The sequence below is a fragment of the Giraffa tippelskirchi genome, chromosome 5 (genome assembly GCF_054371585.1).
Source record: "Giraffa tippelskirchi isolate mGirTip1 chromosome 5, T2T-mGirTip1v1.2.pri, whole genome shotgun sequence".
Taxonomy (NCBI): Eukaryota; Metazoa; Chordata; class Mammalia; order Artiodactyla; family Giraffidae; genus Giraffa; species Giraffa tippelskirchi.
In genome coordinates this window covers 88,875,600-88,927,600 of record NC_137279.1, presented here as the reverse complement: position 1 = coordinate 88,927,600, position 52,001 = coordinate 88,875,600, and the positions used below count along the sequence as shown (strand labels likewise).

At 52.2% G+C, this 52,001-nt stretch overlaps 2 protein-coding genes across 2 annotated transcripts; one reads left to right on the top strand and one right to left on the bottom strand.

The window, feature by feature from the left end:
- Window positions 1-19,700: 19,700 nt before the first annotated feature.
- On the top strand, window positions 19,701-26,740 carry KCNJ9 (potassium inwardly rectifying channel subfamily J member 9). The gene is made up of 3 exons (XM_081488008.1): window positions 19,701-19,804; window positions 19,878-23,730; window positions 26,373-26,740. Exons 2-3 carry the CDS (start codon window positions 22,881-22,883, stop codon window positions 26,738-26,740), a joined length of 1,218 nt encoding a protein of 405 aa, XP_081344134.1. The 5' UTR covers window positions 19,701-19,804; window positions 19,878-22,880.
- A 3,209-nt stretch (window positions 26,741-29,949) lies between these two features.
- Window positions 29,950-37,049, bottom strand: IGSF8 (immunoglobulin superfamily member 8). The gene is made up of 7 exons (XM_081488007.1): window positions 36,846-37,049; window positions 33,450-33,827; window positions 32,190-32,651; window positions 31,466-31,873; window positions 30,833-31,246; window positions 30,372-30,502; window positions 29,950-30,205 (listed from the first exon to the last, which is right to left on the bottom strand). The coding sequence occupies exons 1-6, from the start codon at window positions 36,898-36,900 to the stop codon at window positions 30,387-30,389; spliced, it is 1,833 nt and encodes a 610-aa protein (XP_081344133.1). The 5' UTR covers window positions 36,901-37,049; the 3' UTR covers window positions 29,950-30,205; window positions 30,372-30,386.
- Between the last annotated feature and the right edge of the window lie 14,952 nt (window positions 37,050-52,001).

The following is a 52,001-nucleotide window of genomic DNA, read 5'->3' as shown; positions in this document are numbered from 1 at the left end:
ACTTTCCACCTGAGAGAAAACAGGGAGGCTGACTACCTCCTGGCTGAGGGTCCCCTTCTCTATCCCCTTTCTTGTCTGTGACCTTAGACATTGTGTGGCTAGTGAGGAGGGAGGCCTTGGTCCTAGTAAGTGGAGGCTCCAAGAGGCAATGTAGACAGAAGAGGAGGCATGAGCGTTACTTCCAGTGTGGAAGCACCCTCAGGAGAAGCTGCCAGAGGGGGCCTTTTATCTGTTCCACTTCTTCCAGGAAGGATCATGCTCACCTTCCCAATTAGGAGAATCATCTATTTTATTTTAAATTATTTATTTATTTGGAAGCTCTGGGTCTTAGCTGCAGCATGTGGGATCTAGTTCCCAGACAAAGGATTGAACCCGGGCCTCCCTGCATTGGGAGCATGGAGTCTTAGCCACTAGACCATCAAGAAAATCCCAGGAGAATCATTTCTGAACTGCTTCCTGACCAGTGCAGTGTTCATCTTTGTAACCTCCTCAGTGCCTAGTACAGAGCTTCAGCTAAGTAGTTCTTGGCTTTAAAAGAACCCATAGGATTGATATTGTACATTTCTTTTCCCTCCCTCAGGCTCCCTTTTTGGCATGTGACCTGCTTCATCCTTGGGAAGTCCTTCCTCAGAGTTTCCCGTTACAGTGTCAGCCTTTGAACAGTGGAAGGCACTGACTCAGTCTCCCCATCAGCCTTTACTCTAGGCTGAAGACCTGTCTTCTCTCTAGTTTCCCTCTGTGCTCACTCCACACTGCCCTCAGCCCACCTGCACCAACACTCTCACAACTCTATATCACGATGGGGCAGTGCGGCAGCCAAGGTCCACAGTGGGTCCACAGTGCTTAGCAGGGAGCCTCAATGCCAGAAATCCAGAGTCTTCAGCAGAAAGCAGATCTTTCTTTCATGGTGGGAAAGGAGAGAGGCAGAAAACTCCAGACCTGGACCCCAGACCAGATATCTGGTCCCAAGCCAGATAACTGTGGACCAGAGCTTCTCCCTGGACCAACCAGGTCCTCTTGGGGAGCCCGGTGCTTCCCTGTATCCACATGACCAAAGACAAGAGGACTGAGCTTGGGAAAAAGAAAAGTAGGAAAATGAAGATGCAATAGAAGTGGAGGGACCCCAACTCACAAGCTCCTAGGATTACAGGCAGGACAGAGTGTGTAGTAAGCTGACCTCTGCTGCCCTCTCCAGCATCAGTGTTCTTGGCCCTCTACGTGCCCCTCAACATGGCTTCTGTCTGCCGGCCACACTAAGCTTCTCCCAGAGCCTGAACAGGCCATGCTTTCTCTCACCAACAGTTCTCGGCAAACAGTGGGGCCTCTTCTGTGAAGCTCCCTTCCTCTCCCCTCTCTCCTTGGTCGATCTCTACCCCTCCTTCAAGCTTCAGTGTGGCTGTCAGTTTCTCTGGGAAGCCCTTCTGGATGCCACAGCCTTGGAGTGAGTGGCTGCCCCTCGTCCGTGTTCCCACGTGCCGTGGACTCCCTGCCTCGGTCCTCACAATGAGCCAGGCCTTGTGCTGCGTGTTCGCATGCTGCATCATCCTATCTCCTCCCTAGGAGGTGGGTAATGCCATTGCCCTCATACGAATGGAGGTAACCAGACTCGCCCAGGAGGACCACTAGTAAGGAGGAGGTGACTGCAAGGTGAACCCAGGCCCGCTGAAACCGAGGTCTGTGCTTTCCCTCTGACCGCTGTACCATCATGGTGTGCGGCACTGGGAGGCCCCTGTGGTCATCTTGTCCAATCCCCTCATCACACTGAAGAGGAAGCCAAGCCCTAGAAAAGCTGAATAACTTTCCCATAGTCACAGAGCTGGCTTGTAGCACAAGAATCAGAGAGTGACCCTGGCTTTCTTCTTCCTCCCAGCCTCTCTCTTCCTACAAGATCCTTTCTTGATCCTAGGGTCCTGAAGGGCCAACCTGGGAGCATCAGCCACTGAGGTCTTCCCCTCCCACCACAGCCCCAGCCCAGGGTGTGCAGTGTGCCCCTCCCATCAGCAGGCCTCAGGAATCGAATCCAAACCCTAACTCTCCCTCCCCGAACAGCAGCTGGCCCAGAGATAGGCCAAGATGCGCTAGGAGAAACAGCAAATAGGGGGCCCATCAGGAGAGGGCAGATCCAATGACACTCTCTGTAGGGTTTGTGAAGCTGATCAGGAGAGTTTCTCTGAGACAGCTGGAAATCACGCGGCCTACAGGGGCTCTGAGCCCCTTTGGAACTGTCTCCTAGACCATCCCCACCTCTGTTCAATAGGAGACTTAACCAGGCCTCTCTTTCTCCTCAAGGGGAGTGGGTCCTCCACCTCTCTCCATCCTTCCCCTTTGCCTGGTACTCCCTTATACCCAGGAAGTGCTTCCCGTTAAGTCAAAATTGACCTGCTGCTGCCTAAGCAATTTCCTCTTATTTTTACCCTCAATGGAGATGGAAACGCATAGGTACGCTGTGCTTCTGATGTGTACTCAGGAGACTGATCCACCTTCCCTGACGAGTGTCCTCACCACTCCCGTTCCTTCTCAGGTTTCTTGCATGAAGAACAATCCCTGACCCTCATACAGGGAAACCTAGAGAAGGTCTACTGTCGCCCAGGGAAGGAATCTCTCTGTCCTTCCCCAATTGTCCACTTATTCCTCATCCACATTCCTTGTTTGAGTAGAAGTCTGGGGACATGGTGGCACGAAGATACTGACTAGATGCAGAACTAGATTCAGAGGTGGCTTCCCCCATCCCTCCTCTGAGCCAGAGTGCTGCTGGAGGGGCTGAAGTTGTATTTTGACCAGGCCCCCTTCTCCAACGGGGAGCATTTGAAGGGGCACTTGGAGATGGAAGAACCAGAGAATAAAGACTGGGGCAGAGTGTTCTTGCATAGAGGAAGACAGATGAATCATGCAGCTTAAGCTGAATCTGGTAGCCAGCCAGATGAGCAGTGGGGTAAGGAATAGAAGGGTCCTACTGGTAAAGATTTTGCCAGCAATGCAGGAGACCTGGGTTTGATCCCAGGTCTGAGCCACCAGGAAAGCCCATGAATACTGGAGTGGATAGACAATCCCTACTCCAGGGGATTTTCCTGACCCAGGAATCAAACCGGGGTCTCCTGCATTGCAGGCAGATTCTCTACCAGCTGAGCTACCAGGAAAGCCCATAGATCCTTATACAGACATAGGATATTAACAGGGAAGGTCCGAGTCAGGTGTCATGGACTTAAAATCAATACAGATCTCAATCCCTAAACCCTAGCCAAGAAGGCCATGTGGCTTCTCTCCAGTGATCCAGTCAGCAGGGGGGAGTAGGGCTCATGGGAAGGCAGGAAATGAAAGGAGGTAGACTCACCCTGCCCAGAGGTGGTCAGAGGTCAAGGTGACCTTTCGAAGTTCTTTCTAGACTGAGAATCCCATTTAAGATTCTTGTGCCTGTTGTTTTCCCCCTCTACCACCCATCCCAATATGCCCTGACTCTTCCCAACGAAGATGGGCAAAAGATAGCTCTCATAAAATTCCACATGGAGTAGGTCATCCGAGGAAGTCAAGAGGCAGACAGTGCGTGTGTGTGTACTCAGCCCTTTCAGTCGTGTTCGACTCTTTGCGACCCTACGGACTGTAGCCTGCCAGACTCTCTGTCCATGGGATTTTCCCAGCAAGAATACTGGAGTGGGTTGCCATGCTCTCCTCCAGGGAATCTTCCTGCCCTAGGGATCAAACCCGAGTGTTCTGGGTCTCCTGCATTGCAGGTGGATTCTTTACCACCAAGCCAACCAGGAAGCCCCTAGGCAGACAGTGACCAAGCCCTCCCCCATCCCCACCCCTGCAAAAAAAAAACAGAAAAACACCAAGCAGCAAGAAACCTCCATTCCAGAATAGAGTCCCAGCCTTGCCACCTGGATATATCATGTCACCTGGTCAGAGCCTTACCGTAAAATGGGAATAATAATGACGTCGTCTACCTCACAGGGTTGTAAGAGGCTGTGACCTGGGCAGGTGCACTGGGCAGATGCAAAGGTGGTCGCCCTGGGTCTGTGCTGGGGCGGCTTGGGATTAATCTTTCCCACATTGCTCCACTCAGTGTTTGGCTGAGCTCTGGGGCCGGGGGTCCTGGGCCCATCACACCTCTCTGTGGGCGGTGAGATGAGGGGAGCCTGTTCAGAGCTCATCGGAGGCGGTGTCTGTGGTTAACATATAAGCAGGAGCGGTCTGGAGCAGTGGGACATTTCCTGCCTCAGGGCTACATTCTTGAAGTCACAAGTGCAAACTTGTTATAACCTGTGTTGGAGCAGCAGGGGGCAGCGAGGGCATGGTGGGGGGCGGGGGGACTGGTGCTGCTCTGCTGGAGGCTGGTGGAAGGGGTGCAAAGTGGGTGGAGGGCGGGTGTGCGGGTGCATATATGCAAGTGGAGGGTGGGTCGCTGTGCCTGAGCCGGCCTGCTGGGTCCAGGCGCGGCCTCCGCTCAGATGTGCGGACCAGAGCGTGTGTGGGGCCGCATACAAGAGCGTGCGCCTGTGTGTCTCTGCATATATGAGCCTCGTGGTGGGAGGGGGAGGACCGGCAGGCAGCCACCGGCCGCGGTGGCTGGTTATGTGGAGCCAAGGAGTGGGCAGACTGCGTGCCCCTTCCCCTGGGCCGGCCTCATGGAACCTGAATTCCAAGTCCGTCCACAGACTGCCCGGCCCCGCCCCCCTGGGAGCCGGGGCCACTCCCTGCCGGCTGCCCATCTCCCCAGCCTGCCCAGGGAAGGGGGGGTCGCCTCCTGCCCTTCCCCCCTGGCCTTGGGCTCATTCCCCCGCGCTCACTGGGCCCTCCGGACACTGGGGTGGGTGAGGGTGGTGGAGGAGGGGGAGGCTCTGAAAGCAGGTGACTGTTTGGGGGAACTCAGGGACAGAGCCCCCATTGTGCCCGCCCCAGAGCCGCCTCAATGGAGCTCCCGGGCACAAAGGGGCTTTGACAATGGGCAGGACATTAGTATGCAGGGCCAGCCCCTCGGCCCTCTCCCTGTCCCACAGCCCGGGGTGGGGGGGGTGCTGCTGCCAGCCACGTGGGTGGAGGCAGGGGATGGGGCAGGGCTGAGACTGTAGAGATCTTAGCTCCGAAGGGCTCCCCTGGGGGCACTGCCCAGGAGACAGGGAAAGGAGACTAGACCAGGGCCCCCAAACCTGCCACTTGTCAGGATTCTCCAAGTGGAAAAAGCCAGGGGGACTGGGAGGAGGAGGGGCAGTGCTGTGGGAGACCAGGATCCTTCCTCCCAGGCTGGACTCTTGAAGAAGCACGTGGGCAGTCTGAGCCCACCCACTTTTGGCCTCAGTTTTCCCATCTATTCAAGGGAACTGTGTGGGTGGGAGAGGCAAAACCAGGCAATAAGCAGCAAGGTCTCAAACCTCAGCCTGCCATGTCTCAGAGTCGTCAGGCTGCATGTGGGACCTGACCGTCCAGAATCCTTCTGCTCAGGGTGTGTGCCTGGAGTTCGGGGTGTTTAGGCTTCTGACAAGGCAGTGCCTGCGGCTCAGCCCAGGGGGATTTGGCTGATAGATGGACAAAGAGCCGAGCGGCCCTAGCTCCCCTCCACCCCTGCCCCCACCACCACCACCATATGTTTGTCTGTCTCCCCCATCTGCCTCATCCCCTTCCCCAGGCTGTGGGAAGAGGCTTCTCCTCTTGGCCAGGGACCCCCCCCAGCCCCTCCCCCACCTCCACTAGCACCTTCAACACCACCCCTGCCTTCCCAAGGTGCGTGCACTGCCTGTGGCACCACAGGACAAAGGGCAGAGTTTGAACAACGCGGAAAGGCACCCCAGGGCTGGGAGACTGAGAGAGTGATGCTCGAGACAGGGCTGCAGGCAGAAAGCAGAAAAAGGGACACCACGGAGAAGCAGTGTTGCTGATTACAGACTTCCTCTGCCCTGGGTCAGGAACCCACAGGCGAGAGGGTTGGGGCCACTTTACAGAAGTGCTCCGCGCAAGGCACAATGGAAAGCCTGGGCTGAGGAATGTCTTCTCCTGGCTTGCTTTCTCCTTTTGCAGTTGCTGTTGATGTCAGGAGGTCCTCCCTGCTACCCGCCTTCCTGCTCTGCCCTTAGCCATGGATGGCACACTTGGGATTGCTGGGGGAAAGGTAAGGTCTGCTTCCCTCTCTCAGAATCTTGAGTTTTTTCCCCTCCACTGCAACAGTCTAATGGGGAGAGTGCAGGACTAAGAATTAGGACTCCTGGGTTCAGGCCCAACCAACCCTGTTAACTTTTTCTGGGACCTCGCACAAATCACTTTTTCTGTCTGGTTCAAGAAGCCCAAATCTGCAACATGGGAAAGGTCAATTCTGCATCACCCTGCCTTCTGGGCCCATGGGCAGTGGATTCATGGACAAGGCTCTGGGATTTACTAAGAGCTCATATTATTCAGCATTATGTTAGGCCCTTTTCTAGACTTACATCATCTAATTCTCAACAATTCTAAAAACTAGACACTATTTAAAAGTTCCATTTTATAGACGAGACAACTGAAGCCCAGAGATGTTAATAATTTCCCCAGGGTTGTACAACTAGCGAGTGGTAGAACTGAGATTCAAGCTCAAGTAGGTAGTCTGTCTCCAGAGCCCACATGATGATTCACTACCCCATACTGCCTCCCTAGTGAAAATATTCAGAAGACCATGGGCAGCTGAGAGAAATCCGCCAGGATATTCAGATCACCTAGGGCTTTTCCAAACCTATCTTCGTAATAATGCTAATATGTCATTTGCTTTTTTTTTTTTACTTTCATTTTCTCATGGGTGTCCAGTAGAATTTTCCAGAATCAATGTGATATTCTAACATATTGAATGCAGAAGCAGATATAAGATAACTGTCTTCTGTTAAGCCAGATATCACACAGATTTGAGACAGTGAGACAGTGCCACTTACTAAACTTTTGTTTGTTTTTAAATATAGCTATTTTTCATTAAAAATATGTCATTTAAGTTGACATCCAAAACAGGTTGATTGTTATTTTTGAATGAATTAATACATATTTTAAGTTTGCTCTCCTTTCTAACCTATCAGCAGACGTAATCCACATGAACAAAACTCAATAATTTTTAAGATGTGAAGGGATTCCTGAAATCAACAAGTTTGAGAACCACCACCATAGACTCAGACATCCTTACCTTCTCCTCTTGCCGTTGCCTGTGTCTTTTTTTTTTTTTTTTTAAGCAGACCAACCAGGGAGATTTAGATGTGGGGAAAAGGTCTTGGGGTTGGAACTAGGATGAGGGCTGAAGCTGAGTATATAATGCGAAAAGGTCAGGCCTAACCCCACTTGAGAACTATCTCCACATGTCTCCTAGCCTGCAAGCTCCCACCCAGAGAGGTATGCTCAAGACAGCGGGGCTGTCTCAGGTTGGATTCTGGTCTCTCCCCCTTTTGCAATCCAGATGCCCGCTGACAAGTCCAACATCAGGCAGGGGCAGGCCTTCCTGGTGAGGAGAGAAAAGTTCTGTGGATACCCATGTGGATTTTTGTGTTTGGGCCAGCAATGCTTAATCTGCTGCCTGTAATCTTAGGATGAAACTGTCTCCACAGGATGGGGAGCTTGGTAGGAGATAAATGTTTCTGGCAGTTCCCAGGAGAATTGGATAATAGGGTCTTATGTATATCCTAGTCTGGGCTTCCCAGGTGGCACTAGTGGTATAGGACCTTCCTGCCAATGCAGGAGATGTAAGAGATGCAGGTTTGATCCATGGGTCAGGAAGATCCCCTGGAGGAGGGCATGGCAACCCACTCTAGTATTCTTGACAGAGTTGGACATGACTGAAGTGACTTAGCATGCACGAATGTGCACCATATTCTAGGACACTCTTAAGCTTCTAAAGCCTTAAAAGTCAGGATCCTCCCCCAGAATTAGCAGCCAGAAAGGCTTTTTACCTAGAATCAAGCTGGTCAGTAGGCACTCTGTGCCCTGGGGTAGAGGGATCCAGGGAGGGAAAAGATGTGTTTGCTTCAGGGAGTCCACAATCTGACAGGGGTGTAGGCCCCTCCCTAGAGGAGCCCTCATTATTGAAGGAGACAGGATGTCCCCTCCAATATTACCACTGCCCAGGTTGTCCTGGGCAAAGTCACAGACACAAATGACAAGGGACAGGCAGGATGCTGACAAGAAGGGGTACAAGATGATAGAGCAGATAGGGAACTAGGAGGATGGAGATTTGCAGGAGGGGCAAGGTTAAGATCCATAGGCCTGTGTGAGGGCCCAGGGTGGAAGGGTGAGGCTCAGGGACTGCCATGAGATATGCTCCCCCAGTACAAGGTCTGAATAGATTGGGGTCCCTAAAGAGGGGGTGCTGGAGGGGATAGGAGAAAGGCTGATATAAAGCAGCTTGAAGACTGTGATTGGGAACTTTAGTCTGAAAACCGATAGAGATATCTGGGTAGGAAAGGGGCAAGGTAAAACTGATGCTTCATGATGACAATTCCAGTGATGATTCCGTAAAGTAAAGGGAGAGAATCAAGGAGAAAGAAAGGCGGGAGTCAGGAAAGTCCTAAGGAGGCTGCTGTGGGCACCCAGGTTAATGGGATGGACAGGCTGATAGGGGGCAGGAAAGAGGCTGGCTCACACACCTGAGAGGAGTTGTGGGGGTTGGGGGGAAATGGGCAGGGAGGGGACAGGCAGGGCCATGGAGGGATCAGGGTGAGATGTGGGGACAGAAAGAAGCTGCCATCTTCAGCTGGAAGAAAAAAGTTGCCCAGAATGGGGAAAGACACTATTTTAGGGAAGCTCAACAGCTCAGTTACATTTATCATATCTGAGTTGAACACAAGACATCTGCTTGGTGAAAACTTATGGAAAGAAAGGGCTAGGGACGTGGAGACCCAGGCTCTGGCTATGGCCAGACTGCTGGAATGAAGACAGGAAGCTCATCTTAAACAACTTGATAATTCTCCCACCTTTCCAAAGTCTAGAAGGGTGGAGAGATAGAGACCTAGGACAGACCTCAGAAAAATCCCCAGGGAAGGGCTGTGGCAGGCCCAGGAGCCAGGCAAGATGATAGAGTAGAAAGAGTCACATAAGTGGGGGAACCACGACAATCAACAACTGCACTTTTTTAGTTTTCACTTGCTGAGCACCATCCCAAGCCCTTTACAAACACTGACTCTGTTCATCCACAACTATAATTTTTAGTCCCATTGTAAGGATGAGGAAACGTGTAGCTACCAAGCGGAAAAGATGGATTGTAAACCCAGGAAGTCTGACTCCAAGGCTGCGCTCCTAACTGCTATGCCTCGGCCTCTCAGGCAGCAGAAATGCACCCTGGGACGCACTGTGGGTCACACCTTCCTTCCAGAAGAGGCCTCTTGACCTGCTACAGTAATCCCTGCATTTCTCTGAGTTTCACAACTCCCCTCACAAGCCTTAATGATGGGCTTTTTTTTGTTTGGGAGTTTTTTGTTTTTGCTAGAGTCCACAAGGTGGTCTCCCTCTCTTTTCCAAACTCCATTTCAGATCTCTTTCCTTCTATGGACATGCTTCCTGAAATCTAGTCTAAGTCCTTCAAGTTGCAGCCCCAATCCTTTCCCCAGGTCTTCTGCCATTGGCCACATCCACTCCTTCAATACTGTACCTTTTCAGGGACCTGAAGTGCTAATTAAGCCCTCTCAAGCCCATGCTTCTCCAGCCTCCTTCTCCAGGCCACCATTTCAGTTCTCACGTCTCTCCTGCATTCCAGAGCCAACCCCTCCCTCCTCCCCACCACCTCAAATCCAGCTCCCAGCTGGCTGACACCCACGGGAGAGCTTTTCCCATAATCCCTTTCTCTCTGCCCTTTCAAGGTTCTGATGGGGGGAGGGGGTGAAGAGGGACCACTCAGATGCACTGTCTCCATGAGAATGGTGGCAACACCTATAATAAACTTGGATGAAGGGAGAAAAGCATTGAACTCAACCTATGGAAGAGAAGGGGGGATGTGGTAAACTCAGAAAGCTCTGATTCCCAAGAGCCGCCCCTTCCAACCACCCTTCACTGGGTGCTAAAACAGTTGGATTCCAGATCTCCCATCTCTCTAATCTTTCTGCAGTTTCATCGTAACGGTGTGCCTTGGGCTCTCCCTTCTCTCTGCCCCTTCCAGGGCCTCACCACCGTCCTGGACAGCTTGGCCTCAACCCGGACCGTAACACTGACCAGTCAGGCAAGAGAAAAATCTACGCTGGCTGGGGAGGGGATTGAGAGTGGAAGTTTCTTCGTTCTGTCCTAAATAACCCTTGGCAGGAAAGCTGAGGTGCTTTGTGGCCCAACATCTCTTTCCCTCCCCACCAATGCCAGAGGGTTCAGCCTACCTTCTATCTTGTGTGCAGAAACCAAACATTTTACTAAAAGGTGCAAGAGGCCGTTTCTCCTTTTTGTAGAAGTGGGTCTTTCTGCATGACTCACTCCCCCACTCAGAGCCCTAAACCCCTTATTCCATCAATCCCGGCATGGCCCCAGAGGACTTCATTTAAGCTCACCCAGATCCAAGTGTCCCAGCCTTTCTGGCCCCTAGGGAGGATTGGGGAAGGAGGCCCCTGGGTCTTATGCCACGCCCTTCCCTTCTAGCCCAAGCCAATGTGCACAGAGGTGCCGGTGCAGAGATGGGGCACCCACCGTCCAGCGGGGCACAAGGACGAGGTGGGAGATGCCAGGGGCCTGACAACTAACCCTCCCACACAAACAGATGTGTCCACAGACTGCACGTGGGGCAATGTTGGGGAAACAGATTTTTTTCCCCCAGAGTAGGGGGCAGCAGTGGGATTCTGCATTGAACCACAGAAGGGATGGGACCCTAACCCTGCCCCCCACCCCCCCACTGAGTGGAGTCATTGCCATTTGATATCCACTGAGACAAGTTGGCTGCTCTGCTCAGGGTGGAGGGTGGGGGGATGGCTCAGAAAACAGCAGCTCCTTTCAGGACCTAGGTTGGCAAGGGCTTTGGGAGGCTGGACTGGCCCAGATCACCCCCAACACCCCCTCTCTCCCTCCCGCGCCACCACCACCAAAGGACTGGAGGGCAGCGAAAAGGAGTTGGCACTGCCTGGGCCATGCCTATTGCCTCTGCAGACCAGCCCTGGCCCCCATCCTTGGCATGATGCCTTCCCTCCTCCTCCTCCCTCATTTCCTCCTCCCTGAAGAACTAACTATAAACCAGGACACCTGGTTCCTTCTACACTTGGTCCCTAGTACCCAGCTTATACTATGAGGAATTAATAAGCCTGCCCCTCAGCACAGGACAGTGCCCACCATCATGCCAGGAACATAGAACAGAAATCCTTGGAGATTAGGGAGACAGTTTCAAGATAAACTAAATGGAACTCGGTGGTAGCTGCTGGTCTCTCCTCAAACCGGTTTCCTGATACCCACCCCAAGCCCTCCTCACTCCTAAACAAGTGTCACTCCTCACAGGACACCAAATCTCCCATCATCATCTCCCTCCCACCCATAAATGCCTAAAGCAGTCCTGGTGGGGAAAAAGAAAATTCAAACACCACAACCAAGGCAGACAGGCTAAAAATCTTTAGCCAGAATGTGTATCAATAAGCAACAGCATCAGGCTTTAAGTCTAGGCCTCCTTTGGGGTCCAAATTTGTATTGGTTTCTTCACCACCCCACTTTCCAAACTGTCTCACTCTGCACCGAGGATGGGGTTATTAATGGGGAGGCGTGTCTTGAAATGGGAGGCAAATTGGAGTGGAGGGAAGAAATTGAGTGGGCAGGGGGTCCCAGTCATACCAAGCTACTACGTCTCCCTAATCTGAGCTGTATAATCTGAGCAGTAGTTACACATACAGCTTTCTTCCCCTGTGTGAACTATGTGTGGGTGTCACTATGTGTCACAGCATGGGGAGGAGGAAAGGGGCTGGGCATGGGAGTGGGAGTAACCTGATGATCCTGGGAAAAGGGGGCGCTGTCTGGAGTGCCTGTGGGGCGTGCATGGTTATATGTGGTAGTCACTGTATTAGTTGGAAGGCTGTGATGCAACTGCAGGTCTGCCCAATAGGAAGGGGTATTAAGAAAGCCCCTTCCTGGGCTGAAAGTGCTGAGGTGATCAGCTTAGGTAAATTTCCCTTTTTGGAGAGCCCTTCCCAGACGCCCAAGGTGGGAAGCTAGGGAATAGGACCATACCACTGAGGCCAGTTAGTGTAGGGACCCAGGGACTGGGGGCCCCGGTATCTCTGGAGAGTGAGGTAAACAGGACCCAGGCCTAGGCGGCAGCACTCTTTCATTAGGGCCAGGGTCTTACCTTGGGTCCAGGGTGGAGTGGCCCCTCGGATGGGCCGCGGGACAGACGGACGGACGGGGCGGGCAGGCTTGAGGGACGGAGCTGTGCGACCGGCAGGGCCAGGACTCTTAAACCCGGAGCTGGGATCAGATAAGGGCTGGTCCAGGGGCCGGGGCTGGGGTCGGGCCGGCCGGGGGCAGAGCTGGGCCGGGCCGGGCCGCCCCCTCCCTCCGCAGCGCAGAGCCAAACTTTGCGTGAATGGAGGGACCTGGAGGGGCCGGGCGGGCGGGGGCGGGGGGCTCGGACAGGCCAATGGGAATGTGGAGCGCCAGGCCCGAGCCGCCGGGATTGGAGGGGCCTGGGCAGGGGGCGGGGCGTGTGGAGCAACGAAGCGGAGCCCCAGACAGCTGGAGGAACAGGGCAGAGAGCAACACCCAAAGACAGAGACCCAGACAGACTCAGGAGAAGGAGATGGAGAGTCGATAGGCGAGGCGATAAAAGCCGAGCTGGCAAGATGACAGAGGAAAAGAGAAGGAAGAAAAAGGAGTCGGTAGTGTCAGGGATGGGGAACAGGAGCGGGAGCTGGCGGGGGCGGGCCTGGGGCCGAGTTAATGAGGTGGAAATGAATTCAGCACCCGCCCAGTGGCCAGACAGGCAGCGCCGAAGGGGCGGGCTCCGGGGACTACGGGGTTATATCCCTCGGCACCATTTCCACGCTGTTCGCCGTTTTCTAAGCGCTGAGTGAGGTCCTGCGAAATGCGCAGGCATCATTCCCACCCGCAGTGGCTTGGTTTGAGAGGGGGCAGAACACGCAGCTCTAGTGCCTGGGAGGTGCTGGAGGCTGCAGAAAGGGAAAGAGCACTCTACTTAGGAGGTCTTAGGTGGGAGGACAGACTTCCGATAAGGTCCCTAAAGAATGCAGAGGATTCAGGTAATAGCAGATGATGGGGAGGGAATTTAAGGCAGAGACAGCTGCATTCACACAGTTCTGGGAGGACAGGAAAATACAAGTAGGCTTGGGAAAGAAACAGCAGCAAAGTGGTCCACTGGACTGGAGTATAGAGTGGTGGTTCTCAACCTTATCATCACAAAGGACTTATTTGATTATCTGAATCCAGGTTTTGAGAGGTTTTTCTCCACAACCTCCCATCCTTGGCATGCATTAAGAAAGAAAACATTTATTTCCCCATTTCTATACATCATAGATATTCAACTACTAATCAGTAAACAGTATTATCATATTGAGTTGATATACATCTTGGGGGGAAAAAAGGAAAGAAACTTGAAATTTTAGCTTAGTTCAACTTCTAAATGCCCTATGATGGATAAATGTCCATTTCAAACAGCCCCCATGGCGGGGGGGAGGGGATTGTACTGGGCTGAAGGTAAGCACCACAGGTATAGTGATTGTGGTGGGGGAAGACCTGGACCAAACATAGAGCTGTGCCCATTCACGGTCAACTCCGAAGGTGATGGAGAGCAATGAAGGTGTCTTGAGCAGGGGGGAGACAAAGCTATAGCAGAATTTTAGGGAGGTTAATCTGGACGTGAGCAGAATGGTGACTCAAGAGGGAATCTGGCAGCAATCCTAGACTCTTCCTGAGCAAAAAGGTGGGTCAGGAGGGAACCTGGCAACAATTCTAGGCTTTTCCTGAACAAAAAGGTGACTCAAGATGAAACCTGGCAGCAATCCTAGACTCTTTCTTCACCTCCCATATCTAAGCATTGCATCTACTTTCTAAATCCCCTAGATCCCGCTCCCTTCCTCTCTAGCTCATCATCCTGCCAGTGGTCCAGGACCCCATCACCTCTCACCAGGATTACTGCAGCAGCCTTCCAACACCTACCTTTAGTCATTCTCCACTCTAATAATCCTTCAAATCATGAAATCCTTCTTTTAAAAAGAAACACCAGTGTCTCTGAAACACAAATCTGACTGTTTCACTTCCCAATTTAAGCTTTCAATGACTGCCCATTATCTATAAATCAAGTCCAAATTCATAACCATGGAACAGAAGGCCTCTTATGACCTGGACCACTCCAGTCTCATCTTCTTCCACTGCCCGTACATCCCAACCTACAGTTTCCTCGGCCAATACTCAAGGTTTAGTCTTATGTTCTCTTTCCATGTCCTGCCCCTGGAGCCTTCATCACTTACATGGCTCCAACTATGTTTCCTGAGTTATACCCAGATCTCTGTCTTCAGTCTTAGGCTTTCTTTAGAGGGTTACCTCCACAATTCCAGTTCCTTGCTGGGGATTTCCACTCTTAACTGGACAGGCACCAAATTGAACTCATCATCTTCCACCCCAAGTGTGACACTTCTCATGACTTCTGTCCTTATTCTGTGTTTCTCCCGGTCAATCAGATTAAAAAGTTAGAAGTCATCTTCATTCTTCACCCTTACCCTGTGCTCCATCCATTGGCATGTCAACCAAATTCTGTCATGTCTCCCTTTGGCCTATTTCTCTAGGATACTCTTTTTCATTTCATGGCCACTTTTAGGGTCAGGAAGATGCTAGCAGCCCAGGACCTTGATGCGCCCTTCACCTTTCCCTCCAGTCTCAAAGGAAGAGGCAGGCTGTATTCACCATGTCAGTCCCTGTGTCCTTGGATCAAAACCCCAAACTGGTGGCCCTTGCTAACAGGTCATAGCCCAGACTCGCTAGCTTGATGCTTAGAGTACTCCTCTGAGGAGTTGGGGGAGGAAGAATCAAAGGGCAGAAGCAGAAAGAGATACCTGGTGGTGAAGAAGTCTCTGGAGAGGTTCTTTACAAATGGTCTTCACTTCTGTGTCGTTCAGAAAAGTCATTCACTGAAACTCAAGGTGTGGCAGGACTGGACAGTTAGAAAACATTTAGAATAGCATCTAGAATAGCAGGTGTGTGGAGATTGTAGAAAGTGCACAGATAACTTGAATGGTATTGTTAAGTTTTCCATTTTAAAACAGTGATTTAAATAGAAGTTTTGTTCTTTTTATGTTTTATATAATTATAGAGATATCTGTTGTGTATATTGCTTTTTGCATAGTCAGTTTTTAATTTTTGTCTTGTTACGAAAGAGAAGTCTCAGAACAGTCACTAGGAGCCCAATATGGAATCAATAGTAAAGGCATAGGAAATTCATATGTGTGAGTGTTCACTATGCAAGATACACATATTACTTGAGATGGGAAAACAGAGAGGTTCGGCAGCTCACCTATGGTAACATAGCAGAAAGTGTTAGATTTGGAATTTGACTCCACGTATGTTGGACTCCAAAGTTTGTCTCACAGTAACACTAAAGTGAATCTGCATGGTTGAAACATAAACTCGTCATTATGAGCACACATTGGTATGAAAAATTTGCCAGGGTTGCAATGTCGTGTTTCCCAATTTGGGGAACGTCTTCCTTTGAGGACCTCCCCTGCCCCATTCCTCATTTTAGCAAGTTCTGTCTTTCTTATTTTTAATGACTCCTTTCCAACTCACTCCTTCCAACTTTGGCCTCATCTCTTCTTTTATCTCATCCATAATAGGTCAGGGGTTTCCTCCGAGCACAGAAGACAGCAGAGATGAGAATCATTTGGGGAGGAGAATCCCCAAATGGGCAGCAGTATGAGGGGCTCCTGCTGGGAAAAAGCCAGTGGACAGAAGGACAAGGGGACCGGTGGGTCAGGAGGCATGAGGAGGCTCAGAGTAGACAACACTTCACAGTCAGGGGTGTCACCTAGAAATAGCAGAGACGTTGACAATGCTCACCACAGGGTGCCAAGGGGCATTTTAGTGTTCAGGCCCCATAAGGCTGACCAATTTCCATTAGTAGCAGGGTACCTACTAGCTGGATAATTCAGACCACAGAGGAGAAAGCCAAGAGAGGGACTGAGCCATACACCCCCAGGCACGAACGGATTCATTGTTTAGATATACCACTTCCTTTCAGTTAATGAGATATACACAAACACATTTATAAGACATAAGTTACGGGATGCTTAATCACATTACCAAAGGGTTCTTCCCAGAATTTCTCTAACTAGGTGGCTCCTCTTGTTGTTCAGTCACTCAGCTGTGTCTTGACACTGTGCGACGCCATGGACTGCAGCACTCCAGGCTCCTCTGTCCTCCACTGTCTCCTGGAATTTACTCAAACTGATGTCCATTGAGTCAGTGATGCTATCCAACCATCTCATCCTCTGCTGTCCCCCTCTCCTTCTACCTTCAATCTTTCCTAACATCAGGGTCTTTTCCAACGAGTTGGCTCTTCACATCAGGTGGCCAAAGTATTGGAGCTTTGGCTTCAGCGTCAGTCCTTCCAATGAATATTCAGGACTGATTTCCTTTAGGAATGACTGGTTTGATCTCCTTGCTGTCCAAGGGACTCTCAAGAGTCTTCTACAACACCACAATTTGAAAGCATGAAGTCTTCAGCACTCAGCCTTCTTTATGGCTTTAAGTCACACCCTTACATGACTACTGGAAAAACCATAGCTTTGACTATATGGACCTTTGTTGGCAAAGTGATGTCTCTACTTTTTAATACACTGTCTAGGTTTGTTGTAGCTTTCCTACTAAGGAGTGAGAGTCTTTTAATTTCATGGATGCAATCACCATTCACAATGGAAACAGTGGCAGTCTTTATTTTCTTGGTCTCCAAAACCACTGCAGATGGTGACTGCAGCCATGAAATTAAAAGATGCTTGCTCTTTGGAAGAAAAGCTATGATAAACCTAGACAGCATCACTGACTCAATGGACATGAGTTTGAGCCAGCTCTGGGAGATGGTGAAGGACAGGGAAGCCTGGTGTGCTGCAGTCCAGGGGGTCACGAAGAGTCAGACATGACTGAGCAACTGAATGACAACAATCACCATCTTCAGTGATTTTGGAGCCCAAGAAAATAAAATCTGTCACTAGTACTTTTCTTTTTTTTTTTAATTAGCACCTTTCTAACTGGTCCAATGGACAGAAATTCTATTAACACCCAATATACTGCAATAGGAGGGAGTCAACAGGGAATAAAGGAACAACCAGGGGCCGGGAGCCAGGCAGCCCAGATCTTAGTCCTGTCTATTCTCTTGGGACCCATCTCTTACCTGTAAAGTGAGGACTAATTCTGGACTACCTCTAAATGCTTTGACTTTTATTTATTTTTTATTTATTTATTTATTTATTTATTTTTGTTTGTTTGTTTGTTTGTTTTTGCTTTGACTTTTAAATCCTGGTCTACTTCCACCCAGTCCTATAAAGCAAGATAGACCTGTGTATGAGAAGGCTCTGATCCTCTTGTTCTCTTGAACTCAGCCAGAAGACAGCAAAGCCCTCAGCTTCAGAAGCCTATTGGGGCTCCGTCTGCCAGGATCTGTGTTCCACTTTTCCCCACTCCATTCTAATCTCCAGGCACTTGCACTCCAGCAAACATATGCTCCCTCTGCTCTGAATTTTCTAGGGCCTCATCTCCCTTGAATTTATAGAAATTGTTATAATCTATCTGATTGTCCTCCTTGCTCCATTAAACTCATATCCTCAACCATCTCCAGCATTCTCCATCATGCTTCTTCTCCCACTTTCAGCCTTTTACCCGAGAAGTTTCATGATATTGCTCAAGGAAACTTTCCCAGATTTGTTGATCCCAAGGCTGCCACATACAGTTGCACAGTTTGTGGACTGCACAAAGGCACCTACTGAGGGGGCAAACTGGGCATCTGCATTCAGTTTGCCTTTTGTTGCATCATAGCTCAGAGCAGTGTTTACTGGAAGGACTCCCATTTTTATAATTTTAACCCCAAAGTACCACTTGCTACATGCCATAAGGAGTACATCTGCCCAGAGAGGGTTCCTTTTTGCTATTTCGTACTAAGGTTCTTTATAGACCAGCAATGTGGCCCCAGCTGTGACCCTCCTGCCCTCAATATTTTCCAGTTCCAAACCCAATCTCCCATCATCACACTGTACTGACATATTTCATTGGTTCCTTGTAAAGCTGTTTTCTTTATCCCATAATACTGAGAGCTGGGATCTTGCCTATGTTTCTGTCTCCTGGTACCTAAGAAAATGTTTTTTCCCTCGCTCTGTTCAAGTTCAATGATAAACAAAGAGTTGAGGTTAGATACCAGGTAAAATCCAGGACCAGAAGGCAGGGCAGGGGGTTGTGGGCTTCTTCTTCATCAGCAAGGCTATGCTCAAGGCAGCCTAGACTGAGGCAGGGGACTGGCTGATACAGCTTCTGGGGGGCCCTGTCAGCCCTGCCATCTCCCCCTCCAGGAAATGGGGCCAGTCCTATGCAAATATGTTCTTGCCCAGGAGTTTGGTTTCTTCTCCCTGAGCTCCTGGCACAGTGGAACCAACGTGAGTGGCTGCTTGGCAGGACAGAGAAGGGCAGGCTAGCAGTCCCAAGGCTCAGGTGACAGGGCTAGGCCCAAGAGACAGGGGCTTTAGCTGCCCTCCTGATGCCAATCTCAGGCTGAAAACTCGATATTTCCACTTAGAACAAGAAACACAGGCGAGAGGGCTAGGAGAGGAGGGCAGTGTACCAGGAGTGCCCCCTGCAGGTCTCACTAGGTGGCACTAGAACAGGAGAAGGTGGCACTGGGTGGGCGAGGATTTCAGGAGATGCCTGGGAGGAGGATAATGAGGAGGAGGAGGAAGACCATAGCTAGCATCTTCCAGGTGGCGCTAGTGGTAAAAAACCCACCTGCCAATGCAGGAGACATAAAAGACCCAGGTTTTTCCCTGGATCAGGAAGATCCCCTGGAGGAGGGCATAGCAACCAACTCCAGTATTCTTGCCTGGAGAATCCCCATGAACAGAGAAGCCTGGCGGGCTACAGTCCATGGGGTCGCAAAGAGTCGGACACGACAGAGCGACTAAGCACAGCACAGGGAACTGGGATCCCACAAGCTGAGTGGTGGCCGAAAAAAAGAGAATACTTTCATGTTCTGGTTTTTATGTAACAGTGTGCCTACATGCATGTTTACATATATGAACGTGGTAACTGCTTATATTGCTTTGCCATAGATGTTGCATCACCAAGGGAGTAGAGCATTGGGATGTGACACAGATGTGTGAGTGTGACCATTTCTCTGCCAATATCCAACTCTGTGACATTCAGTAAACCATTTAACCTTTCTCAGTTTTAGTTTTCTCATCCATAAATAGAGAAAATAGTACTGATCTCATAGGGTATCACCCAGGGTTTTTAAATGAGGTGTGTCTAGCTCAGAGCTGATACTCAAAGAATCCTTAGTAATAGTGTCAGTATTCTGTGCTTATGTGTCTTTCTCCCGAGCAACCATGTGCTCCTGGTGGGCAGGGACTTATTTCTGTAACTGCTCCCACCCAGCACATTACCTGGCACTTGGGCTCCGTAAAAGTTTGTTGAATGAAGAGTTAGTAAGCCCTAACCTATCCTTTTCTGATTGACACTTGGGCTGTTTCTAGACCCTTTCACTGTTAACAAACTATACTTCAAAGCCCTTCTATTTACATTGCCTCATTTAATCTGCACACCCTGTGAAGTAGGTTGGAAAGAGGCTATTTGCACATATCCACATCCTGTGAAAGATGGAGCAACTGCGGCTGACTGAAATGATTCCTACGGGTCACATCGCAAATCAGTGACAAAGGTTAGAACCCCTAACCCTACTTCCCTTCCTTGGGTGGATCTCTTTGCTCTCTAACTACCTTCTTCTGGATCAGAGTGGCCTCTCCAAAAATGAAGACTGTGATGGTGGGCCTGACCAAGAGCCTGACTTGAACCCAGGAAACTGCCTCCGGAGATCATATTACTCAGCACCACCTTCTCCATCTTGCTAGGCCATTCCAGGAACTTCAAACCTTCCAGCACCCAGAAGCCCGACTGGAGGTGAATCCCCAGGAAACCAAATGCCTAATTCCCAAACACATCAGCTCTTGTATTTTCTCAGAGCAAGGAGCTTCTTAGGAAAGAGCCAGCATGCCAGCTTTTCTTCTTTTTTTTTTTTCTGAGGGGGTGAGGAGGCAAGGATTGAGTTGTCCAGGAGGAGGGACTTTGGCTAAAAATAGCTATGGCGTGTGGATCAGCCTCTAGTGGTACCCAGGACTGGGGAGGGGAGGGGGATGCTCCAGAGCTGTCGCCAGACTGGTTGCTGTGGAAACAGGAGAGGAGCAGGGGAGCCTGGGAAGTGGGGATGACACAGATAGCAAGTCCTAGTCAGAGCTGCCGCTACATTTAGGAGAAACAGCAGTGCTTGCGGCTCCCACCCTCCAAGGGTGCTTGGGGTGAGGGGGAGGCGGTATCAGGGGCATGGACGCTACCCCCCAGGGGTCTCTGCTGCCGGCTACTCTCCTCTCCACACGCTGTGAGTTGAGTTGCGGGGGACTTGGGTTTGGGCCCCTATTTCCAAGGCAAGTGGGGATTTGGGAAGAGCTGGTTCCTGAGGGAGTTTTCATCAGATCCCCTTCCAAAAAATAAGCCCCCTTGCAGGCCAGCACTCTCAAGTGGGAGAAAGGGAGATTCAGCAGAATGCAGCACTGGGGTCTTCTGAAAAGGGGACACAGCATGCACATGAAATAAGGAGGAATAGGCTGGAGGAACAGGACTCTTCAGAGGAAAGCTGCAGAAATTGAGTCTTTGCTCCTGGGATGGAGGCAACCATTTCACACCTTTCCTGCCCCATTGAGAAAAATGCAGCCCCCACTTAAGGAAGATAGGAAACAGAACACAATCAAAGTGAGGCTCACCTAGATCCCCAGGGCAATGGAGGGTGAGAGAGTTCTGGGGACTATCAGACTCTGGGTTTCTTTCCCACACCTGGGCAGAGAAATCTTCCTAAGCAGGCAGATTGGGGGTCAGATGACCTAAGACCTTGAGAGAACATCTGAAAGCCCACCTGGATGGAAGCTGGAATAAGTGGGCTCAGGTACTTTTCTGCAGGACCTGTGATCTCTAAGCCAATCAGTGCTTGGAGATCACTTCTCAAGGATATCCTGGGCTGCGGGGAGAGAAAGGGATGCTCATCACTGGGGGAGGGGAAGACCCTAACCTGCCATTGCACTGGGACTCCTGGACGTGTCCCCGATTCCTCCTGAAAAATAAATATAGGGGATTCCCCCAAGCTCCAAGCCATCTTGTTTTGGTTTTTCCTCCTGCCCTCTACCCCAGCAACACACACAAACCACACATACACCCACACCCACACGCACAGAGCCTCCAAAGATCTACAGAACACCTCCCTCCAGAACTTACATTCAAGAGTGCTGGGTTTGGAGTTACATATCCAGGCAGGTTCTCCCCAGGCAGGACCTGGTCAAATGTCCAGACCATCTGTGGTCCTTATGTCACACTCTTCCCGTCCACCACTCTACTACAACCAGTCCAGGATTCCTTGGAGTGGGAGAAGAGGATGATTCCCAGGAAGAAGGGAAGGTTGAAAAGCCTTGAATCTTTATTCTTAACCTTTCCTCCTATGGGCCATACCTCCTAGGGGTCCCTAGATGCCTACGGAAGGGCTCTGGGTCTCTCTCTCTCAGGGCAGATTGCAGTCCAGAGAGCTGCTCACAGGGAAGAATTTAAAGCAAAATCAGGTAGGCTTCTCTTGGAATGTGAGATCTGGGACATATGGAGGGGGGCTGTTGTGAGGATAGTCAAGGGAGGTGGGAGGCTGGGGTGGGGAGAGAACTGAAGGGAGGAGAAAGGTAAATGTGGGTGCTTTGATCACTTATCTGAGTTAATGGCTCATCAAGAGTAGGTTGCTAGAAGATTACAAGCCTAATCTTATTGAACTTTGTGCTTCTTTTACCCCTGCTGTCCCTGTCCGTGTTGATCTCACATCCTCTGACCCTCCTGCCCATTTGCAGGCTGTCTCCACTGTGGAAACAACCCAGGGGAAATGGGGCTAACACTACAGCTGCAATGACGAGCGTCAGTCCTCAGGGAGAATTCTCAGTGGGAATTTCCTAAGGTGGGAATGTTCAACCTTTGCCCACTGGAGATTTTTCACTCGCTTTCCACCACTTTCATTTCTCCTTTGTAAGCTTCTTGAGAGGAAGAAGATGTGCGGGGAGGATGGCGGGGGATAGAGTAAGCAAGGTCCAAGGAGGGAGGAATGGGAAAAACTTTCTGTGTCAGTCTCCTGGTGAATGGTAAAAGAGCCTGGTTAGCCGGCAGGCTGAAGGCAGAGATCAGGGATAAGGGGACTGCCTGACTTTAGCTTGGGTGGGGTGGAAGTGGGAGGCCTTTGGGCAGGAAGGGCTCTGCACTGCAAGATAAACCAGCTGCTTTCAAGAAGCTCTCAGTGTACAGATCTCAGGAAACTCCCTCCTTGCCCAGGGCCTTTTGCCTGGGAGTGGCCGTGAGGTGCTGTACAGGACAGTTAGAGGCAGTGGGACCAAGATCTCTGTTACCACGCCCCGCCCTTTCCCTCTAAAATAATCAGTCATACAGAGTGCGATCCAGTTCATACACCCTATCCCACTGGATCCTCACGATTTTGTGAGCTGCTGGTGGGGCCAGCTAGGGCTGTGTGTAGCGTTCCCATTCTACCGATGCGGCAAGCCGAGACTAAGAGGCAGCAAGGGACTCGCACAGGGCCACCCGGCCCCTGCGCGCAGGCCCGGACGACTCGGCCTCTCCGGCGGGTCGGCTAATACGGCCCACCTCTCAGCCCCTCCAGGCCCCGCTCCGCCTCCCGGGCCGTGACCTCGCTGCCCGCGGCCACGGCCATGGCGCAGGAGAACGCCGCCTTCTCGCCCGGCCCGGAGGAGCCGCCGCGGCGCCGCGGCCGCCAGCGCTACGTGGAAAAGGACGGGCGCTGCAACGTGCAGCAGGGCAACGTGCGCGAGACGTACCGCTACCTGACCGACCTGTTCACCACGCTCGTGGACCTGCAGTGGCGCCTGAGCCTGCTCTTCTTCGTGCTGGCCTATGCGCTCACCTGGCTCTTTTTCGGCGCCATCTGGTGGCTGATCGCCTACGGCCGCGGCGACCTGGAGCACCTGGAGGACACGGCGTGGACCCCGTGCGTCAACAACCTCAACGGCTTCGTGGCCGCCTTCCTCTTCTCCATCGAGACGGAGACCACCATCGGCTACGGGCACCGCGTCATCACCGACCAGTGTCCGGAGGGCATCGTGCTGCTGCTGCTGCAGGCCATCCTGGGCTCCATGGTGAACGCCTTCATGGTGGGCTGCATGTTCGTCAAGATCTCGCAGCCCAACAAGCGCGCCGCCACGCTCGTCTTCTCCTCGCACGCCGTGGTGTCGCTGCGCGACGGGCGCCTCTGCCTCATGTTCCGGGTGGGCGACCTGCGATCTTCGCACATTGTCGAGGCCTCCATCCGCGCCAAGCTCATCCGCTCGCGCCAGACGCTGGAGGGCGAGTTCATCCCGCTGCACCAGACCGACCTCAGCGTGGGCTTCGACACGGGCGACGACCGCCTCTTCCTCGTCTCGCCTCTCGTCATTAGCCACGAGATCGACGCCGCCAGTCCCTTCTGGGAGGCGTCGCGCCGCGCCCTCGAGAGGGACGACTTCGAGATCGTGGTCATCCTCGAGGGCATGGTGGAAGCCACGGGTGCGGGCGGACCCGAGGAGGAGGAGCAGGGGAGGGGAGCGGGTGGGCGGAGAACTGGAGCCAGGGCGGACGAAGCATGGGGCGAGGAGGGATGGAGGGACTGGTGGAGAATGGATGGAGAGCTGGTAGAGGATGAGAGAGGTTAAGGTGAGATTCGGGACCTGGGTTGGGAGAGGTGCGTGAACAGAGTGATCCCGCAGAGAGCCGAGAAAAACCAGGAATCCTCTGAAGTAGCCCTGGCCGGGGCCCTGGCTGAGAGGTGCAAATAGGGGAATAGGGGAGAGTAATGACAGTAGCCAACCGAGTGCTTACTCCGTGCCCTGCACGGTTCCAAAGCACTTTACCCCTCTGAGCTCATTTAATCCAAGCCCCATGAAGGACCCCACTGAGGTTATTTCTCATTTTTGTGCTCATTTTTCAGGGAGCAGAATGCCCCAGTGAGAAGTTAAGTTGTCCACAGTCCTAGGCTAAATAAGCAGTGGACACAGGCAGTCTGGCTTCAGTGTTTAGGGTGCAGAGTAGAAAGGAAGGTTTAAGTTTGCAATCTTTCTCAATACTGAGAGGTCCAGGCTTCTGGAATTTGATGGTGAAGGTTTTCCATGACCTGAGTTATTCCTAATCTGGACCTTAAGGAGAGGTTGATAGCTGCTTGCAGCTCTACCTGGGTTTCCCAATCCATCAAAAGACTCAGTCTCCACTGACAAAGGAAACAGATGACCTGAACATTTTGAGCCTCTTTCCAGAAGGAATTGGCAATGTACCTGTAATGTCAGAATGTTCAACTCAGGCCTACACAGTGAAAGGTTTGGGAGCAGGTAGGACAAGACCAGTGTAGCAGGACCAGCAAATGAGTCCTTGGATACTTGAGATCTAGAAGAGGGAGAGGGTACTTCTCTGGCAGTTCAGCGGTTAAGACTCTGAGCTGCCAATGCAGGAGGTAGGGGCTCGATCCCTGGTCCGGGAACTAAGATCCTGTATGCTTTGGTGGGGCCCAGAACATTTTTTTTAATGGGGATAGAAATGGGAGGAGAAGATTGCAAGTGGATAACCAAAGGCCCACCAGGTGGCCCTGTGGTTCCTGCCTGTGTTGTCCCCTGCTGCCTTATCCTAGATTGGTGCCAGCAAACACGCTTCACTCTGAGCCGGTACCACTGTCTGCCTCAGTGTCCCTCGCTCCTTCCCCCACACCGTACCACCCCCCGTTCCTTTCCCTTCCCCCACTCACCCTGTTTCCTTTCCTCTCATCTCACCAGCTGGCACTCTTGTTGGTACCTGGGAAATCCCTGCCCAACCCTCTTCTCATGTACCGCCAGCCCCTCACCCTCTTCCTCAAACCCCCTCTCTCCAGGGTCACTTTTGCTTCCTCTTCCCCTCCCCTCCTGGACATTTCCTATGCCAGCCAAAGGAACAGAGAATACCAGTGTCCCCACATTGGCTCAAGGCAGGGCTTTCAGTGTTAAGAGCCAGTCTCTGGTTAGCTAATGTTCACTCTTCTGTTCCCCTTTGTTCGAAGGTAGATGTGAGCTGAGGGGGATGTGAGAGACCCCAAGTAGAAGGAGAAGCATTTGCCGCAGTGGCTGTGCTCACCCCACAGGGAAAACAGGACACATGGCCATGGCAAGCAGTACGGGGGAGGATGAGGTGAAGGAGAGAGGGAGGGGAGTTTGTTGGATTTTTCTAGAGAGACAAAGTTGGAAAGGATGGTAATATTTTGGGTGAGAGAGTCAGTATCCAAAATGCTTCTGAAAAGCAAGTATAATGAGCCAAAACCCAACAAGATGACATTTAAAAGGAATAAATATAAAGTTCTAGATTTAGGCTTTAAAAAAATCACTTATGTAAGCACAGCATGGGAGAGCTCTGGTGAAAAAAGAACTGGGGGTTTTAGTTGGCCACAGGCAATGTGATACAGCTTCCCAAAATGTTTATATAATGTAATCTTGGGCCCTATTAGCTAAAGAATCATGGGCAGAAGGAGGGTCAGTGAGCCCTCTCTTAAGTGCTTAAAGCATCCTCCTTGGCCATTCTGGTTTGCAGTCAAGAAAAGTAAAATATTTGGAAGCCAGGTCACAGGAATGGGGAAGGGAGACAGATATTCAGTCTGAAGGAGAGAAGACATGATGAAACCTGAGACTCCTGCTTCCAGTTACTTGAAGGGGTGTCATAAAGCAGAGGAATGAAACTATGGGAAGCAGATTTTGGCTCTGTATAAAGAACAACTCAAATATTAGAGCTATTGCACAAAAGAGAGAATTCCTTGTGAGGTGATGAGGTCTTAATCCTAGGAGGTAATCAAGTGCAAGCTAAATGCACATTATTGGGAATGCTCCAGTGGGGTACCCTGTATGGAGAGGCAGTTAGACTAGATGATCCCCAAGGTCAGTCTCAAGGTTAAGCTTCTCTGATTGGCATCTCCAATGGAGGGGAAGGGAGAATGCGGGCCAGAGATGAAGAATTGGGGTAAATGGAGGGGAGGAGGGGAGTACAAGAATTGGGAAGGAAGAGAAAGTAGACTGGACCAAAGTGGGTTGTGGGCCCTTGAGGAGGGCTACAGGGAAGAGTTTTAGGAATAGGGCTGTGGAATGACACAGGAGCGGTAAGGCTGGGGCTGGGATCCCCTTAACCTATGCCCCTCCCCCCAGGAATGACGTGCCAAGCTCGGAGCTCCTACCTGGTGGATGAGGTGCTATGGGGCCACCGCTTCACCTCAGTGCTGACCCTGGAGGATGGCTTCTACGAAGTAGACTATGCCAGCTTCCACGAGACCTTTGAGGTGCCCACACCTTCATGCAGCGCCCGGGAGCTGGCCGAGGCCGCGGCCCGACTGGACGCCCATCTCTACTGGTCCATCCCCAGCCGGCTGGATGAGAAGGTGGAGGAGGAGGGGGCTGGAGAAGGGGCAGGAGAGGGGGCTGGAGAGGAGGCAGGAGAGGGAGCGGGCGAAGGGGCTGGTGTTGACAAAGAGCAGAATGGCTGCCTGCCACCCCCAGAGAGTGAGTCCAAGGTATGACCAGATTCCTCCAGACCCCTGTGGCAGGGCCAGACACAGGTACTTGGGGATCTGAATATTGTATGTGGAGAAGGAGTCCGGCAAGGTCCCTATGAATGCACCAAAGCTGGAGATCCCCCTCAGAATCTCAGGTCTGGGATCCAACTTGGATGGGAGAGATCCTGATTTCAGGAGAATGGAGGGTGGGGATGGGTGAACTTACCCAGCCTGTCTGTGTTTGACCTTCCTGTCTGTTCATGGGTGGATGGATGGACAGAAGGATGGACCTATGTGAGCCGGATGAGAAGGTAGAAGCAGAGAGAGACAGCCAGTAGATAGACAAATGGGCTGACAGGCTGGTGGTGTGCTCAGGGCTGCCGCTAACTCACAGAGCATCTTTGTGCAAATTCTAAAAAGGCACCCTTTTCCTCTAGACTGACACCACCCTAAACCAGGGTGCATGGCTTGGGGAGCAGATGTGGGCTGGATTTTAGTCCCTACTCTTCTCCTCAGCCAGCCTCCCGAGTCTGGTGCATCTGTCTCACTGGACACAGCAGCCCAAGCTGACCCAGAGAAGAGAAAGCTGGAAGGAGGCAGGCAGAGATGAAGAGGCTGTCCTCCCACCTCCACCCCCACCACTGTGACAGGCTGGGAGGGAGGCTGAAAGGCTGCAGGGGCAGCTCAGTAGGGTGTGAATGACCTCGTCCATGATGCAGGGAAACCAACTGTAGGGGAGATGCCAGAGCTGGGGCCCTAGGGCCCTGGGGCTGGGCCTGGGAAAGACAAACCTGGGACGACCATTTTCTAACAGCGGAGTGAGATCTCATAAGTGCCACTGCAGAGGCGGGAGGGGAGAGAAGGGTTGTGAAGAGAAGAACCAGGAGAGACATGGAGCTCGTGAGTTCACTAGAGCTGGGACACGGGGCCCTCGGGAAACAAGAATCAGTCTTGGGGTACAATGAGAGGGAGTCATGTGAATACATGGCTCACTGGGTGCCAGCTGGGTCCGGAGCACTGACCCGGGCATGTGTAGGGAAGTGGTCAGAGATCCGATTCCTATTCCGGGAATATGGCACATGCACGTGGGAAAAACAGAGACATATGCCTTTGGCAACTGTTTCAAACCAAGAACCTGGGCAATCTGAGTAGGGGTGGGAGGGCTCCGTGATCAGAAAGCCAAGGACTGAGTCAGACCTAGAGTGACCTGAGCCAGCAGCTGTGAACTTGGGTGGGCATCAGGGTCAACCTGGAGGGCTCGGGGACACAGATGGTTGAACCCCACTCCCAGAGTTTCTGACACAGTAGGTCTGGGGTAGAGACTAAAGCTCTGCATTTCTAACGAGTTCTAGGTCCTGATGCCAGAACAGGGACCACACTTTGAGAAGCAGATGTGGGAGTTCTGTCAGGAAGTGGGCATCAAGCTGAGGAGTAGCTGAGGATGCTTGGGAAGGAGACTGAAATATAACAGGTGGAGAATTGTGGTGGGGGGAAAGGGGACCCTGAAACCCAGGCTGAAGAGTTGAACTCTGGACCCGGGGACTCACCTGTCAGTGAAAATAGGGCAGCGACAAGCTAGAGATGGGGTTTGGTGAAGATGAGTAGGCATACTAGATAGAGCAAAGCAGCTGGGAGGGCTTCAGGGGAGTCCTGGGGAGGCAGTGGGGGCTGGAAGAGGAAGGGCGTCAGTGACAGAGGATGGAACCCCATGTGGGACTTGAGGTAGGCTTAAACGCGGGAGAAGGTGTGAGAGAGAAGTGAGAGTCCAAATATCTGGATGTGGCTGTGGCCTGCCGTGTGCCCAGCTGGGACAGGGGCCCCTGGAGACATGTTCCCATGCCACGTGCACCCCCTTCCTGGCCTCATCCCAGGTGGATGAAGGGAGAGCAGCAGCGAGTCAAGAAGGTGCAGAGATGGGGGGACCTGTGGCTGGGAGAGACGTGTACACACACGTAAGCCCACCATCCCCAGCGGTGACCTCCAGCCCTTGGCCCTGGCTACGTCCCACTCCTGAACTTTAATAAAAGTCTGAACTCCTTGGGGGGGAGCACCCCAGTGTGCTGCGTTCCAGGCGGCGAAGCTGGGGTCCTGTGAGACGCTATACCTCCTGGAAGCAGGAAGGAGCCGTGCCAGCTCAGAGAGGACGTCTTTGCCTCAGGTCAGGGTCACCCGCGTCACCATCAGTCAAAGATGAGATCCCTGCACCCTGGCATCAGTTGTTTGCAAAAAAACAAATGTTGGGGGATGGAATGGGGTGCACTTTTGGTTCAATTTGCTGAAACAGCTGGAGTCTGGCTAGAAGGGAGGGGACTGTTGGTGTCCACACTTGCTCACATGGTAGTTCACCCACTAAAAATGAACCCACTGCAGAGAACTGAGGCTGGATGGAAGGCACTGAGTCCCTGCCACCCCTCTCCTCACACTCGGCCAGCACTCAGGGCCCCACTGTGTGCAGTGCAGGCAGTCTGGAGACCTGGGTTCAAGTCCCGACACTGTCACTACTTAGTCCTATGACTCTGGGCAAGTCGCGTCACTTTTCTGGGCCTCAGTTTCCCCATCTGTAAAAACAACACTTGGCAAACTGGTAATGCTCAATAAATGTTTAAATCACTGACTTGAAAGAGATCAGAGAATCCTTAGGCAGAGACAGATTCAGGGAGCCCCAAGGGCACGGGAGGGGATGGGGGGCAGCCAGGAGGAGCAGGGGGTTTTGTAGGGGCTCCTCTGAGTGCTGTCCCCCCGTCACCCAGGTGGCTGTGTTCTGGGGCTTCCATTCTGCTGCTGTCAGACCAAATAATGAAGATCAGGAAGGGAAAGGCTGAGGCCCCAGGGCCTTGGGGGGAGGAGTCAGGTCCAAGATTAGCCTGACCAAGAGAGAGAGATTGCAGAGTAGCGCGGGAACTCAGAAAAGGGGGCACTGGGCCCTGGAAGCCCCTGCCCCGCAACCTGGGAGAAGTCTGAGGCAGAGGCCGTGCTCAGCTGGAACTCACCCCCCTTCCTCCCTTCCCGCCCCAAGCAAGAATCCCAACAGGAATCAGCTCTGCACTGACAGCTCGGACAGCAGATGGGACCCAGGTGTCCCCTCCTGGGGTGGGTGGCATGGCCCACGGAGGCCAGATGGTGTTTGTAGGGGCAAGCGAGGCCTGGGTTGTCCAGAAGAGGCTGTCAGCCCCCAGCAGCCTCCCTGCCACCTGTTCCAGCCCCCACGGCAGGGAAGACACAGCCAGCCCGGATTTTATAAAACAAGTTTATTCACATTTTAGAAAAACTAAGTCTAGGACAGGGAACTGCCTCCCTTTGGGCTGGGTATGAGATCATGAACAGAAGGCCTGAGGGAGGAGCCTGGGAAGGAAGGAGTGGGGGATGGGGGGGCCACGTCCTCGACTCTGGGTAGGAGTAGGTCAAATAAATTAAAGGAAGGGCAGGCAGAGGGAGAGGGTATTCAGACACCAGAGTCAGGCTTGCGGCTGGGCTGGGAGACAGTCACACCTGCAAGAACAGGAGAGCATGTGAAGAGGGGGCTTGGGAGAGCATGACTCCCTCCTGGCCCTCGCCAGGGTCCCACCGCCGAGCTGAGAGGGGCTGAGCAGGGCCAGGGAGGGAGCCATTCATCCCAGGACTGGGGAAGACCGAGCTAGGGGTTCTCACCCCTCACCTGGGGTGCGAGGAATCACCGTTTCCGCAGCCTCCTCATGAAACAGCAGGTGATGGAGCCGAGGATGGTGGCTCCGATGACTAGAGCAACCCCTGCGCCCACCAGCAGCGGCACAAACAGAGTGTCGAGGGCTGGGCGAGAGAGGACGGCTCTGTTCAGCCTGGGGTGTCACTGCTCTCCACCCACAGTCCCACCCGTTTGCCAGCACCTTCTGTCAAGCTGTCCACACCACCACCTCCCCCACACAGTTTTCTGCCAGCTCCCTGCCCTCTCTGCGCTCAAGCCAGTACCCACCACCAGGACACTGGAGCAGCTGGGTGCCGAAAGGCCGAAAGCTGGACTTTTGGAGTAGGAAGAGGGACCAGAGAGACAGCTAGTAGGAGGATCAGATGCAAAGGGGAGAACAAGCGTGGGGGATGGGGGGAGGCCTAACCAAGGAGAAGAGGGCAGGCATCACTCACCATGCGTGTACGGGTAGACTGTGACAGGCCCCGAGCGGGCACTGCCCGCCTGGTACCAGCTGTAGTCAGCGTGCTGCACCCAGGCGCTGGGGGCGCAGTGGTACACGCCTTCGTCCTCAGGCCCCAAGCTGTGCAGTCTCAGCCGATGGCTTCGGGGCCCCACCAGCTCCACGCTGACAGGGCCTCCTCCAGGCCGGACCCCCAGCTCCGCCACACCGTCCTGGCCCACCCCACCCACCAGTTGGGCAGGGGCAGAGCTCAGCTCCCCCTCCTCCGGCCGCTCCACCCACCAGCTGGCAGCGAGCCGCAGCCCAGGGGGGCCGCCCCGCACGGAGATGTTGCAGAGCAGGGAGGCAGTCTCCCCACGGTACACTGTGCCTCCCGCTAGCCAGGCCACGGCCTCCAGCACCACACCTGCACGACGAAGGTCAGAAGGTGAAAGGTCAGGGCGCATGGGGTTAGGACCACTGTCCAAGCAACACCCCAGAAATTCAGTGTTCCCACAATCTTAGAAGAGGAGTGTGAGACTGAGACATGGAGGCAGCTGATGGAGAGGGAGAGAGGCAGAGGAACAGAAGGGAAAGGTTCTACAGACCCCGAATCCTGTCCAGGATCCAGCCTGCCCCTGCTCACCTTCTTCTCGTACATGCACGGGGAGGGGCCGGGAGCGAGCACTGGCAGCTTCGCGAAGCCGGGCCCCAGACCCTCGGACGTAGGCCTTGGCTAGGCAGCGGTAGGTTCCCGCATCCCCAGGCCGGGCAGCCTCCAGCCGTAGTCGGTAAGTTCGGGAAGCCACCTTCTCCATGGCAATGTGCCGGCCCTCATAGCCAGGGCCCAGGCTGCCCACTCCCTCCGTGTCCAACTGGGCCACCAGGCGGCCGGGCCCTGGTGCCCCTGCAGGCGCCATCTCCCAGCCCACGGAGTACGCAGCATGACGGCCTGGTGGGGGCAGGGCCCCAGACACATTGCACATCAGCTCCAAGGGCTCCCCTGGGCCAATCCGACGTTCACCAGGCCCTACTGTCACTGCCAGCTGGCTGGCTGAAATACAGGCAGGGAAGGGGTGTCAAGGAGCCAGGAGAGGGCACGGAGCACCTGTCCTCCCTTGACAGCAGGAAACTTCCACCCATCTCCCCCACCCAGGGGCCTGACTCTCACCCTCAGCCGTGGCCCTCCCATCTCCACACCAATTTCTGAGCAGAGGAAACCCATCATGCATATAGATGCTAACAGGAAGCCATGCTAACGAGACTGCTCACCCGAGGGAAGGTGGGCTCCCAGGTCTCGGACCATGGCCCTCTAGTGTCCCTGAGATACTCTGGCTCCCCGCTGGCACTGGGGGACCCCTGGCACTCACACAGTGTCTGAACATCCACGTGTGCCAGCACAGCCCTCTTCTCTGCGATCTGGGCCCAGCTGCCATCCGGATCCTGAATCCACTCGGCAGCAGTGCAGTGGTAGGTGCCTGCATCGTCTGCCTGGGCACCGCCTACCACCATGCGGTACCGCTCGGTCCCCTCCTTGCCCAGCCGCAGCTCCCCGGCTGCCAGTCGCTCGGCATAGGGAGCTCCAGCCTCCACAGCCAGGTCGGGCCGGAGCCCCACCACTTCCTGCAGAGTCGCTCGCCCCACAGGCGCCTCGGGAACAGCTCGCCCAAAGGACACGGCCAGGTGTGTGTGCTTCTGCGTGCTCGTCCTCGCCAGGCAGCCCAGCACCAGCTCCTGCCCCTCGTGCACTGTGAGGCGAGGGGGTGAAGTCGGGGCCTGGCGGCCTCGGGGCCCCGGGGGGCTAGCAGACACCTGCAGCGTGTCTGGAAGAACTGGAGAGAACAGGTGGAGTGAGGGGGGGCTGTTGACCTTTGTTAGCTGTTTTCTACCTACAACTTATTTCCCTAAATAGTCTGTGAGATCCTAGAAGGCAGAGACTTCATGTTGTATCATTCCTTCTGTAACCCAGAGGTGCCAAGCACAGTGCTGGACACACAACAGGCACTCAATAAATACTTGCTGAGTTTCATAGAACCAGCCCCTCGCCTACTCACCCTTATGTTTGAGGCTGACCTGTGTTTGAAATACTCAGCAAAGTGGCTCTGTCTTCCTTCTCAGAAGACAAAGAAACTTAAGAGAAGAATGTCACGTGGTCTCCCTCCTCCTACCCTGCCTCTACTTTCCCCACTCCTCCCCCAGATCTGGATCCTGAAATCTCCAGGAATGGAGTCTGTTCACCCTATGGGGCTCCCCTACCCTACCAGGGAATGGAAAGCTTAAGGACACTCCCCCCTCTCCCAGGAAGCAGCTTGATAGAGTAAGAGCTGTTCTGTGCTTAGTCACTCAGTTGTGTCTGACCCTGTGTGACCCCATGGACTATAGCCCGCCAGGCTCCTCTGTCCATGAGGATTCTCCAGGCAAGAAGACTGGATTCGGTTGCCATGCTCTCCTCAATAAGAGCAGTGGACTGGAATGAGAGTTCTGGGTTAGAGTCCCAGGCCAGTCACTAATTTGCACAAAGTCAAATTAGTGGACCTCCTTGGACCTCAAGTTCCTCTTAAGTTCCTGCCGGCCCCGACTTTCTGCCTTTTGGGAGAGTGTGGCCCCACCTCCCTCTCAGGGCCCAGTACCTTTCAGTTCCACTTTGCCGCTGTAGCTGCCCAAGTAGCGGGCATCAGTGGAGGGTGTGTAGCACTCGTAAATGCCAGCATCCTGGGCCTGCAGGCGGGAGATCTTGAGCACCACGGCATCGCCCTGCAGACGTTGCACCTGTACCTCACCAGCTGCCACTCGGGGCCCAAAGATGGCATAGGAGAACCGGGCGTCCCTGGTGCTGATGATGCCCAGGGCGGCCTCTGGGGCCTCGGGCCTGTACAGGAACCACTCGAAGTCCTGCTGGGCAGAGCCCTCATAGCCACTGACATTGCAGGAGATGGAGATGGCTGTGCCAGCCACGCGGTACAGGGGCCCCTGAGGGACCAGCACTTCCCGGGCACAGCACCCAATTCCTATGGGGAAGGACGAAGTTAGGGATGCCTGGGTCCTCACTGCATCCCCCTGGCACCCACATCATCTTTGCTGCCTGCTTGTGAAAGGAAAGGAAACCTGAGGAAACTCGGTGTACAGCTTGGGCCCCGTTCTGAGAATCAGGAAAGGATGCTGGGAGGTAAGACACCTGGGTCTCAAGGAGGTGGTGGTAGAGAGCCAGGTTAGCCTCAGAACCCAGAATCATCCCTGTTCCTGGCAGGCCAGAAGCAGAGCACCTAAGTGCAGGAAGGAGTGTATCTGCTTTCTGATTTGACCATTCCTTGATTCCAGCTGCACCCTCCCCTCGTTACCCTACTCTCATGTCTACGGACCAGTTGAGCCTTCTAGCTAAGGGATCCTGAGATCACATGTCCCCCTCCTTTGTTTAAAAGGAGCTGGAAAAACTTTGATCAGAAGGGCTGGTTGGCCCAGCTGTGTCACCTGGGCCAGGGGACTCCAGACAATGGAGCCACTGGCCTGGGCAGGAGAGGGTACAGGCCCAGTCAGTTCTCACCACACCATCCCTCCCCCTTCTCCAGCTGTGTCATGAGCTCACTGCTTCTCCGCCCCCTTGGGCTGCCGAGGCAGCTGAGGCTAACGGGGCAAGAACCAGCCTCTGCCCTGGGCTCTGGAGGCAGGGGCTCCCCTCCCCCACCAGCGCCTGCCAACCTTCCCCTAAGGCCCAGCTGACACATCATCCTCCCCCACCCCACCCCTCAACTCCCTAAACAAAAGCCTTAATTTGCATATAGTGTGCATTTATTTACATACTGCTCCCTTTCTGTAGGGAGGCTGTAACCACAACCACCCGCCCTCCACCCGCCCTCACGGTTGTCCCCTCCCATCTTTCTCTCCTCAGAGAGGCCAAAACTCTTCTTCACCCCACCCTCACCCCTAGCCTGCCCTCAAAGGGTAGCCCTGTGGCCTTGGAGGGCTCAGCTTCTTCTCTCCTTCTGTCTTTCCACAGCCCTAAATCACAGAATCTCAGGACACAGGGAGGACTGGGTCACCCCTCTACCTCCATCTTACAGATGAGAAAGGTAAGGTATGAGAAGTAGAATGTCTTGGCCAAGTTCCAACTATCCTTGGCTGGCCTCCACGTGCCCCTGTAGAGGGACAAAGCCAGGGAGGCAATGGGGACATACAAGGAGAGGCCTGAGGGCAATGGCCTCCCCAAGCAGAGTATCATTCCAGAGACATACCCCAACCTTTCTGCAGGGGAAGGAGGAAAACACCTAGTCTGTAGTCAGACTGTCTTCCAGAAGACAGTCTTCTCCCTGCGGCTGAGTCATGGGGAGAACTCGTGGTCGCTCGGTTAGAGCACAGGCTGGGAGTCCGGAAGTCGAGTTCCAGCCCTATGCCCATATCCAGCTGTAGAGTGTGGACTAGCCCCATCCACGCTACACTGGAGGAGAGCTAGGAACTTCCACTTTGACAGTGAGCGAGCCTGTGACTCAGAAGGGCCCTGCCCCAGGGCGTTTCATAATCAGAGTGAAGGAGCTGACACCTTCCCTGCCCTCGAGGCAGACTCTGCTCAGGAGGGCCCCCTCCCATCTTCCTGGCTCCACAACTGCTGATGCTTGGAGATCCCCATGGGAAAGTCACCCTCACCGCCTTGGGAAACCAGCTGCCAGGCAGCTCTCTCCCCAGCCAGGTCCCCTCCTCTGTGTTAGCAGAGAAGGAAAGGAGAGCAAAGAGACCTACTTTGGGTCTCTCTGGTGTGGGTTCAAATCCAAGCCCCAACACTCACTCAGTGTGTTCTCTGGGGCAAGTTATTTCATTTTCCTCGCCTTCAAGATGAGAGTAAGTGCCCATATCCAGGGCACTCAGATCTCACAGACTCTCTTATCTCTCTGCACTACACTTACCTTGGGCTCCTCTCTGCGCCATGCTGCCCACTGGGGAAAAGAGGCCCAGTGCTAGGTAACCAGGCCCCACAGCTCCCTCCTCTGTATGTCCTCCTGCCTCCTGCCTAGGGCCCCAAGGAGAGGACTCCTTCTAGTCCCACAGGGCCCAGGGACCTATGCAGTACAGGGAGGCCGCCTGGCTCTGAGATGGAGCGCTGGTCTAGAAACAGGCAGCTGGGGCTACGTCAGCCTCTGCCTTAACTATGGCAGCTCCAAATCCTGGCACCAAAGCCACCGCCTCACCGCCCTGTGTTCTGATTTCAAGGGTTGCAGTCTCCTGAGTGTGTAGGCAGTCACTGTCCCATCCTCCTCCCCAGGCCATCCCTACAGGGAGCCCTCCAGTTCACACCCAAAACATTTCCACTGTCACTGTCCTCATGCATCCATGCAGCAGTGGTCCAGACAGCCCACCGTGAACACCCACCACAACAGACATGGGTGCTTGGGGATCTCAGCATCAGTCTCCAGGGAGTCTGGTTTCTCCTGAGGCAGGGAGGCTGGGACTAAGGGGGTGTGACGGCTGGTGGGAGGCTACAGAGACAAGTGCTATCTGAGAGACCCGGTCCAGGATGAGACTGACACGTCAGATAATGAAGTTGGAGAGGGGGGTGCAATTAGGGGAGACTTACTTCAAAAGATCGTGGGCAGAACAGGCCCCTGGGCCTCTAGCCAACTCGGGCGATTATGAAGATGGCCAGGCACTGCCCACGCAGGGCGAGTACCTAAGGCCGGGCCTGAAGCTGAGTGTGAGGCAGACAGGAGTCGCAGCGCCCCCAGGGCCTGAGTGTGCCAGCAGGGAAGCGGGGCCCGGGCCCCGGAGGCCTGGCGGTCCCTGGGGACCGCACTTTGGTGGGTCCTCACTGTGTCCCAGCCTAGGGCCTAGAACCGGGGAGCCTCACTCCACCCCCAAGACTGGTTAGGCCGGCGGCCACAGAGGGCAGCTGGGCGCCAGGCCCAGGAAAGCTGGAGGCGCCGCTGAGGGAGAAGGGGGTACCAGGGGCTCCGAAATGCTGGGGAGACGGCAGGGCTGAACAGCAGACAGCAGGCACCTGCCGGGCGGGACTGGGAGCCGGGGCGCGGGGCCGGGCTTACCCAGCATTAACAGCAGCAGCAGCGGCGGCGGCAACTTGGGACCGAGGGCGCCCATCCTGCACAGCCGGCTCTGGGAAGGCTCTGGGGGGCGGCGCGGGCTCTGGGTGACCAGGGGTTCGGGGGGCGCATGCCCGGGTGGGGGTCACGAAGCGGAGATGCGAGGCGTGGGTGCGCGGAACCGAGCTGAGCTAAGCGGGAGCTGTCAAGTCCCCGCCCTCTTTCCTCCTCCCTCTTCCCTCCTCCTCTCCACCTCCTACTGCTTTCCCTCCCGCCTAGGCTACTAGGAAGACCGTTCCCGCCCGGCCTGGCCCCGGCCCCTCCCAGCCTTGTCCAGGCCCCGCCCCGGCCCTAGGTTGCTGGCCCCAGTCTGGCCCTGCCCCGGTCCCCAACTCCGCCCCAACCCCTTCCGACCCTGGCCCTGCTCAGGTCCCCGGGTTTGTCCCAACAGGGTCCTGGACCTCAGCCCCGGCTCCGCCTGCCCCGACCTCGGCCTAGGCCCAGCCCGGGTGCGGCTCGGGTACTCGGCTCCGCCCAGACCCCGGCCCAGGCCCGCCCCCCTCAGCCATAGCTCCGCCCCCTTCAGCCCTAGCTCCGCCCCGACCCCAGTCCGCGGGCGGGAGGCACCGGAGCTTGGCCAAGTCCCCACCAGCTCCGCAGAGTGCACAGGTGCCCTGCACCTTCTGGCTTTTCTCTGAGAGTTAGATGCTAGGGCCCTGGGGTGGGCGAAGTGACTGCCTTCGCCCTTAGAACCTGGCTATTTACTCTGGACCTCTAGGCCTTGCGGCAAATCCTGCTGAAACGGAAAAGGGCGGGATCTAGGCGTTGCGGAACTAGGAGAATCTGAGCTGAAGGGCGCTACCGGGCTCCACAGGGTCACTGCCGACCTGTTTGCTACCCCCTCGTGGCAGAACAAGAGGAAGAGAGTTAGGAGGCTGGGCCACTGGGTGCCGTCACTTCCTGGTTGGCAATCCTGGTCAAGCTGCTTAACATCTTTCCACTTTTCTTGTTGGAAAATTGAAATGGATAACATCCACCCCAAAGGATTTTTGTGACAATTGAGATAATGCACAGAAGGTGTTTGGCACAGAATACACTAAGTAGGAGATGCTGCTGCTGCTAAGTAACGTCAGTCGTGTCCGACTCTGTGCGACCCCATAGACGGCAGCCCACCGGGCTCCGCCGTCCCTGGGATTCTCCAGGCAAGAACACTGGAGTGGGTTGCCATTTCCTTCTCCAATGCATTAAAGTGAAAAGTGAAAGTGAAGTCGCTCAGTCGAGTCCGACTCTTAGCGACCCCATGGACTGCAGCCTGCCAGCCTCCTCCGTCCATAGGATTTTCCAGAGTACTGGAGTGGGCCCTCAGTGCCTTCTCCGAAATAGGAGATGGGGGAGGGGTAAATTATTTAAACCGTTTGCTAAGAGATTTAGTTCAGACCTAAAGAGAGGGTGATCCTGGAGTTTAGGTGACGGAGTCTCTAGTTCCAGTGAGGAGAAATGGGTGCTGGAGAAGATGCTTGAAAGACCCTTGGACAGCAAGGAGATCAAACCAGTCATTCCTAGAGGAAATCAACCCTGAATATTCATTGGAAGGACTGATGCTGAAACTGACACTCCAATACTTTGGCCACCTGATGCGAAGAGTCGACTCATTGAAAAAGACCCTGATGCTGGGAAAGATGGAGGGCAGGAGGAGAAGGGGGCAACAGAGGAAGAGATGGTTGGATGGCATCATCAACTCAATGGAAATAAGTTTGAGCAAACTCTGGAAGATAATGAAGGACAGGGAAGCCTGGCACACTGCAGGTCCATGGTGTTGCAAAGAGTCAGACTCAACTGAGCGACTGAACAACAACAATAACTGCACTGGGAGGGGTGGAGCCTGCCCAGAGGTGGGAGAGTGGAAAAGTCATCTTTCCTAAGTACTCAGTCTCTTTCTCTACGGTGGAGAACGTGGGAAGTGGGGAGGAACAGGAAGGGTGGGACCAGACCAGGAAAAGAGACAACCAGGTCTGCTAAGATAAGGCTTGTCAGAGTGGCCATCCATAGGGGGTGACCCCAAAGCTCATCTAGCACCTTCATCCTCAAACTTTCATCTGTTCCCACTCATTCCCCCCAACCCTTCCTTTCACTCCTTACTCCCTTTTACAGAGGAGGAAATGGAGGCCCAGAGAGGGGAAGTGGCACAGGCCAGACGACCTTCCTTGACTTTGTCTTCTCAGAGTCTGGCATAGAGTCTAGATCAGAGGAGGTGCTCAGTTGAAGCCACATCAGGAACCCTAGAGAGGCTGGAGAAATTCTGAAGCAGAATCCTGGGGAGCACTGAGGGAATCAGAGGCCCAGCCCTCCCCTCTCAATACTTCTAGTTCTGCCCCAAGAATAGGGCAGCAGGGTGCCTTTTCCCTCATACTTTATCCTATCTACAGCCTGATATCTCCAGACTCATTTTATCTAAATGCATTCCCAGGCCAGGTTGAGTTATGTGAAAACGGAAATGTGTTGGGAAGCTTTTGGAGAAAAGCCACACTCCCTTTATTTGGGAGTGGAGTGGACATGATGCCTTTCTGATGCTTCAGAGACGAGAGATGTTGCCAAACATCATTATCATCATAGATGCAATTTATGGGACTTGTCGATCTTAAAGATAACAAGGTCTTAAGCTACAAAAGTGAGTTTATCCAGGAACAGCAGAGGAATTACAGTTGAAGAGACACAAACTATGCTGAACCATAGGCATGTTGGAGAAGACAAAGAGAAGCTGAGCTTTCATAGGAGGAGCTTTCATTTTAAGGAGAAAACGAGAGGGCAGATTTCATTTTCATTTTCTTCAAGTGGTCAACAGCTTATCGTTGCTGAGTCAGAAAGAAGCCGTTTTTCCTGTTTGGGATCTGTAAGCTATAGTGAGTGTTATGTGTGTAAGAGCCCTCTCTCTTCATGGCTTCCTGACTCCATTTGGACTTCGGTTTCCTTTGTTCATTTTCACATATTCCCCTTTTGATCAAAATAGTTCCTTGAAAGTGTCGTGTTGAGTCAACATTCTATTTGGTGCTTTGTTTCTGCCAAGGTTGAACAGGCAAAAGTTGCAAAATTTTTAAATTACACAAAGCAAAATTAAAAGTGGCTTTGTTTGTATGATGCTTTTAAATCATGACCCTAAAGTAGTCAATTGACAAATAGCAAGTATACTTCTTCCTGATCTTGTATGGTTGAGTTTCTCCTTCTCCAGAGGCATTTGTCCATGGGCAACAGGTGGTATCGGCTAATACCACCTTGTTTGGAGTCAAGGCTATTGATCGTCTACAACTACTTTAGCCAGGAATTCAAGTGATCGTTGTTAGGCTGCAGAATCAGCTAGCTCTCCTAACTTTAAGGAGAGATTTCTATTCATATGCTCATTGGCATTTTGACCCAAGAGGGATAGGCTCTTGCTAAGGGGGTGGGTCCAGAGTCATGTATGGCCCACGTAGCTTCCACTTGAGATGCTTATGAACGTTTAATGGGGAAAATAAGTAGGAAGCTTCAGATTTATTATAGATATTAAGAGGGATGATTAAATATCCCAACAAACTCTGGCCTCTCATTTACCAGCTGTCCAAATATTCACAGACTCATTGAGAGTTTCATTTACCACAGACAAAGCTAAAGGCAGGTGGCGCACATCAACTTATAAATAGTGCCACTAACTGGAATTTGTCAGTTGGTCCTTTGGAGCCAAGAGTCAGTGTGTTTGGGGGATATTTAGGGAGAAACCATTCTGTTCTGTAGATTTCATCACTAAAGGCTGCAAAAAAAGGGGTTTATTTTGTTACAGCAATCAGACTTAAGATAATACTAGAGGGTCACGACTGTCATGGACATATTGAGGTTTCTGGTACAAATCTGACAGTTAGAAAGTTTTTCCTCTTTGGCAATAGATTGGGAAATATGGGTAAGAGCATTGTCTTTTCAAGAAAGAGAGGGAGAAGATAAGGCAAGAAGTAACAGTAGGGAAAAGATGTACAGGCTGGTCATATTGGGAAAGCTGTTTCCTTCATCTATTGTATGCTTCAATTCTTGGAAATCTTTACTTTTAGGTCACCAGTTGGGGTGTAGGTCCAGTTGGGACTTGGTGCTTTCTTTAGATGTGGCACATGGATCCAAGAGCCTATTCCTTGGGAGTTTCATGGCACAAGGGTTGGTTAATAGTACTTGATAGTGGCCTTTCCAGTGGGGTTGAAGAGAGTCTTTCTGGAGATGTCTTTTCCAGTAGAAAAATTCTCCAGGTTGTAAAGTGTGGTGCTTAAGGTCTTCATGCCCCAGGAGCATGCCATGATTGTTTTAATCATGCCATGATTGTTTCAATATATGGTTAAACATAGTGTGTGGGTTCCAAAAGGAATGTCCCTCAGGTTCAGAAGAACTAATGGCAATGTTTTTGGCCAGGGGTCTCTACAAATTTTTTTTTAAATTTTTAAATTTATTTATTTATTATTGGCTATGTTGGGACTTCATTGCTGCATGGACTTTCTCTACTTGTGGCAAACAGGGGCTACTCTCTAGTTGCAGTGCACGGGCTTCTCATTGCAGTGGCTTCTTGTTGCAGAACAAGGGCTCTAGGGTGTTCGGGCTCAGTGGTTGCTGTGTGTGGGCTCAGTAGTTGTGATGCATAGGCTTAGCTGCTTTGCAGAATGTGGGATCCTCCCAGACCAGGGATCACACCCATGTCTCCTGCATTGGCAGGAGGGGAGCCACCAGGGAATCCCTCCTATTGTTTTTTATTTTTTTTAATTTATTTATTTTTGGCTGTGCTGGGTCTTCGTTGCTGTGTGGGCTTTTCTCTAATTCGGGGGCTACTCTCTAGTTGTGGTGGGTGGGCTTCTCATTGCGATGGTTTCTCTAGTTGCAGAGCACGAGCTCTGGGGCGAGAGGGCTTCAGTAGTTGTGGCGCATGGGCTTAGTTGCTCCTTGGTATGTGGGATCTTCCCGGACCAGGGATCAAACCTGTGTCTCCTGCATTGGCAGGCAGTTTCTTTACCACTGAGCCACCAGGGAAGCCCCTCCTATTGGGTTTTGATGATGCCGTTGGTGCATTTGACTATTCCTGAAGACTGGGATGATAAGTGCAGTGAAAATGTTGTAAAACTGGTCAAACAGCACAGACTTCTTGTTGCACTTGACCAGTAAAGTGAGTTCCCCAGTACTAGGAAGTTTGGGGATGGTTCCCTCAGGTAGGAATGATCTTTTCCAATAGGATCTTAGCCACTGAGGAATCAGAAGTCTATCTACATTGAAAAGCTTCAGTCCAATAAGAAAACACACAAACCATTGCCAAGACATATTTACACCTGTGAGATTAGGGTAGCTGTATGAAATCCATTTGCCAAATCTCAAATGGTCCATCAGGCAATTTAAAGTGCCTAGAAGCAGTGAGGACATATTTTCCTGGATTGTATTTTAGGAATAAACATCAGCCCTGAATCCAACATCTTCCTATGCAATGCTGCATAATATTGCTCTGATATCATCTGCTAAGAATTCATTACTTGGGAAAGCAACATTAAAGCCTGCATACTGGTGTTAAAATTCACAATATGTAACACTTTAAACAGCGTATCAACCTGCTCCTTCACTTTGTCATCAGTAGGCTGTTTAGGCATTTTTGATTCAATTTTTTCTTGACTTGTTTAAGTTTATTAGAGTACCCCACTACTTGAAACGGTTTAGCATTCTGAAGCAGGGGCTGTTTAACAGTAGCTCCAGTAGAAATTCATTTCCAGTCTAGAGAAGGGTTGGGGAAACCCCCTGTGATTTCTTAAGTCCCATAATTGGAATGTAGGAAGACACTGGAAAGATTGATTGGGTGACTGAAGACTCCTGAAGTGTTTAGTTTATAGTAGTCTTCTTTTTTAATGTCCTGGCTTCTGACAATAATGAAAGGCCAGGAGGATTTTTACTTAAAGGCCTCCATCTGTTGAAGCTGGAGATTAAAGATTTTAATGGTCTTTTTCTTAATATAATCATATAGGGTACAGGCTAATTGGGTTGCCAGTTTATGTATGGAATAGACATGGTTTCCTGTTCTGTTCTGGTTCACTTCACCAAGAGAGAAAGATCATGGTTTAGCCTATTGATGAACACAGAGTTGAAGGCTACCCAAATGGATTCAACATCCAGAGGTAGATCAAAAATCTCAAAAACATTTGGTGTTGACTCTAAAGAGGGGCTTCCCTGGTAGCTCAGATGATAAAGAATCCTCCTGCAATGCAGGAGATCTGACTTCGATCTCTGAGCAGGGAAGATCCCCTGGAAAAGGAAATGCCAATCCACTCTAGTATTCTTGCCTTGGAAATCCCATGGACAGAGGAGCTTGGTGGGCTACAGTCCATGGGATCGCAAAGAGTCGGACACGACTTAGCGACTAACACTTTCACAAAGATGTGCATAGAATCATTGGTTTCTGAGTGTAAGCCTGAATCTTATTCCAGTTAACAAGTTTGGGAGGTTGCCAGGTGAAGTCATCTAGCAACTGGTGAGTGTGATTCTATGAGGCAGGGGGTCGGTCTCTCGTTTGCAGTTCTAGAGATTTTGGGGGGTTATTCCAATTAGCTGTGTTCATTTAGTGTTGGGCTTGGCCTTTGCCAACAAGCATGTGAACTAGCTGGCATAAATCTGAGGAACCTGATTGGTAAGTCCGGATAACTGTATTAAATACCTCTGCGAAATCTATAAGGATCTTCAGTAGCTCTAAGAAAATCCTTGACTATGGCTGTAGTTGGGCCTTAGTCTAGAAGACATGGGAAATTAGGGGCTTAGCATTGGGACCCTCAGAGGGACTGATTTTAAAGGAACAGGTTCTAACAGGTTCCGATGAGGAGAAAGTAAGAAAGAGTGAGGCTTGAAGTAAAAGGGAAATTCAGTGAGAGGGTTGGAATGAGGATGTGGTGCGTACAAAGGAAGTGGGGTACATCCAGTAGAGAAAGAGAATGGAGTCTTCCAATGCCTTTTAATCTTCCTGTAATGGTTTATTCACCTCGGTCAGTTTAGAAAGCTTATTTTGTAAAGCCCCAAGATGTCAAGTGAGGACTTTCCTGGTGGTCTAGTGGTTAAGAATCCACCTGTCAATGCTGGGTACACAAGTTTGATCCCTGGTCCGGGAAGATCCCACATACTCTGGGGCAACTAACCCCATGCACCACAACTACTGAGCCTGTGTGCCCTGGAGCCTGTGCTCTGCAATAAGACAAGCCGCCAGCATGAGAAGCCTGTGCAGCTGCACTAGAAAGTAGCCCCTGCTCGCCACAGCTAGCCTCCATGAGCTGCGACGAAGACCCAGTGCAGCCTAAACAAATCAATAAGATGTCAACTTGGAGAAGGCGATGGCACCCCACTCCAGTACTGTTGCCTGGAAAATCCCATGGACGGAGGAGCCTGGTGGGCTGCAGTCCATGGGGTCGCTAAGAGTCGGACTCGACTGAGCGACTTCACTTTCACTTTTCACTTGCATGCATTGGAGAAGGAAATGGCAACCCACTCCAGTGTTCTTGCCTAGAGAATCCCGGGGACGGGGGAGCCTGGTGGGCTGCTGTCTGTGGGGTCGCACAGAGTCGGACACGACTGAAGTGACTTAGCAGCAACTGAAATAAGCCTGCCATTCAGTGTGTTGTATTTTGGAACCACAATCCTCAAGTTTCGTTCTGAGAGAAACAAACTGGGGAGACTGAAGCTTCACCATCATGGTCATCGAAGTTCTAAGTTATCTTTGGTTTGGTCAGTCCATCAGATTAAAAATGCATACGCGGAGGGACCATAGTGTTTAAACACAGAAGGGGCCAGGGTCCCAAAGGAAGGGCCATCCTCAGAGTGTTTAGAGGACTAGGATCGCATAATTTTAATGTAAAGTTCAGAAAAAGAAAAAAAAGAAAAAGTACTCACCGAAAGGAGAAAAAAAACAGATCCTGAATGGTCAGAGAATTCAACCAAAAAGAGGGAGCTCAGATCTGAGAAGAAACTTGTGAACCACAAGAAGAAGGCAGCTCACAGGAGCAGAGAGCACACTGTTCTAAGGGGCTCATCTCCTTTGGGTCCCGTAATGGTCGCTGTGAAATGTTGACCTTAAAAATGAAACATCAAAAGTGTGTTAGTTGCTCGGTCATATCGGACTCTTTGCAACCCCGTGGACTGTAGCCCGTCAGGCTCCTCTGTCCATGGAATTCTCCAGGGAAGAATACTGGAGTGGGTTGCCATTTCCTTCCCCATGAAACAACAAGGTCTTAAGCTAATCAAATTAACTTTATCCATGAATAGCACAGGAATTGCCGTTCGGGTCATGCACACTATGATGAACCACAGGCAAAACCAAAGAGACAAAGGGAAACTTAAGTTTTACTAGGTTTTAGGAAGAAATGGAGGGCTTCCCAGGTGGCTCAGTGGGTAAAGAATCCAGCCGCAATGCAGGAGATGCAGGAGACTCAAGTTTGATCCCTGGGTCTGGGTCAGGAAAATCCCCTGGAGGAGGATGTGGCAACCCACTCCAGTATTCTTCCCTGGAAAATCCCATGGACAGACGAGTCTGGCAGGCTATGGTCCATAGGCTTGCAAAGAGTTGGACATGGACGCGACTGAGCATGCGCACACACAGGAAGAAATCAAAGGGGAGGAAGAGGCTGTGGGCAGGGAATTTCTATTGGCTCCAAGCAATGGACAGCTTGCTGCTGAGTCAAAAGGAAGACTTCCTTCTTGGTGCTGGGATCTGTAAGCTGTGGTGAGCAGCGAATGCGTGAGAGTTCTCCCTTCATGGCATCCTGATTCCATTTTGATTTAGGTTTCCTTTGTTCCTTTTCACAGATGCCTGCATACTAAGGCCCTTTTGGATATTACTTACAGTCTTTATAGTATGTTGTGGCAGATGGTGTCATTTAAGGGATGAGAAACCTGAGGTTCAGAGGGGTTAAGCATTTTGCCCTAGGCCACACAGCTTTTAAGTGGTTAAGGTGTAACAAGTTCAAGCCTATCTGTCCAAAAGCCCCCAGGGAGTGACCATGATTGCTACTGCTGCTGTTTTTCCCGTTGCTCTAGGAGTGGTCATTTTTTATGCAGTCTACTGAAAGACAGAGAAATTTACTACTCCCTAAGTGGAAGAATCATGGAGGTATAGAATTTGAACAGGTTAAAATTTAGGCTTAAGCAACAGAGATATCAACAGCACCAAACTTTCATCTTATCTGAAACCTGTACATCCTTAGGACTTTGGACCTTTTTAAAGTCTCCCAAGTATTTTAAAAGGAATAAACATTGACTTTTTAAAAGCTTAAAAAAAAACTTCCCATACCCCACTGTCTTCCCAAGCCTCTCCGCCCTATAAACTTTTCATTGCACAAATACCGATTGGAAATAGATAACTGTTAAGGACCTACTGTATAGCACAGGGAACTGTACTTAATACTCTGTAATGACCTATATGGGGGAAAGAATCTAAAATAGAGTGGCTATATTATACTTCTCCACTTGGATTGATTCACTTTGCTATACAGCAGAAACTAACACAACATTGTAAATCAACCGTACTCTAATTACATTTTTTTTAATGGGCATGCTGTGGAAGCATACACACACACACACACACACAAATGCCAGTTGGGCCACACTCCATGCTGGGCACTGGAGATGCAGTGGTAAACAGGTGGACATGTTCCCTTTACAGAACATACAGTCATGCCACGGAGATGTACCATAAGCAAGTGATAACCAACCCCCTAGTATGACTGTCATGAGAAGGACACTCAGAAGTAGAGAGCACCCCAGGGCTTGGGGATGGGGAGAAGCTAAGGGCAGGCAGTCAATGAGGACTGGGCTGGCATCCCTGTGGGAATGAGGCCCTGGGAGACCAGCTCTTCCTGAAGCCCCTCCACAGGCTGTGAGTTCCAGAGGCTACCAGTAGGGGGAGCCCATGGCCCAGGCCTGAGTAGCCCCCTCAGTTCCTTATGTAACCTGGAAACCTGGGGGAGGAGAGCAAACCGCAAGCAGAGGAGCATCACACATACAGACACATGCGTGTACCCACAATAACACAGAGAGGCTTCCTGCAGAATGACGTCACGTCATGCTGCAGAGCGATGCACAGACACGCAGCACGCGCGCGTGCGGCAGAGGAGGGATATATCTCGGGGAATGGAGAGCTTCCCGTCTGGTCCATAAAAAATCCACCCAGGCTGACCCGGCACTGAGGCCGATGCCTGCGGTGGGGTGAGCAGAGAAAGGGGGAATGCGGCCTCTCTAGGAGTCTCAGGCCAGCCTGAGCCTTTAAGGGAGGGAGCCAGGGGCTTTCCTGGTGGCTCAGACAGCAAAGAATCCTCCTGCAATGCGGGAGACCTGGGTTCCATCCCTGGGTTGGGAAGATCCCCTGGAGAAGGGAATGGCAACCCGCTCCAGTATTCTCGCCTGGAGAATTCCATGGACAAAGGAGCCTGGCGGACTACAGTCCATGGGGTCGCAAAGGGTCAGACACAACTGAGCGACTTTCACTTTACTGAGGTTGCAGAGACGTGAGTGAGCCGGGACATAGTGATCAGTGATCATGGGGGGCTGTCCTCACTATGCCATTAGTAGCCCGCTAGCCCTCCTTGTACCACCAGGGGTGGGCATACTTCAGATACCAGGCCCATGTTTCCCAGGCTTATTTTATTCATTTCCCCTAAGATGAAATATGTATAGGGCACTGAGGCAGCACTGAGGTGTCCTGAGTACTTGAAATAATTAAGACTCATGCTGTGTACTGAAAGAGTGTATGTATAATCTTGCTCAGATGACACACTTTACAGTCACACCTGTGGAGACCTGGTTCTCGGAGAGGCACATTCACAGACAGGGCTGCTGATGTATTTTGACCTCCGCCAGGTGTGTAACATGATCTCATCTAATCGTCCCAGCACTCTGTGAGCTTAGGTCTGTTATTATCCCCATGAGGAGACTGAGGCCTACAGGACTTTAGGAACGTGTCCAAGGTTAATGGATTAGTTACCGTCCAAACTCAGGTTTGAACCCTGGATTGTCTGGTGTGAGGAGTCGGTAACTCTTGTTACACAACTTCTTTTATTTAGTCATTTGGCCACACCACGTGGCAAGTGGAATCAGTTCTCCAACCAGGGATTGAGCCTGAGCCCCTTGCAGTGGAAGCACAAAGTCCCAACAATTGGACTGCTGGGGAAGTCCTTGTTACATAGCTTCTTAAAGGCAAACATGAGGGAGGGAGGTTCAAGAGGGAGGGGACGTATGTATGTCTATGGCTGATTCAAGCTGATATATGGCAGAAACCAACACAACGTTGTAAAGCAATTATCCTTCAATTTAAAATAGATAAATTATAAAAAAGGCAAACATGGAGTAGCACATATGTGAAACATGTACTCTACTATGGACCCAGGCAGCGGCTTGGGGACAGGGTGATAACCGCACCCAAGAAAAGAGCACACATACCCACCAGACACTAACATGTAGAAGTGCTACAAGCACACTTAGCCCTCAGCTTCATTTCTCTTAAGTGTGTATAAATCCCAGTTTGGTGGGGGCGAAGAATCCCACACAAGAATGTCCTGTGATTTGTGTGTGTTTATGAAAGCCTTGACCCATACTGCCCCGATGAGCCATGTTTTCCCACCCTCCCAAAAGGGAACATTCTCTCTGCTGACTTGCTGAGAGGCTCAACTAAAAGAGACAAGACAGAGATGCTGCCTAAAACCTACCTTTACCCAGACGCCCAACTCCTGCAGAGATGAACCAAGACAGAAATGCCGATCCAGGGACCTGGGTGCCCCAAAAGATAAGCACACAGATATCAAGCACATCCAGACCCACTCACTCAACCACAAAGCTGTCTCCCACAACCACGTACACTCACACCAGACCTGCCTTCCTCCCTAGCCAGGCATCTGCATCCTCATGGGGAAGTGTGTGTGTGTGTGTGTGTATATCTATCCCTGAGCCCTCCTCTAGCCCTGGCTGGGCCCACACTCCTGCCCCAGTTCTTAAACCCTATGCCAAGTGGGTGGCACATCTGTTCAAGAACAGAGAAGCCACAGCGTCACTGCCAGCCTGGCCCTGCCTCCTGAGGAGACCCTGCCTTCTCACCCGGATTAGGGCTAGCTGCCATCCACTCTGGAATGCCGTGGATGGATCCCTCTCTGCTGGAATCCCCTTACCCTCCCCCCCTCGACAGTCCCTTGTTCCGCAGTCCCATAGGGCTGGGTGCCCGGGCTCCATCCCAAAGACTCCCCCATCCCTCTACTCCATCCCCAGCCAGCTAAGAGGGAGCTGGTGCTGCAGACATATGTCTGGAGGGTGGCACGGGGCTGAGGCAACCCCCGCTGTGTGATATCACTTCTTCTCCACCCAAACAGCTGGCGTGGGGGAGTGGGGACTGAGTAAGGGCAGAAGATGACAGCCGTCTGGCTAGACAGATTTGTGGGCTGCCTGTTGTAGCTGAGCCTCCGGGGGGCGGGGAGCAGGAGGTGGTTAACTCCAGGTGGCTGCCTCTGAGTCAGTGAGCGGGAGTCAGATTTGGAGAACAGGTCATTCCCAAGTCTGTCCACACCCAGCTCTGAGCAAGGTGAGGAGGAGGCACCAGTAATTGCTGATAGTGAACACCTGCTGTGTGCCCAGCACTGCTCTGCAGACCCTGCACACACGTGCTCACTCCCTTGGCCCTCACAACAACCCGGAGGGCTGAGTCCTATTGTTACCTATTTACAAATGGGAGCAGGAGGCCTGGAGAGGGTACCTCACTTCCCCAAAGTGACAGGGCTAGCAAATGGTATTGCCTGGATGCCAAAGCCAGCTGTTTAACTCCTGAGCTTAAGCTCGTAACATTTCTCTTGCTCCTGCTCCCCTAACACTTCCTCCTCACACATTTATTCCTATACGCACATGTGCATGTGCGCGCTCAACCACACTCTCTCTCCTGATGTCTATGCAATCTTTTGAAATAATAGTCTTTTCCCACCAGCGTATTTCCAGCTCCTGACACACAGTGGATATTCAATAAATATCTGTTGGATGAATGGATGCAGTGCTGAGGCTCAGGAAAAGAGGAATCAATAAGAGGTAGGTGTGTATGTGTGCGGGGGTGGGATGGGGAGAGGAGAGGAGAAAGGGGTGAGAAGAATTTCATGAGTGCACGTACACCGCCCTCTAGAACTGCTAATAGTAAGGAAGGCGCGCTCCTTCCTCTGGGGCCCAGCATTGCCAAGCGCCCTGGATGGGGAAAGGGGATTGAAAGCGGGGTTCACAGGGTTCCCTGAGTGAACAGGGGCCTTAACTCTTCCCTTCCAATCAGGACAGAGTTTGGGGGGGGTGAGGTAAGGTCTGGGAGGAGGGTAGGGAGCACACAGCTGCTTGGGCCATTGCATCTCCTGCTTGTCACTCTTCCCTACCCCTGTGCTTTCCCCAGCCCCCCCCCCCAAAAGCCCTGGCCTCCCACCATACACACCTGGACTCTCCAGGAAACTGGCACCCCTTAGCTTTCCTGGCCAAAGAGTGGACAAGTCCCCTTTTCCCTAGTCCAACTGAAACAAGGGTGGAATTTTTCCAAAGGCTCTCTGTTGGAAAAGGAAAGGGAAAACAAAGCCAGAAATAAAGATTACAAAAACAAAGAAACAGATGGGTGCAGGAGCTCGCCACGGGAGGGAGTGGGCCTGGGGTCCTGATGCCCGTGCACCCTCCCCCGCTCTCCCAGCACCTGTTCTCAGCCCTTGGATGGTGTTTTCCACTCTGCAGTGTCATCCCAGCCTTGGTTTATATCTGCCTCTGCATCCTGACTGTGAGCTGCTCAAGGCCACTGTTGGCTCTTCTTGGCTCTGCCCCCAGGCCTAGGACAGTGCCTGGCAAGGAGTAGAAGTGCCAGACATGTGCCAAGCAACTGAAGAAGCGAGGGAGCAAGGGGGTGAGTGAGAAAGAAGGAAGCTGGGTTCTTTCTCTCTGGTGACCAAATCACCTCCACGGTGGGCACCGTTGCCCCCTCTGGAGCTTATCTCACACCAGACACTTCCATCCACAACTGACAGAAAGCTCCTCCTCCTATTTCAGAGCCCAAACCTGCCATCCCTCAGCAACAACCCAGCCTGGCTTCCCAGACAGCCTGGGAAGGGCCCAGCTCTGTCCTCTGGGGAGGGAAGGGTCCTGGAGATCACATTCAGCGGAGGAACAAACTGCAGTCCTGAGACCAGGACATGGAAAAGCAAGGGCAGGAAATCGAAGCAAACATGCATTGAGCATTTGAATTCTCTAAACAACCCTCTGAGTTAGAGCTGATGAGGAAATGAAAGCTCAGAGAAGTTAAACTTTTGGCCAGTGAGTGGTAGATCTAGGGTTTCTTTTCTTTTTTTTAGTTATTTGGTTTTATTGAGTATGGATTTGGTGGGGCTTCCCTGGTAGCTCAGCGGGTAAAGAATCTGCCTGCAATGCAGGAGACCCCAGTTCGATTCCTGGGTTGGGAAGTTCCCCTGGTGAAGGGATAGACTACCCACTTCAGTATTCTTGGGCTTCCCTGGTGGCTCAGACGGTAAAGAATCAGCCTGCAATACGGGAGACCTGGGTTCGATCCCTGGGTTGGGAAGATCTCCTGGAGGAGGGCATGGCAACCCACTCTAGTATTCTTGCCTGGAGAATCCCCCTGGACAGAGGAGACTGGGGGGCTGCAGTTCATGGGGTTGAAAAGAGTCGGACACGCCTGAGTGACTAAGCGCAGCACAGCGCTGTGCTCCAGGCGTGCGTGGTCTTATTTCCCGTGATCAGGCATTGAACCAGCACCCCCTGCAGTGGGAGCGTGCATGGGTGCTAAGTTGCTTCAGTCATGACCGACTCTTTGCAACTCCATGGTCGGTAGCGACTCCATGGACTATAGCCCACCAGGCCCTTCTGTCCATGGGATTCTCTAGGCAAGAATACTGAAGTGGGTCGCCATGCCCTTCTCCGGGAAATCTTCCCAACCCAGGGATCAAACCTGTATCTCGTACGACTCCTGCATTGCCGGGCAGGTTCCTTACCACTAGCACTACCTCAGAAGCCTCTGCAGTAGGAGCATGCAGGGAAATCCCAGATCTAGGGTTTCTTATCCAGGCATTCTGACTCCACAGCAGTTCCTGACCGTGTTGCCATTCAGCCTCTGCATGGGACAAAGCACCATCCTGA

What these genes read in the sequence shown, in the direction of transcription:
- IGSF8 (XM_081488007.1), bottom strand. Translation starts at nt 36,900, where the DNA reads ATGGGCGCCCTCGGTCCCAAGTTGCCGCCGCCGCTGCTGCTGCTGTTA. An exon ending in CGTGGATGTTCAGACACTGT is followed by an intron (nt 31,874 to 32,189) that starts GTGAGTGCCAGG and finishes CCTGTATTTCAG; the next exon opens with CCAGCCAGCTGGCAGTGACA. An exon ending in CGTGCATGTACGAGAAGAAG is followed by an intron (nt 31,247 to 31,465) that starts GTGAGCAGGGGC and finishes TTCGTCGTGCAG; the next exon opens with GTGTGGTGCTGGAGGCCGTG.
- KCNJ9 (XM_081488008.1), top strand. Translation starts at nt 22,881, where the DNA reads ATGGCGCAGGAGAACGCCGCCTTCTCGCCCGGCCCGGAGGAGCCGCCG. An exon ending in GGGCATGGTGGAAGCCACGG is followed by an intron (nt 23,731 to 26,372) that starts GTGCGGGCGGAC and finishes CCCTCCCCCCAG; the next exon opens with GAATGACGTGCCAAGCTCGG.